This window comes from Zingiber officinale, chromosome 4A (assembly GCF_018446385.1).
Source record: "Zingiber officinale cultivar Zhangliang chromosome 4A, Zo_v1.1, whole genome shotgun sequence".
NCBI classification, from domain to species: Eukaryota; Viridiplantae; Streptophyta; class Magnoliopsida; order Zingiberales; family Zingiberaceae; genus Zingiber; species Zingiber officinale.
This window is the reverse complement of record NC_055992.1, coordinates 8,216,442-8,288,530: the sequence shown is the minus strand read 5'-3', so window position 1 is coordinate 8,288,530 and position 72,089 is coordinate 8,216,442. Positions and strand designations below refer to the sequence as shown.

At 36.0% G+C, this 72,089-nt stretch overlaps 1 protein-coding gene and 1 non-coding gene across 2 annotated transcripts; both read left to right on the top strand.

Annotated features, from left to right (window-relative positions):
• The first annotated feature begins 13,968 nt into the window (after positions 1–13,968).
• Positions 13,969–15,872, top strand: LOC121969471 (UDP-glycosyltransferase 83A1-like). Its single transcript, XM_042519600.1, has 2 exons — positions 13,969–14,703; positions 14,817–15,872. Exons 1-2 carry the CDS (start codon positions 14,229–14,231, stop codon positions 15,704–15,706), a joined length of 1,365 nt encoding a protein of 454 aa, XP_042375534.1. The 5' UTR covers positions 13,969–14,228; the 3' UTR covers positions 15,707–15,872.
• A 22,229-nt stretch (positions 15,873–38,101) lies between these two features.
• On the top strand, positions 38,102–38,207 carry LOC121973912. Its single transcript, XR_006109818.1, has one exon. It is a non-coding gene; the product is annotated as a small nucleolar RNA R71 (small nucleolar RNA).
• Positions 38,208–72,089: the final 33,882 nt, after the last annotated feature.

Below are 72,089 nucleotides of genomic sequence, written 5' to 3'. Positions count from 1 at the left end.
AGAAAATTTATTTTTATTTTTTTTTATGTATAGTGATGCTGAGAAACAATTTCATCTGGCGATAGTGCTTATATTATTTTTTGGCGGTTTGACTCTATCTATTGAATCAGTAGCGGTCCCGGATCCATATCTTGGAGTACTTGGTAAAATCGTATATATTATATACATTATGGTGACTCTACTCCAATTTTATGTCATAAATTAAGATCGGTGAGCACTTTTTTTACTTCATCTAGGATTAAACCTATGAGACAACTTTGTTTTGCTATTGTTTTATTTCACTCATGTTGTATGAAACTCTATTTTATCTACTTAGTACTACTTATCTTTTTATCTCGGGTGATAGGTGATTATTGGGTAGTGATATAATATTTTTTTATTTATTTTTTAAAGTATATATATATATATTAATCATATATTAAAAAATTAAATAATTTTAATAATTATTTTTAATTTAAATTTGGTAGAAATCTGTATATAGTTATTTACAATATTTTATATTTATTAATTAAGTAAATTGTCAAATATATTAATTGAATTTATTTGTTGAAGAAATAAAACCACTACTGATATTTATTTTATAATAAATATTTTGTCAAAAAAAATATATTTTTAAAAAGATTACCATCCCTTATAATAATTCATTAACACTTTTTCATCCTAACCACTATAGCAAAATCGAATTTAGTGACCAAAATTTCAATCGCTAATTACATTTAGCAACTAATTAACGATTGAAATTTTTAGCATTAGCGATGAAATTTTAATTTCATTGTTAAATGTAACGATGAAATTTTATTTTCGTCGCTAAATGTAGCGACAGAATTAAAATCTGTCGCTCATTTCTTGATTCAGGAAATGAATCTTTAAAATAGACTTATCTTCTCCAACGGTACTTAATTCATCTATTTCCTAGGATATAACTATAGATCACGATCATCACCAAGCATAGATCGACTCGATAAACTGACATTGTACTCGAACACTATCACAAGTAGACTGTCGAGTGGAAAATTCATCACAGAGAGGAAAACTAGGGGAATGAAGGTGGAGTAATTTATTTTAACTTCTCTTAGTGTCTTTTTATCGGTAGTTGATTCACTTGGACAAATTTTATTATAACTAATCCGACATTTAATGTGCCTAAATTGTGCTTATATACGAGTCAATTTTGACTCGATACAATTCAGATCTTGAATTTACACTTTCTACACGGATACCCACGAGGATTTTTTTTTTCTACCTACGTTCGTACCATCAATGCTTATGACACTATAAATCAACTTTTCAAGTCAAAAATTTCAATGCAATCTCATTCGTAATGGATTTTTTTTTTTCATCCACCTCTTCTCGTTTTTCATTCAAGTTTCTAACAAATGCATTTTTGTCATAAAAAGATTATTGCAGTAGAATGCGCTAATCTGAATTGTATATGTGGTATAAGAATAAAATTGCATTTGAGATGTAATGCATGTGAATATAAATTTTTATTTCGACAATTTAATTTGGACTAATATAGTACATGTTTTTTCATTTTGAATGCTCTTTAATTTATACATGTGCCAAGGAGAAGTCCTATTCTTAATTATCTGATAAAAAAACTTACTTTCAAAACTCAAAACCCTACACATAAAAAAATATATATAAATAAAAATTATAAGAATAGGCAATGTAAAAAAAAATATGAAAATAAAATATTTTCATATACAAGAGTTAAATATTAATATTTCATCTGCAAGAAGTCCCATTAAATTTTCTCTTTTATGAAAAGAGATCCAAAAGCAAAATTAAAAAACTAAATTAATTCAAACAATTTATATTTATATTTATATTCTAAAAGTAGGCTGTGGTTTTATTTAATTCAATGGCTGTTAAAAAAAATAAAAATTTAATATTTATTAAAAATGAATTTTGTGCTTCCTCACTATAAATTTTTTTAATATTTATTAAAAATGAGTTCCCTGGCCACAATGTTGGGTGTGCATGATGATTAATTGTTGTTTTTTGGGAATAGACGATCTGAGAAAACCTCAAAGTACAGCTGGAAGTGGGACGAATTTATTTTAAAGAAACTACATTCATCGCAGGCCTCGATCCACTCTACTTGCTCGAGCCACTCTGTCGCTCGAGCTGCTCTCTACCTTTAGGTCGTCCGACCTTCTATTGTTAGGCACCTTTACCTACTAGGTTTGATCGACCTGATCTGCTACTTTCCTAGCTTGACCGTATTATTCGGTCGGCCAATCTATACGGTTAGTCATTTGGTCTAATTTGCGACTCGGCTGTCCTGCTCACCCAGTCATTCTACACCACTTAGCTTGATCAACACTCTGTTGTACTACCCGCTCGACTGATCTACCCACTCGGCCAATCTATCCACTCGATCGATCTGCTCACTCTGTCGCTCGACTACTATACAGTTTATATTTAGCATTTGGTAGAAATTAATTTCTATCGATAGCATAAGATTATCAATTTAGATCATTTCTGATAGATTGTCAAACTCCCTCCAAAGGAATTGAAGCTTTATATATGTTACCTTGTCGTTGTCATGAAATCCCTCTTTCAAAATATCTCAAGCTTGCTTGGCTCTCCTAACACCATGGATTCTAGGATATATGCCTTGCTCAGTCCTTGTTGAATAAACCTTAGAGTACTTGTATCCTTCTTTAAATTTTTGTTGTACTCTTTTTGTTGAGTCTCTTTCCATGCTTCATCATCATTATTCTGCTGTTGTGGTGGTTCTGATAAACCATTGACAACAATATCCCAAAAATCTTGAGAAATATAGAATCTCTATTTGACTACTCCAATAATCAAAGTGCTCCATCAAATATTGGAACTTGATTTGCAGTATAAGAAAACATGGAAATAGGAGCTTGTGTTGATGTCATGTTTCTGTGAACTTGGCTCTGATACTAAAATTTGTTGGGAAATGATAGCAGTAACAAGAAAGAGTTACAAGAAGGATATAAAAAATATAGTGTTACTATACTTCTGAATACTTTTTTTTTTTACATAAACATTTATAGATAAGACTTAACATGAATCTATCCTATACATGAACCAGTATTAAATAGGTACACTTCACCTTATCAAGTATATGAATAAGTAGATACATGCATTATTCTAATTCACTTCCTGACAATAATTGTAAAATTACATTTCAACATATTCATTCTCAACCTAGCTAGGGCCTTACCGTGGGTGGGTCATACGAGGTTTTTATTATCTCATTGCTAAAACACAGATAAATATTTTCATTCTCAACTCTACCATTGCTATTGTAAGGGAAATAGTTTAACATCTTAAATTTGTTACATAAAAAGAAAATAGGCAGATATTTATAGAGATAATTTCACTATTAAAACTGGTATGTCTACCAGTACCATCTAAATGATTGCCTAATGACTTTGTTAGGAATTAGAGTATGGTTTATGTCACCGCCACTTATTACATAACATTTTAAATAAAGTTAAAACTTTATATTTTATTTGTATTAAACTAGTTAAACATTTAGAAATATTTTTTCATTATTATTATTTTTTAATTCATGAAGCTTCTGTTGCTGTTAATCTTGAAAAGGAAGTACAAGTAATCAAAGTGAAATTGTGGATGCACAAATAGGGGTGAGTAAAAATATCGAATAAATTGATCAAACCGATCAAATTTAAAAATTTAGTTCGGTTTATTCAAAAATTCAGTTTTTTTTTCTAAAAGATTAGTTAATTTGATTCGGGTTCGATTTTGAATTTTTTATTCGGTTAAACCGAATATACTGAATTTTTGAACTAAATCGATTTTATACATCATAAATTTTAGACCGAATCAAATTTTTATTAAGCCAAATCAAATTTTTAGAAAAAATAAATTTATTCGGTTTGTTTGATTTTATTGAAAATTCGATTTTGTTCAATTTTTATCAAAAACCGGTTCAGTTCGATTTGTTTAAAAAATCAATTTAGTTCGATTTGATTCGATTTTAATCGAATACTCACCCTATGTAGAGGTAAGTAATTGGAAATTTTTAATAATCTTTTTATTTATTTTTATTAATTCTTTTAATGCTATCAAATTGCAGACCAGTTTATCAGACAAAATACAAGATGATATATGTAAAAAATTTACTGAATGTGGTAGGCAATTGCTGACGATAGTGCTTATATTATTTTTTTTGACGGTTTGACTCTGTCTATTGAATCAGTAGTGGTCTCGAATCTATATTTTGGAGTACTTAGTAAAGCTGTATACATTATGATGACTCTATTGCAATTTTATTTCATAAATTAAGATCGGTGAACACTTTTTTTACTTCATCTAGGATTAAACCTCTCAGACAATTTTATTTTGCTATTGTTTTATTTCACTCATGTTGTATGAAACTCTGTTTTGACTACTTAGTATTACTTACCTTTTTATCTCGGGTCAGGTGATTGGTATATATATATATATATATATATATATATATATATATATATATATATATATATATATATATATATATGTATGGGATTTGTTATCCTGCACGATGTCACATTATGCGACTGTGCACGTCACGCAGGATAACAACTGTTTTTAATTTTTTTTATTTATGAATAAAAAAATAATTGAAAAAAAAATAAAAAATAAAATATTTTTTTAAGAGTTTATTTCTAGGGTTCAGGTTTTGGTTATAGTGTTAAACTTATTTTTTTTTTTTAATTTTACCTTTGGGGTTTAGACTTCCCAATTAAGTTATAGTGTTTGGTTTTAAAAAAAATTAAAATAAAATTAATTTAAGTATTTATTGAGTATTGTAATATGTTAAAGGGATATATTAAAATATTAAAAATTTATATAAGATAATATTACATTTTTTTAATTAATTTTTAAAATTTTAAATATTAAAAAAATCAAAAAAATAAAAAAAAAAAAAAAAACGAACGATCTCCTGCGCGCGCGCACAGTGCAAACGCGCAGGAGATCACTCCTATATATGAGGCTTGATATTGTGCGCCGACGCGCACAGTGCGCAACTGTGCGCGTTGCGCACAATATCAGCGTTTTTTGTTTTTTTTTTTTAATTTTTTTTTAATTTTTTGAATTTAAAAAATTCAATATTTCCTTATTTAAAATTTAATATATAAATATATCCCCTAAACATATTACAATACTCAATAAATACTTAAATTAATTTTATTTTAATTTTTTTTTTAAACCAAACACTATAACCTAATTGGAAAACCTAAACCCTATAGATAAAATTTAAAAAAAAAAATAGCTTTAACACTATACCCAAAGCCTGAACCCTATAAATAAAATCGTAAAGAAATTTTTTAATTATTTTTTAATTTACAAATTAAAAAAAAAAATTAAAAAAACAAAAAAACGTTGATATTGTGCGCGACGCGTACAGTCGCGCACTGTGCACGTCGCGCACATATATAGTGTTGATATCCTGCGCATCGCACAGTGTGTGATTGTGCGCGTGCAGGATTCAACACTGTATATGAGTTTTTTTTAATTATTTTTATTTTTTTTTTATTATTTGTTTATGAATTAAAAAATAATTGAAAAAAATAAAAAATAAAATATATTTTTTAAGAGTTTATTTCTAGGGTTCAGGTTTTGGTTATAGTGTTAAAGTTATTTTTTTTTTTTAGATTTTACCTCTGGGGTTTAGACTTTCCAATTAAGTTATAGTGTTTGGTTTTAAAAAAAAAAATAAAATAAAATTAATTTAAGTATTTATTGAGTATTGTAATATGTTAAGGGGATATATTAAGGTATTAAAAATTTATATAAGGAAATATTTAATTTTTTAATTAATTTTTTAAATTTAAAATATTAAAAAAATCAAAAAAATAAAAAAAAACTGAGCGATCTCCTATACGCGCACAGTAATATACTGTACGAACACACAGGAGATCAAAACTATATATATGGTGATTGGTAACATAGTGATTGTGTAGCGATATAATATATATATATATATTAAAAAATTAAATATTTTTAATAATTATTTTAAATTTTTAATTTAAATTTGGTAGAAATCTGTATATAGTTAATTGCAATATTTTATATTTATTAATTAAGTAAATTGTCAAATATATTAATTGAATTTATTTTTTGAAGAAATAAAACCACTACTAATATTTATTTTATAATAAATATTTTGTCAAATTTTTTTTTTTAAAAAAAGATTACCATCCCTTATTATAATTTATTAACACTTTTCCATCCTAACCACTCTAGCAAAATCGAATTTAGTGATCAAAATTTCAATCGCTAATTATATTTAGTAACTAATTAACTATTGAAATTTTTAGATGCGGCTGATATTAGCGATGAAATTTTAATTTCATTATTAAATGTAGCGATTGAATTTTATTTTTGTCGCTAAATGTAGCGACAGGATTTTAATTCTATTAGTCATTTCTTGATTGAGTTTTTAAAATAGACTCATCCTCTCCGATAGTATTTAATTCATCTATTTCCTAGGGTATAACGACAGGTCACGATCATCACCAAGCATAGATCGACGCGATGAACTAAAATTATACTTGAACACTATCACGAGTAGACTGTCGAGTGGAAAATTCATGACAGAGAAGAAAACTAGGGGAATGAAGTTGGAGTAATTTGTTTTAGCTTCTTTTAGTGTCTTTTTATCTATGGTTGATTCACTTGGATAAATTTTATCATAACTAATCCGGTATTTAACGCACCTAAATTGTGCTCATATACGAGTCAACTTTGACTCAGTATAATTTGGACGTTGAATTTACATTGTCTACGCGGGCACCCGTGAGAGAGGATTTTTCTTCGTACCTATATTCATACCATCCATGCTTATGACACTATAAATCAACTTTTCAAGTCAAAAACTTCACTACATTCCCATTCACAATGGATGTTTTTTTTCATCCACCTCTTCTCGTTTCTCATTCAAGTTTCTAACAAATGCATTTTTGTCATAAAAAGATCATTGCAATAGAACGCACTAATCTGAATTGTATAAGTGATATAAGAATAAAATTACATTTGAGATGTAATGCATGTGAGTATAAATTTTTATTTCGACAATTTAATTTTGACTAATATAGTACTGTTAGACTCCGTGGTATTTTGATGTGATCAACTAAGTTGGTTAAGTTCTGTTCTGTATTTGAACCCTGTGTTTGAGTGTGCAGGAGCTTAGGAGCGCAGGAAGTCGAGCGGAAGACACAGCTAGCGAGAAGTACGACACGGGAAGGGAGCCGACGGGCTCGGTGCGTCTGAATGACGAAAGAGCTGCGGAAGAGTATACCGGTGGACGAGAATAACGTGCATGGCGTTCAAGGTACGTTAAGCCGGGGAGGAAGACTGCTCGAGGAAGGTCGGAAATTGGGTTCGGGTGAACCCTATTTTGGTTAGTCGGAATCACTCAAAAGAACGGAACTTCGGAAGTTAAAGCGAAGGAAGAAGTGTGCTAGAGTTCAAGCTCAAGGCGCCTTCATTGGGCATTGAAGGCGCATTCACCTTGAAGGCGGTTTCAATGCCTATTGGAGGCGCCTTAGACCAGGCCAAAGTGGTCGTTGAGCTTTCGGATAAAGTTTTATCCGCCCACTCGATGGAGGCGCCTTGGACCCCTATTGGAGGCGCCCTAGACCCTCGAGATAGATTTTCCAGAGGCTATATAAAGGCCCCTGGAGCTAGGAATTAAACATTAACTCAGTATTCAACTCTGTAATCAATTTCTAGCAACTATTGAGCATTCTAAATGTGTAAAAAGGCTTATCCGCCTACAGTGAAGGAGACTTTGCTAGTGCGATCTTCTACTGCCTTGGATTAACAACCGTCTTGGTTGTAACCAAGTTAAACTTCGATCTTCTCTTTTATTTATGTTTTAATTTTATTATTGTTGCTATATTTTTGAGTTGAAAGCTTTGAGGAGGGTATAGTTTAATTTTGCAGGCAATTCACCCCCCCCTCTTGCCGGTCTCCGCTGCACCAACAATTGGTATCAGAACCAGACCATCTCAGAAGGATTAACCGTCGACTGAAGCACAACGATCAAGACGATGGCCGGAGCGAATATTCATCCCCCAAAGTTCGACGGAGACTTCGTGACGTGGAAATGTCGGATGGAGGTATTTTTCAAGACAGAATTTGATATTTGCTTAATCATAAAATATGGTTATGCAGTTCCAAAAGATAAAGAAGAAAACACGTGGAGCAAGAAGGAGCAAGCCAATTTTGTCGCCAACGGAAAGGTAGAGTTCCACCTACTTAGCGTGCTGTCACGACAAGAGGTAAGTCGAATCGGTCGCTACGACTCCGCGAAAGACCTCTGGGAAAAAATCTTGGAGCTTCACGAAGGTACCTCGGAAGCTAAGCTAGTGAGGCGCGACATCCTCCAGAACCAGTTAACGAACCTTCGGATGAATAACGACGAGAATGTAGCACAACTCCAAGCAAGGATTAAGGAGTTAATAACTCAACTAAGCAATCTTGGAGAAGAAGTAACGAACCGGGACTCGATCCGATACGCGCTCAATGCCTTCCCAAGAACTCCAGAATGAGCGTCCTTAGTAGATGCGTACTACATCTCTAAGGACTTCGAGGTAAGTACTTTAGAAAATTTATTTTCAACTCTTGAATTTCATGAATCTCGAGTTGCAGAGCCCAGTGGAGTAGTGAAGATTAGTTAGAACATTGCCCTAAAGGCAAGATCAAATGATTCTGACTCCGAGGACTCGATCGACGAATCCGAAGCTACATTAATGGTAAGACGATTTAATAAGTTTTTAATTCTAATAAATTTAGATCGCAGACAAAGAGACATCAACAAAGAAAAAGAACGGTTCGTTGTTACAACTGCAACGAAGAAGGGCACATCAAAGATGATTGCCCAAAATTAAAGAAAAAGGAGAAAGAGAAGTAAAATACAAAGTATAAGAAACCAGAATCCTTCAAGCACAAGAACCTGAAGGCCACTTGGTCAGATTCGTCTTCTTCCGAATCAGACATCGAAGCCTTCTCGGGGGTTAGTGCTAATGGCTAACCATCAGCTGGAAGAAGAGTCAAGCTTGAAGATAAGCATAGATGAAGGGGGAACATCAGAAGAGGAAAGCTGCAGTGAAGGGGGAGCATCATCAAATCAGGTAAGTAAGGTACATGCTCTAACCCCTACTCAGTCGTTTAAATTTATCAAGTCTCTTTCAAAATATTTATTTAAATTAGAAAAAGAGAATGCTGACTTAAATAGAAACTTAGAAAAATTAAAATCAGAAAATGATAACTTAAAATTAGAAATTGAAAAATTGAAATATGATACATGTTTAAAAACAAATATTTTTCAGAAATCAAAACTTAAGATTTATGGAAAACTAAACTGGTATGTTAAACATCATCAAGGTAACTTAGGAAAATTTCTAAAATTTATGTACCCCCCAGATTTTTGATTAATCCTGTAGGAAGGAACCTCTATTAGGTTCCGAAATCTGTGCTAAATTAATTTTCTTTTAATTAAGGCTTTCAAAAGAAAAATTAAACGTTAAAATTTTTTTATGAAGCTTTGTCTAAGGAAGTGGTTGTTGCTCCAATAACCAAGAAGGCCTAGTGCCTCGCCACGATCTGAAAGCTGAAATATTGAAATAAAATATTTAATTAACTTTCTGAAAAAGTATTAAACTAGAATTAAATAATGCTTTGAAAGTTTTTCAAACATTTTTGGAAAATTCTAAAAATTTTGACTTAGAAATTATTTTGAAAAATTCTAAAAATCCAGTTTACTTAGATTTTTTTTTGAAAAATTCTAAAAATTAATTATTTTGAAAAATTCTAAAAATTTAGTTTACTTAGATTTTTTTTTGAAAAATTCTAAAAATTCAGTTTACTTAGAAATTTTTTTTGAAAATTCAATAAATTCATTTTTGCTTAGATATTTTTTTGAAAAATTCATTTTGCTCAGGAATTTTTCTAACTTAAATTTTGCTAAATATTTTTTTAAAATCATATTCTCTTATTATTACCTCGTTTTTGCTGTGATCAAAGGGGGAGAGAAAAACACAAATTTAGGGGGAGAGAATTTTTTAAAATATTTAAAATATTTTTGAAATTTTTTGGTTAACTCTTAATTAAGTAGTTGTAATTTTATTTATTGCAAACTTATGCTTAACATGTTAGTTTAGTAATTTTATTTAAAAAATTACTACTTGTCTATTTTAACCCTAACTTAACTTGGGTTGATGCACATCAAAAAGGGAGAGATTGTTGGACCCTGTAGTGTTTTGATGTGATCAACCAAGTTGATTAGGTCCTGCTTTGTATTTGATCCCTGTGTCTGAGTGTGTAGGAGCTTAGGAGCGCAGGAAGTTGAGCGGAAGACGCAGCTAGAGAGAAGGACGGCACGGGAAGGGAGCCGACGGGGTCGGTGCATCCGAAGGACGAGAGAGCTGCGGAAGAGTACACCGGTAGGTGAGAAGAACGTGTGCGGCGTTTGAGGGACGTTAAGCCAGGGAGGAAGACTGCTCGAGTAAGGCCGAAAATTGGGTTCGGGTGAGCCCTATTTTGATTGGCCGAAATCACCCAAAAGAACGGAGCTTCGGAAGTTAAAGCGAAGGAAGAAGTGTGTTGGAGTTCAAGCTCAAGGCGCCTTCATTGGGCATTGAAGGCGCCTTCACCTTGAAGGCGCCTTCAATGCCTATTTGAGCCGCCTTGGACCAGACCAAAGTGGTCGTTGAGCTTTCGGATAAAGTTTTATCCGCCCCCTCGATGGAGACGCCTTGGACCCCTATTAGAGGCGCCTTAGACCCTCGAGATAGATTTTCCAGAGGCTATATAAAGGTTCCTGGAGCTAGGAATTAAACATTAACTCAGTATTCAACTTTGTAATCAATTCCTAGCAACTAGTGAGCATTCTAAGTATGTAAAAAGGCTTCTCCGTCTACAGTGAAGGAGACTTTGCTAGTGCGATCTTCGACTGCCTTGGATTAACAACCGTCTTGGTTGTAACCAAGTTAAACTTCGGTCTTCTCTTTTATTTCAGTTTTAATTTTATTATTGTTGCTGTATTTTTAAGTTGAAAGCTTTGAAAAGAGTATGGTTTAATTTTACAGGTAATTCATCCTCCTCTTGCCGACTTCCGCTGTACCAACAAGTACATATTTTTTTCATTTCAAATACTCTTTAATTTATAAATGCGCCAAGGAGAAAGTCCTATTCTTAATTATCTGATAAAAAATCTTACTTTCAAAACTCAAAACCCTACACATAAAAAAAGAATATAAATAAAAATTATAATAATAGGAAATGTAAAAAAAATATGAAAATAAAATATTTTCATTTACAAGAGTTAAATATTAATATTTCATCTGCAATAAGTCCCGCTAAATTTTCTCTTTTTATGAAAAGAGATCCTAAAGCAAAATTAAAAAACTAAATTAATTCAAACAATTTATATTTATATTTATATTCTAAAAGTAGGCTTTGCTTTTATTTAATTCAATGGCTGACAGTGATAGACTTTAATTTATTAAAAAAATAAAAATTTAATATTTATTAAAAATGAGTTTTGTGCTTCCTCACTATAAATTTTTTTAATATTTATTAAAAATGAGTTTTGTGCTTCCTCACTATAAATTTTTTTAATATTTATTAAAAATGAGTTCGTTGGCCACGATTCTTAGTGTGCATCATGGTTAATCGTTATTTTTTGAGAAACAGACGATTTGAAAAAATCTCAAAGCACAACCAAAAATGGGACGAATCTATTTTAAGAAAATTGCATTCATCGCAGGTCTCAGTCCACTCTACTTGCTCGGACCACTCTGTCGCTTGAGCTGCTCTCTACCTTTAGGCCGCTCGACCTTTTATTGTTAGGCACATTTGCCTACTTTGTTTGATCAACCTGATATGTTACTTTCCTTACTTGACCGTACTATTCGATCGGTCGATCTATACAGTCAGTCACTCGGTCTGATTTGTGACTCGGTTGCACTGCTCATCCAACTGCTCTACGCCACTCAACTTGATCCACCACTCTGTTGTACTGCCCGCTCGACTGATCTACCCACTCGGCCAATATGTCCACTTGACCGCTTAATTATTGTACAATTTATATTCATCAATGGGTAGAAATTAACTTCTATCGCTAGAATGAGATTATCAGCTCGGATAGTTTTTGACAGATAAATTAAATTAAATTAAATATAATTTAAATTTAATTAATTTTTTTAAATCTCTATAGATTGACCAACACCAATTTGCACAAGTTTGTATATGGCAGGTTATGCAGCAGCATCAGTACTACTGTAGCATTGAGGATGTGGTTGCTCGGACAAACGGACTGAATTCGAATTCTAAAATTCTATAGCAGCGTCAGTACTCAGCAGTCTTGCAGAGGACTAATGTGCACTGTAGACATTTCTGTAGCATAGAAGAATTATTGATCGTAATAAGTGTAGCATATTATTGCAGAGGAAGACTTTGATATATAATGTTAATAACTATATACTTAGGATGCGTTTGGTTCAGGGTTATTCTTGATAACCTTGATTATCCATCCAAAGTTATCAACAAAACCCTTGTTTGGTTTAGGTATTCGATGATTCCAGAGTAATGTCCCATGCCTAACACGTCAGCAAAAGGGTTATACAGCCCGGAATCGGAAAACCTCAGAAAACTAAGGTTTTTCTTGATTCCGGAGTTAACAATTTTTTTTACCAAAAATACCCCCGATAAGAAAAAACATGAAAAAAAGAGAAAAAATGTAAAAAATATTAAAAAAATATAAAAAAAATAAAAAAATGTTTAAAAAATTTTAAAATTTAAAATTTTTAAAAAATAAATAATTTAACAAATTAAAAATTAAAATTTTTTTAAAAAAATAAAAAATAAAAAATTTAAAAAAATAAAATTTTTTAAAACTTTTTTTAAAAAAATTTAAATTTTTTTTAAAAATTTAAATTTTTTTTAAAAATTAAAACATTTTTTAAAAAATTTAAAAATTTTTAAAAAATTTAAAATTTTTAAAAAAAAATTTAAAATTTAAAAAATTTAAAAAATTTTAAAAAAATTTAAAAATTTAAAAAAAATTAAAATTTTAAAAATTTTAAAAAATAAAAAATTTAAAATTTTTTTAAAAAAATTAAAAATAAATAAATAAATAAAAATTAAAATGTAAAAAATGTAAAAAAATAAAAAATAAAAAATATAAATAATATAAAAATATAAAAACATTAAAAAAAATTTTAAAAAATATACAGGAAAAAGAAAAGTAAAAAAATATAAATAATAATAATAATAATATGTATAGTTGGTTTTGTAACTGAGGGTAATACGGTAAAATATTAAATTAGGGTATTCATTAAAACCTTCAAACAAACAAGTTTTTGTTGCATTACCTAGGATGAACCAAACAAGATTTGGTTATGTTTTATTCCCCATAACCTTGATTATGTAATTACTTGGTTCAACCTAGGTAATGCAATAAAAACTTATTTGTTTGATTACTCGGATCAACTTGATCATATTACTTAGTTGCTAAATTCGAATACATTGGATGTTCATGTTCCTCTTATGAGTTGGACTGAAGAGCACAATCAAATAAAGTCTGATTAAAATTAATGATATAGGGTTTGATACTCACCTCCCTATTAAAATGAATATGATTAAAATAATATTTAATTTATTTTTGAAAATGACTGGTAGTTTATAAGAAGAAACTAGATGAATGAATAGATGAAGGAAATAGCTAGATCGTACCTAATAATTAATTGTCGAATAATAAAAAAGAAGGATGGCTGGACAAGTTTGAAAATTCTAGATAGTGGAGGTATTTTTTATTCCACCAAAAGAAAAAATACATGTTTCCAAGATAATTAATTTACAAAACTGAATGATCACATTTACAAATCCGAATGACTTGTAGTAGGGCCATTTTTTATTCCATCCTAAAAAAACGTGTCTCCGAGATTAACAAATCTTAATGATCACGATACCTGCTTGAAAACGGTATCCGAGCCATTACTCTTCTCGTCCTCCGACGTCTCATATTCCAGCCGTGAGCAGCAGCAGCAGCCGCTCTTTCTTAAGCCGGCCAACAGCAACATCTTTGTTGTCTTCCGGCTATCGACAGACGTCATTCCTATTCTCCAACATTCAGGGTTCAGCCGTTACAGCAGCACCAAAATTCAGCAGCTGAAAGAGTTTTAGCTAAGTTCTTTTACGCTTATCTCCTTCCTCTCTCTCTCTGTTGTTTCTGAATGGCTCCGCCACACGTTCTCGCTGTGCCTTTCCCTGCTCAAGGCCATGTCATTCCCCTCATGGAGCTCTGCCACTGCTTGGTAGAACACGGCTTCAAGGTCACCTTCGTCAATACCGAGTTCAACCACAAGCGTCTGCTCGCCGCGTTGTCCGAGGAGAGCACCGTGGACCAGATCGCTCTGGTCTCGGTCCCCGACGGATTAGGGCCGGGGGAAGACCGGAACGATCTCGGGAGGCTAACGGAAGCATTCACGAAGGTAATTCCGCAGTGCTTGGAGGAACTAATCGAGAAGAGCAACGAAACAGAGGATCCGATGACTTGCATGTTGGTGGATGTGAATATGGGATGGGCGCGGGAGGCTGTCCGTAAGAAGGGTCTCCGGTCAGCCTTTTTCTGGCCGGCGGCAGCCCAGTCGCTGGCCACTCTGCTGAGCATTCCGGAGTTGATTTCGAGAGGCATCATCGATGCCGATGGTAATTGATTTTGGGTGTTTTTTTAGTCTTTTTGGTCAGATGATTGATTGTGCATGAGTAATTAACGAGACACCAAAGATTTCCAAAAAGTTTTCATCTTGCCGCGTTTACAGGCACAACGATCTCAGAACACGGAAGGTTCCAGCTCGGCCCCGGCTTGCCATTCATCGACGCGACGCAGTTGACATGGAACTTTTGTGGAGGAGACGGAAGAACCAAAAAGCTAATCTTCAACTACATCGTCAACAACAACAGGGCCATCGACGTCGCGGATTTCATCATCTGCAACTCCTTCAAAGAGCTCGAAGAGCCAACCTTCCGTTACAATCCAAAGATTCTTCCAATAGGGCCGCTGCTAACCGGCCTCCGGCCGAACCGCGCCTTGGGGAATTTCTGGCCGGAGGACGCGGCCTGCTTGTCGTGGCTGGACGAGCAGCAGCCGGGTTCCGTCGTCTACGTGGCTTTCGGGAGCTTCACCATCTTCGACCGCAGCCAGTTCCAGGAGTTCGCGCTCGGGCTGGAGGCGACTGGCCGACCGTTCTTGTGGGTGGTCCGGCCCGACCTAACCGGTGACTCTGCCGATGCCTATCCGGATGGATTCAAAGAGCGTGTCGGAGACAGAGGGAGGATTGTGGCTTGGGCACCTCAACAGAAGGTGCTGGCTCACCCTTCTGTCGCTTGCTTCGTGTCTCACTGCGGTTGGAACTCCACCATGGAAGGCGTCAGGAACGGGAAGCTCTTCCTCTGTTGGCCATATTTTACGGACCAATTCCTGAACCAGAACTACATTTGTGACGATTGGAAGGTGGGTTTACGCTTGACGCCTGACGAGAGTGGGATCGTTAAGCGGGAACAGGTGAAATCCAAGGTAGAAGAGATGCTTTCGAACGAGGAGATGAGAGCAAGGGCATCGATGTTGAAGGAGAACGCTCAGCAGAACCTTAACGAAGGCGGCGCTTCGTTCGAGAATCTTAAGACCTTCATGGATGCTTTCCGGGCATAGTAATTTACTGATTCGAAGAACAAATAAAATGCTTGAAGATATCTCCCAAATTTGATTGTTTTCTTATGGCTAATAGAAGAAAAAGCTAAGACTCATGTTTGTGGCCAAAGAACGTTGACTTCAATAATTTCTGTATTCCAGTTATATAAATTCAGACGTCTACATTATGATTATTTATAGTATTAACTTCGATTGGGCATCACACAGTTGGATGCATGCATGTTTGCAATATCTTTTTTTTATGATCATCTATGTATACATGTTAAGAAGTTCTTTTTTTTTTTTTAATCTCTAAGACTATTTTTTTTTCTCTATTTTACAAATGCAATAATAAATTTATAATATTTTTCTTACTTATATAATGACATTTTAATAACTAGTTTTGAATTAAAGATATCACTATGCTACTTTACCTTCTTAATTGAGAATTTTTTATTTGAGATCCAACCATTACTCTGTTTTTTTCTTCTTATTCTTGATATTGCATTTCTTTTGCATTGTTAAGGTTATCATTTCTTTAGAGTAAATAAATTACTAATTCCTTTAATGAGTACATATAATTTCTGTACATATTTATCCCTCATATGCTATAACTAATCCTCTTGAGCATCATTACTCTTAATTACAATATACCACAATCATACCGTCTTACATCATAAATTATAATACGGGATATATATCCGGTGATCTATCTTCTTTTATATAGTTTGAAGACGGAGAAGGATATTTAATATAAATTACACTTGACAATTTATGCATGTCTCCATTAAACAATATTTAAAAGTTCATATAAGAGGTTTTTTTTTTCATTATTTTAAAGGTACTCTTCTAATCCGGTCTTTGTAAAAGTTATATGATATAAATGAGTCAACTTTCTTGAATACAAAATACAAATGTTTACCTTATTTAATGGCATTCTAGAAAATAATTAACTGCATTTCATTCAAGCATTAAGGTTGAAGATAAAGTATTAGTCAATTCAATATTCATTCAAATATGTTTAGCATTAATTTTTTCTTTATAATTTTATTTTCACTAATACTTACCTAAAATCTAAAATCTAGTCCATTAAGTTATTCAAATAATATATTAGGAGTTTGCCAAACAAATTGAATGGCTACAAGTTCAAGTTGAGTTTGCAAGGATGATAACATAAAAAAATAATGGCACAAGACAGTAATAGCAAGTTAATTTAATCAATTAGGACTTCTAATTTTTATACTCAGACTACAACTCAAATTACTTTTATAATTGTCATATTTGTGATGCTATAATTCAAATTATTTTTATAATTACAATAATTGTATATTATATTTGACATATCCTATAAATTGTTTATATAATTTATATAAATATTTCTATTATAATTAACGATAAAATTAAGTCATTATTATTTTTTTCTCATTCTCTTAGAGCATCCTTGAGCCACTGTGTGTTGACATATAAAAGGTAAAGATAGGGCAGCGCTCTATTTTATTTTTTATTTAAAAAATAAAATTATTTATTTTATTTGATAGGGCATGGTTGAGGCCATAAAAAACTAAGGTGCCGACTTCAGCGGACTCCAATCAGTCGTGATATTCAAAGAGTTTGGTTGGGATCCCGAGGGTGAATATTTTATTGAGCGGAAGGAGCGAGAGGGAAGTTGAAGTTTGTTAGAACAGTATATTTTGTTGATAAAAATTTGATTAATTAAAAATGAATTATAATATATATATATATATATATAATTAATATACAAGGTCGGTTTTGAGGTATGTCACCAGGCGATGACCAAAGATCCTCGATTTTTAAGAGCCCTAAATTTAACACGCATATATAATATATATTATATATACTTAGATTGTTTTAATAAAAAAATATACTTGATTGGATTATTTTAATAAAGTCTAAGAAAATATATTTTCTTTGAAAATTTAAGAAAAAAAATCTAAAAAAGAAAAGAAATAAAAAAAAAGTAAGGTAAACGATGTTTTTTTTCTCTGTTCAAGATTTTATTTTTTGTATAATTCTTTCTTCATTAATTTGTTTACAGAAGTCATAAGATTATAAAGAGTAAAGTATGAATAATGTTAATTTCCTTCCTTCTTCTCCTTTGACTCTCTTCTAATTAAATTAGAAAAGTTTATTAATTTTAGTTTCATCAACATCATCATTCATCAATATAAAAACTTAAAACGTAAATTGCCTACTTATTTATATTTTTCCTTATTGTTAATATTCAATATTGATTTTTAATATTGTATTGGAGTCAATATTTTATGATTTTTGTTAGAGAATTGAAAGAGTTTAAATAAATCATCCCAATTTTAATCATCATAGAATAGATTACATTGATTGCTTCAAGTACAAATGTTCTTTAACTATTATTTTCATTGCTTGTATTTGTTTCATTATTAGCTTTGTTGTTGGTTTTGTGTGTTTTATTTTTACACTTGAAATTTATAGTAAAAACATGTTTCCAAAAAAATATCAATCTTGGAGTTAGAAAAGAAACAAAAAAAAAAGTGGAACGAATTATTAAAACTCACAAAGGTGTTATTCGTAAGTTTTTTTAAAGCTAGCTCTTCAATTGAAGATTCAGTTGATGAATTACAAGAAGAAAGTCAAGAAGAACTAAATGATCATGCAACAAATGAGCAGCAATCGAATAATCAAGAAGAATTAAATGATCATGCAATCATTGAGCGGGAAAAATTGAGAGAAAATGATGATCATAATCATACAACGATTGAGCAGAAAGAATTGAGAGAAAATGATGATAATGATTTGAATGTAAATGGTTTGACAATTTTATATATTGAAAATGAGGTATTAGAAAAACTTGATTTTGAAGACCTTATTAATGATTTTACTTCTCAAGACGTTAGAAAAATATAGATTTTTTTAATAATTATTTCATACTTTTTTTTTATATTTGTAAGTATTATATTTTTTAGAGAAACTTAGTAAAAATATTTTTATATGCTGTTGCACTTTTTGAAGTATCTTAATAAATAAATTTTATATGGAATTTATCATATTTTAAATGAAATATATTAATTTTTAAAATTTTCTATTAAACTATATATAAATTTTACATTAGTAAATTATTTACTAATTTTCCTATAAAGGTCACTTTTCTTTTCACCCAATGGCCCAAAAAGTCAGGGCCGCCCTGTTAATATATGAATATGATAATATTAAAATATGTTTGATGATGACTTATAAAATATATTTTAATTATCATTTAGTACTACTCTTTTTAGAATGGTGTAATTACATTATGTCAAGGCTCAATAAATATAGCAGCCAAGGTGACGGTAATTAATGGATGAATTTGAAACATCAAATTCAGATTTTAAAACTTGCAGCGCGTGCATCTACCAGAGCAAAGGATGGACTTAGGGTATTTTTTTTATATAATTTTTAATATGTCATATCAATACTAAATTATAAGTATAAAATCTCTCAAAATTCTTGATCCTGTCTGAGAAGCTGAACACGACAGAAATCTGGAAGAAAGAAATCCACCGCTGATGAAGAATAATACCTGTAGAACAATGATCCGAGAAACCCAAAGCGGATTGGGAAAAATAGAGTCACCGAATACCCTCCTTGTACGAAGATCCGATGACGAGAGAGAAACCCAATCGAAGAGACACCCAGATTCGGAGCTTCCAAGACTTCCTGCGCACAAGAGACCAGTCAATACTATCGTCAGTGACCTAAGACCGGGGTGGAAATCCCTGACTAAGCCCTCCGACGCTCAAGTTAGTGATCTCTCTTGGTATGGAAGAAGGAAGAAGAAGATGAACAGTAGCTGGAAAATTAGGGTTATCAATGTGCGCAATGATATGAACTCGTCCACTTACATTGCCAACAGAGAGGATTCCCCTTTTTATACCATTTCATATAACCTCCGTAGTCATGAAGTGGACCCCGGTTTGTTAGAGTTCGTTATGAGATGACGTCAGCGGCGTACTTGTGGTAAATGACTTTTAAGGAATCTTTTTTATATCCCAGATGTACCTTCTTTGTCATTTAATACCTGCAAAATAATCTGGGAGCATATTTCCCGTCAAAATATATAACACCTGTCATGCATTTACATATTACAGATATCCTCGTTAATTATCTTCTTTGAAATATTCATTTATGATCCTTTCTCATGCAGCTTCATGCAGTTTCTATTTGCATCCTTTTTATATTAATAAACTGCATTTGATCTAGTATCTCTCCAAGGTATTGATCGACTGACCCGTATTGGCTCTCCCCTTGAAGGTATGTCCCGGCCAATATTAGCCTACCTTCGTCCTGAAGTTAGGTCCCGACCGATATTAGCCTACTCCACTTAGAGTATATATCTTTCCCTTGGGAGGCGTATTTTGGTCGATATAGGCTTACCTCCTATCGGGGTATGTCCCGACCGATATTAGCCTACCTCCTTCCTGAAGTTATGTCCCGGCCGATATTACCCTACATTCATCATGAAGGTATATCGCGACCGATATTAGCCTACTTCCCGTAAAGTATATAGGTCTTTCTCCTAGGAGGCATATTTCGGTCGATATAGGTTTACCTCCTATCGGGGTATGTCCCGACCGATATTAGCCTACCTCCTTCCTGAAGTTATGTCCCGGCCGATATTAGCCTACTCTCATCATTAAGGCATATTACGACCGATATTAGCCTACTTTCCGTAAAGTATATAGGTATTTCTCCTGGGAGGCATATTTCGGTCGATATAGGCTTACCTTCTATCGAGGTATGTCCCGACCGATATTAGCCTACCTCCTTCCTGAAGTTATGTCCCGGCCGATATTAGCCTACTCTCATTATTAAGGCATATCACGACCGATATTAGCCTACTTCCCGTAAAGTATATAGGCCTTTCTCCTGGGAGGCATATTTCGGTCGATATAGGCTTACGTCCTATCGGGGTATGTCCCGACCGATATTAGCCTACCTCCTTCCTGAAGTTATGTACCGGCCGATATTACCCTACCTTCATCATGAAGGTATGTCCCGACCGATATTAGCTTATCTCTCTTGCTTTTCCTTCCTCCTTTTCTTTCCTCATCAGGAGACCCACAAAACCTAACCCATATCACTAGCCTTCCCTTCAAGTCTAGTCGAACGAGGTGTAGACGATTGACTAGACATAAGTATAGTCTTGTCTTTTCCTACCCGTGACTCTGCTCCAGATATTGAAATGACCTCACAGATTTTGTGTACCACTGTCTCTTTAAACCAAGTATAGTGATCCTGTGAGCCTTTTGCTTCTTTAAATAGGCTTACAACCTTCTCTTCATCCACCACCCATTTCAGTTCTTTTCCTTCCTTGTCATCTCTTATTGCTAAGGTTATGGTCTCAGATCCTCCCCTTTGGGGGCGACTTTTGTTGGACCAGGTGAGATCTATATATGAGTTTATTGGGATTTTTGCTACGGCTAGCTCTGGGGTTCAAGGGATTGTCTTAAGAGATGGATCTTCACATCTCAGATTTTTCATCCAAAGACGCCGATGCTCTGAAGGACTCAAGGAACTTCAGAGAGATTTTTGCTACTCATAAAGGGACAGCCAAATGACCCAAGGGTGTTGTGTGAAGGGCACAACACATGTTACCCTTGGGCTATACTTGGTTGCTTCACTTACCGAGCTCAGACGGCTTGAGAGGGGAAGTGGTTTTTACATTTATTTTTCCATCATGGAATGAATAAATGTTTCCCTGTCCCGTTGCCTCTGAGCTTTTCTGTTTTTTGTTGCTTTCTTCGTCTTAGGCAGCATATTGCCACTTATGAGCCTTGACAAGCTTGGACGAAGTGAGTTATCTCTATCTCCGCTCCGTGGTAATGTTGAATCCAGTGGGATTGAAATTTTCTGAACATTCTAAGAGTTTATGTTTGTAATATTTGTTATCTAGCTGAGGTTTTACTGTTCTTAGGGGAAATGTAATATTGTGTATCCTGATCAGATTCTGAGTGTAAAAATAAACTTTTGTGTCGAATTAAGTGGTTTTATTGAATCCTTCTGTAATTTACCAGATTAACTGTGATGTGGCATTCATCATTCCTTGGTGTATCTTGTGTGTTATTTATTATAGCTAAGGCTATTTTAACTGTCGGAACATCTTCACATTATAACTAATGTTATACCAGCCAATATTGTCTTATTGATCACAGTCAACACTATACTTATCTAGCATAATCATAGTTATATCAGTATAAAACTACTTTGATAAATATTAGTTTGTATTTTATAAGGATATTAATTTAAAAGTTGTCACTCGCCTGAATCTCCATCCTTAAATATTTTTGTCTTTAGCCTGGGCTTAGTCAAAAGTTCAATCTCTTTTATTTTATTATACCTAGTTGTGCACATCTTCTTTCGAAGCTTCCTAGCTAGTGATTGGTTCTTCTCTGGGTGAGAGAGTGTTAGAGACATACTCCAAGACGCTACCAACCCCAGTGTGATCCGACCTATCACATCCGATGTGAATGTTTTTATGATGGTATGGCACATACTTTTTCTGACCGCCACGTCACGTAGGTCTTTTGCCTTTCTATTGCGATCCTCAGCGTCTGCTGAGATACCAGTGTCTTGATCTGACGACAGTTGTGCGCTTTTCAAACCCTAAACCCTTCGTCTCCTTTTAAACCTTGTCCTTCCTTTTTTCTTCTCTAGAGTTCTTTTCTTGTTGCTGCCTTCAACCATATCCCGGGCTCATCGTTTCTTGACGATCTCTTTTCTTGTCTTCAGTAAGTAACCTGTTGCTTCACTAGCTTATGCTTTTGTCCATGGCTGCAGAAACAATTGCTCCTTGGTATGTCCATATGTCTTCTACCTTTGATAAGAACGCTAGATTATCCATCCGTCGTCAATATGAAATTCCTAGGGAATATAGAATCATACTCCCAACACCGAATGATCGACCTCATCATCCCCCTGATAACTGCGTGACTTTTTTCAAGGACCAGTTGATAGGGGGCTTAAGATTCCCCATTCCTCCTTTTTTGATTGAGATAAGTCAGTATTTTGATATTCCTTTGCAGCAGTTCGCCCCTAATGCATTTCGTTATCTATGCGGTACTTACATGTTGTTTCGTCTACGGGATATTCCTCCTACTCCTCAAAATTTCTTCATGTTTTCCTATCCTAAGTACTCGGAACCTGGTGTCTTCTTATTCCAATCGCGAACTAAAATGATCCTTTTTGGAGATATGCCATCGTCTCTCAAAGCCTGGAAATCTCGTTTTTTCTTTTTAAAGTTTCCGGGACCTATTCCTTGGTCTCCTGCTTGGAAATCCTTCTTGCCTCCCTTGCCTGATGTTAGAGAATTTCATCTTCTTTCCTCTTTTCCTATTTATTGTGAGAAGTTATTAGGTCATCGACTTTCGATCCCGAAATGGTTGAAGGTCGAGCTTCTATACCTATTTGGTTTAAGCCCCGTCAAACCTGATACCCACATTTCTTTAGGTAACATCTGGTTCCTTTCTTCTTGCTTTTAACTGCCTAAACTGTTTTTCTTTTCTGTACAGTGGAGAGCTTTTATGATGCCTTGATTGATGAAGAAATACGCGTGGAAGAGGACCTGCTTCGTGCCAAGGAAGCCGAGTTTCTGGCCGCTATCACCCCTCCACCCTCAATTGAAGAGCCAGCTTCCTTAGCTGAAATACCTAGCTCTTCAGGGGTTCGTGAGGCTCCTGAAGGTTCTCCTGAGGATCTTGCTGCAGAGATCCTTCCCAATCCTATACCCACTGTTACCTCTCCAGTGGTTGCTGCTATCCCCTCGTCTACCTCTCTTCCTTTCATTGAGCTCACGTCTCTTGGTAGCTCTGGTAAATTGATAGCTGAAGTTTCCACGGGCAAGCGTCCAGGACGCAAACTAACCAGAGCTCCTCCCTCAAAAAGGAGGCTCATTCTTCCTGCCGACGAGTTGGTCTCAGAAGGCTTTGCTTCGGCTGGCCTTCCTTCTGACGAGCCGACGCTGGCGGAGCTTTATCCTTCTCTTAATTTTCCTGCCTCGCCTTTTTCCAGTGCCAGCGCCTCTGGGGATGTTTCTTTTACTTTTCCTCTATCTATACCAACTTCTGGGTCTTTGCCTTCCTCGCCTTCTTCTTACTTAGTCTTTGCCCCCCCTCTATTCCTACTTCTTCCTTCTCGGCCGGTTCTTCTGCCGTTCCTGTTCTCCCCATATTATTAGGGGTTTCTTTTGCCAGCTCTTGGGATGAAGTTCGTCCCCTTTTTGAAGAGCTTTCTATTCCTGAGGCAATTGATCGCTTCTCTCACAAGGAGAATCGGGTATGCTTATTAACGCTTATTTTCTATTTCTCAACTATTATCTTATGACTTTTCATTATATTTCCAGCGATGGATAGAAAATATGGGTTTCTCTCGACTACTACACAACTTATACACTGAGAACAAGAGGTTGAGATCGGAGAATGATAAGCTAAAGCAAGAGGTTGTTGGATTATCTTCCACCGCGTTTTCTGCTACCACCAAGGAACAACTCGAAGTACAAATTGAAAGTCTTCAGGCAAAATATAAATCGGTTACGGACCTCAACCAAGAATTGACTTCCAAACTTGGCGAGCTGAAGGATAATTATGAAGCGGAATTGACTGAGAAGCTCAAAGCCTTGCAACTGAAAGAGGATGAGGTAGCCTCCCTGACCACCTCCCTTGATTCGGCTAAAGCCGAGGCTTCTGCCAAAGAAGATGAATTAAAGACCTCTCAGATGGCGTTGGTAGTCTACAAAGGGAACGAGGATGTTCGTTACAAGGAACGAGCCACGACCATGATTGAATCTCCCGAGTTCAACAGGCCGATCGTGAGATCCATTCTATCTGCCTTTACTGCGGGAGCTCAAGGGGCAATTCAGCAATTAAGAGAAGAGAGTTACTTATCTCGTGACCCTCCTCCTAATTTCTTAAATAAGCGCAAACTAATTGAAAACAAACCTCCTGATCTGTACCCTAGGTTGACTCTAACTTAGATTCAAGTTATTGGGATTCTGTAATGATAAGCTCGTGTGACTTTGATTATCCCCTTTGGGTTGTGAATCTTACTCTTTCTCAGGATAACTATCTGTTTTCTGTAAATGTATCTACTGTTATTTGGTTTACCATAACGCGACATTTCCCTACGGGTCTCTTCTTAATGATCGATCGGTATATATTAAGATTGCTAAATACCGCCCGATATTTTATAGCTTAATTATGTCTCGCCCGATTGGACATATTTTTATCATGGTATTCTTAATATTGGTCGATCTTTTTTGATTGATCGGCTTACCCTCACTAGCTACCTATTCTGTATGAATGTGTTCGATGTTGCTTGGTTTGTCATCATACCCTTTTTCCTGACAGCTCGTCTCTTAATGACTGGTCGATATATATTAGGATCGATAAATATCGCCCAATATTTCATAGTTTAGTCATATTTCGCCTGACTTAACACAACTTTATTATGCTATTCTTAATATGGGTCAATTTTATTTTACTCGGCCGGTTTACCCTCGTGTCTTCATATGTCTTTTCCCACATAGTAATTGGTTCTCATGGGGTTTTATTATAGTGTATATTATTTGCCTTATTATAATAAGCCTTCGGTCAATATATTTTGAGTGATCTTTATCTCGGTCGATTTATCAAAACTGTCCGATTTTTATCTATGGATCTCATCTATTAACTACTATTTGACGTTCAACTTCCATTTTATTACACCCACGTCTTAAACTTATAGTTATTATACTAATTTCTATCTGTCCTTGTCAGGGTTTCCTAAGAGTATTTCTAAGGAAACTCACACCTTTTCCTAGGTAGCTTTTTTAACTTTACTTCTTTCTCTTGATTTTATTCTTTAATATTATTACCTATTTATGACGATTGATACTCCAAGCACTTTTTACTCTCCTTTTTCCCTTTTGCCGTTTCAGCTTAGGGGTTTTAGCACAAGGCAAAAAAGAGAGATAAGGGTTTACGAAGTTTTCTCCTGTTTTTCTTCATCTTTCGTCTTCTTGCTTGATTCCTTTTTCTGTGATTGCTTCTCCCTATGGCGGTTTCTCCTCCCGCGTGGTTTCTCTCATGCTCTTCCGACCTCATAGATACAGAAGAAGTGGACTTACAGGCAACCTATGGTTTTCCTTCCTATATCATCCGTCCCGCTCCTCATGAGGGTCCACATCTTCCCCCTTTAGGATGTATCTCCATCTTCAGGGACCAAGTCTTACAAGGTTTTAGATTTCCCCTTCATCCTTTTTTTTTGCAATGTCAGCCGCTATTTTGATATCCCGCTTAACCAGTTTGTCCCTCAATCTTTTTCTATTCTAATGGGTTTTATTGGGGTATCAAAACTGTTGGATTTCCCCTTGTCTCCCCGTCTTTTTCATCACTTCTTCATTCCTCGCCGAGTAGATGTTGGCGTTTTCAAGTTCCAGTCTCGTCCCAAGAACATTCTGTTTAACCGCATTCCTCCTCAAGGTGAATGGTATCGTAAATTTTCTACATGCGTCTCCCTTCTCCCCCTCCGTTTCCTATTTAATGGATACATGATTTACCTCCGCTTCCTGACACCCACGATCTTCTTAACGATCCCTCTGTTGTTTATGCTCTACCCATACTGGGAGGAGCAAAATTCAGTTTGCCACATCTAATCGAAGAGGGCTTGATGTTTCCCTTCGGAATAGACAACATTGACACTCCTTTGGATAGTTCCTTTGGTGAGTATAATTATTTCACTCTGCCTCTGCTGACTAGTATATCTCTTTGATAATGATGTTTATCCTCTGTATTTCAGCTGATGCTCTTCTTCCAGCTTTTATGTACAAGAATTCCGCTATGACTAAATCTTTCGTCAATAATCTTGGAGAAAAATGGTTATTTGCTCGCCGATCCGATCCTAATCCCTCCACTTTGGGCTTGCTTTCCGAAGAAGAACGAAGGGCAGAGGGTGTTGCACTCCTGGAAGAGGAGGAAGAAGAGCCTTTTGTTACCTTAGTTAAGAAGCCAAATCTCACTAAGGACTCTCCCTTCGGCGATTTCTTTGGCACTTTTGTGCAAGCTCCTCTTGTTCCGGCGTCTGTTTCTTTTGAGAGAGGTAAGACACCGATAACTCCCACCCATATTATATCCAATCCTACTCTTAGGATGATGAGGCCCGGTCTACTTATCCCTTCTTCTTCTATTATTTCAGCTCCTTCTACTTTTGAGATGACTGTTGTCCCTCCCGTGTCTTCTGCATCCTTGGCATTGGCCTTGCCTCCCTTGGCTTCTAGGCCTCGAGCAAAACGGACACCCTGCCGACGATCTTTTCCAGGTGTCGATCCTTCAACTGTTAGTGTTCCCACCATTGCAACAACCCTTCCTACACTGTTACCTTCTATTCCATCTAGTTCCTCCCCTGCTCCTCCTGCTTCTACTATCCCTTTTCCTTCTATTGCATCCTCTTCTTCTCCACCTCTTGCTTCCTCTCTCCCCCGTCCTTTATTTACACTGGCTGCGGGCTTACCTTCTCAATTGGGACAACCCTCTAGTCTACCTAGCTATGACACTTTGCAACTACAAGGTTTACTGGCCAAATCTTGGATGCAGGGTTATGAGCAACTAAGAGGTCTTAGTCTCCCACATCGAGCTGATCGCCATAGTCGTCAGGCCGTGGCTGTAAGTTTTTCTGGTTATATGTTATCAACTTTGTATCTTCATTTTTAGCTTACATTGTCCTTTTGTTTAGTTTCTTGCCACAAGTCTACATATCGACCAACTACTCACAGCTAAGGATCATGAGAACAATAAGTTGAAAGCTCAACTGGAGACATTGAAGTCTGCTTCGCCTTCTTCTAACAATGATATGGCTCAGTTGCAGGAGAAGGTGGCCTTGCAAAATCAACAATTGGTAACCTTGAAACAAGAATTGGAGGAATGTCAACAAATGTTGAAAGATAAAGAGCTTGCTAGAAGGACGTTAGAATTACAGGTGGATAGGTTACACTCTGGTCTTCGACTAGAGATTGCTTTGAAAGAGAAAGCTCTCTCAGATGCTTCTAAAAAAAGTCTTATTTTAGAGAAAGTAGAGAAGCCCCATAATGCCTGTCTTTTTGATCAAGCTCAGGACTTAGCCTCTCATGATTTCATTCTCCTACAGGAACAAGAGCAGAGAAAAGCCCAAGAGGTTGAATTATCACTGCTTCAGAAGGAATTAGAGCAGCTTAAATCAGAGAAAGACGCCTTGCAAGATCAGAACGTGAGTTTACAAACTGATTTTCAAAATTACAAGGACCAATAGAAGAGCCGGTGGGAAGAATGGCGTCAGACTTATTTGAAGTCTTTAGCCTTTGCTCGGGAATTCGTTCGTAGGATAGTAGGTGCTCTAAACCATTCTGTATCGGGAGTTCTTCAACAATTAAGAGAGGGTGGTTACCTACCCAAAGAACCTCCCCTTTCTTTCATAAATCGCCGCAGGCTTAACGAAGAACTGCCCGCGGATTTAAAAGGCCCTTTTCCGAATGTTTAAAGAGATCATTCATAAAAGATTTGTACTATAGGAACTGCTAATGAAAAGAAAAGTGTGATTAAAGCTATATAACTAAGTACTTGCAGTACATAAGAAAATTTTGATACTTACTTGCTTCTTTATCATGCTGATTTGAGAACACCCATTCTGAAATACTTTTGAATATTGAGTATAAACTTTATTCGAGAATTCCTGGCTTATCTCTTGAAGTTAATCTTTGTCATGATGAATTCTTCTGCAGACAATATACGGTATACTTCATAATTCCCAAAAGAATGCATAACTTCAATTGATCTCTAGATAAAGAGCTGTGTAAAATTTCTGAGTTCTGAGTTGAACATATTATTCCAGGCAAATTTTTAAATAAAGACTTCTAAATGGATAGACCTCCAAATGAATAATGTATCATATGTATAGCACCCCTTTTGAATTCCAGCCTCGTGTCCGCATAATCTCGGTGAATTAGGTCTTGAATTTATAAGATCTCTTAATGGTGATTTGTGATGGGTTAGAAGACCCGTTCGAGTTACTTCATAGAATTTTCTGATCGATTTTTGCTTCTGAGATGGTTTAGAGTCTCCGGTTTCTCCTATGAAGACCCGATCGAGTTACTTCATAGAATTTCCCGATCGACTTTTGCTTCTGAGATGGTTTAGAGTCTCCGGTTCCTCCTATGAAGACCCGACCGAGTTACTTCATAGAATTTCCCGATCGACTTTTGCTTCTGAGATGGTTTAGAGTCTCCAGTTCCTCCTATGAAGACCCGACCGAGTTACTCCATAGAATTTCCCGATCGACTTTTGCTCTGAGATGGTTTAGAGTCTCCAGTTCCTCCTATGAAGACCCGATCGAGTTACTGCATACAATTTCCCGATCGACTTTTGCTCTGAGATGGTTTAGAGTCTCCGGTTCCTCCTATGAAGACCCGACCGAGTTACTTCATAGAATTTCCCGATCGACTTTTGCTCTGAGATGGTTTAGAGTCTCCGATTCCTTCTATGAAGACCCGATCGAGTTACTTCATAGAATTTCCCGACCGACTTTTGCTCTGAGATGGCTTAGAGTCTCCGGTTCCTCCTATGAAGACCCGATCGAGTTACTTCATAGAATTTCCCGATCGACTTTTGCTCTGAGATGGTTTAGAGTCTCCGATTCCTCCTATGAAGACCCGATCGACTTTTGCTCTGAGATGGTTTAGAGTCTCCGGTTCCTCCTATGAAGATCCGACCGAGTTACTTCATAGAATTTCCCGATCAACTTTTGCTCTGAGATGGTTTAGAGTCTCCGGTTCCTCTTATGAAGACCCGATCGAGTTACTTCATAGAATTTCCCGATCGACTTTTGCTTCTGAGATGGTTTAGAGTCTCCGGTTCCTCCTATGAAGACCCGATCGAGTTACTTCATAGAATTTCCCGATCGACTTTTGCTCTGAGATGGTTTAGAGTCTCCGATTCCTCCTATGAAGACCCGACTGAGTTACTTCATAGAATTTCTCGATCGACTTTTGCTCTGAGATGGTTTAGAGTCTCCGGTTCCTCCTATGAAGACCCGATCGAGTTACTTCATAGAATTTCCCGATCGAATTTTGCTTCTGAGATGGTTTAGAGTCTCCGGTTCCTCCTATGAAGACCCGATCGAGTTACTTCATAGAATTTCCCAATCGACTTGTAGTCTATGCAAAAATATGACTCTTGTACTAACCTCTTGACAGTTTTTAAGGTTTCTTGACTTTGAGGGGAGCTAAATAGGCCTTTTGGGATGTCCTTCTATTGATTGCTCGAAATAGAAAATGAAGGTTCTCTGGATATTTATCAATCTGTATGAACCATACTTATTTCCAGTGATGATATTTGTCTTGCCTGACTTTCATTAAAAGAAGTAGGGTACATAAACTGTAGGTATATTTGTCCTCAGTTCACCAGGGACTTCAAATAATTGTGAACACTTTCTTAAATAGTATGATTTGGTCAGGTTCGATAAGGCTGTAAATGATTAGCGCTCCAAGGGCGTTCTAAAATTCTCCCTTCAGCATCTTGAAGATAATATGAGCCTGATGCGAGCTTTTCTACCACTTTGTAAGGTCCTCCCTATTGTGGTGCCAGCTTACTGATATCTCCAACAGGTTTAATTCGTTTCCATACCAAATCCCCCACTTGGAAAAATCTGGGTATCACTCTCTTGTTATAGTTTTGCCTCATTCGCTGTCGATATGATACAAGACGGGTAGCAACTTTATCTCTTATTTCCTCTATCAAATCTAGCTCTATAAGTCGTCGACCTTCATTGTCCTCATCATATAATCGCCGTCTATCAGATTCTACCCCCACCTCGATGGGAATTATTGCTTCTCCTCCATAAACTAACTGAAAAGGCGTGATTCCTGTAGCTTCCCGGGGTGTAGTGTGGTGAGCCCAAAGAACACTGGGTAATTCATCTACCCAGCTACCTCTAACATGATCCAATTTGGTTTTTAGACCTCTAATAATCTCCCTATTAGTTACCTCTGCTTGACCATTGCTTTGTGGGTAAGCTACGGAAGTGAAGGCCTAAATGATGCCGTAACTGTTGCACCAATCTAAAATCCTATCCCCTTGGAATTGCCTTCCATTATCAGAGACCAATTTATGAGGAATGCCAAATCTGCAGATTATATTTTTCCATAAAAATTTAATAACTGCATCTTCAGTAATTCGAGCAAGTGGTTCTGCCTCCACCCATTTAGAAAAATAATCCACCGCTACCAATAAGAATTTTCTCTATGCAGCTGCCATAGGAAACTGTCCTACTATGTCCATGTCCCACTAATCAAAGGGACACGCAACTATAGAGGTTCTCAATAACTGTGTAGGATGATGTGAGATATTTTGATGTTTTTGACAGGAAACACAAGTTCTCACCAGCTTGTTAGCATCTTCATGTAAAGTGGGCCAAAAATAACCTGCTAACAGAATTTTACGAGCCAAAGATCTTCCCCCTATATGACTACCACACGAACCTTGATGAACTTCTCGTAAAATAAACTGTATATCTTCTGTGCCAATACATTTAAGCAAAGGTCTGGAAAAAGCCCTTTTATATAACTGTTCTCCCACCATAGTGTATTGAGCGGCCCTCTTCTTAAATACTCTTGCCTGTTCTACATCACTAGGAAGAATACTTTGCTGCAAGTATAATATGATCTGAGCCCTCCAATCGCTTTGAATATCTGCTTCAGCGTGTCTTTTAATACAAGATACTAACAGAGTTTGTTCCACGGGCCTATCTACTATAGCAGAAGCCAATTTAGCCAATTCATCTGCTACTTGATTTTCAGATCTAGGAACCTTTTGTATATTTACTTCTTGAAACTGGGACTTCAACTTATCAAACGCTTCAGCATATAACTTAAGCCTATCATTATTGATTTCAAAATTACCTGATAGTTGTTGAGCTGCTAATTGAGAATCGGAATAGATAAGGACCCGAGCTGCCCCTATATGTCGAGCAGCTTGCAAGCCGGCTATTAAGGCTTCATATTCTGCTTCGTTATTGGTAGCTCTGTAATTCAACCTGATGGAGAGTTGCAGCTTGTCTTCCCTTGGTGATATAAGAAGAACACCAATTTCGCTACCTTGTCTAGTTGAAGAACCATCTACATAAACCTTCCAGGTGCTTTCTTCCTCGGGGCCTTGAACTTCTATGATGAAGTCCGCTAGAGCTTGTGCCTTGATGGCCGAGCGAGGTTGATATTGGATGTCATATTCCCCAAGTTCAGTTGTCCATTTGATCAGCCGTCCTGATGCCTCTGGGTTGAGTAACACTCGCCCAAGAGTGTTGTTAGTTAATACAATAATCTCATGTGCTAAGAAATATGGGCGCAACCTCTGAGCAGTCAATGCTAGGGCGTAAGCTAATTTCTCTAGTATAGTGTATCTACACTCAGCTCCTTTTAATAAATGGCTAGAAAAATATACATGTTGTTGCTCCTTTTCCTCTTGTCTAACTAGTACAGAACCTACGGCGTTTTCATTAGCCGACAAGTATACCCACAGAGTTTCTCCTACTATAGGTTTAGCCAACACAGGGAGAGTAGCCAAATAATCTTTCAATTCTTGGAAAGCCTTATCACACTCCTCATTCAATTGAAACTTATTAGCCTTTCTGAGTATTTTAAAGAAATGAAAACTACGATCAGCCGATCTAGAAATAAATCTAGACAAGGCTGTGATTCGGCCTGTCAATCTTTGGGCTTCCCTCATGTTGCACGGTGGCTCCATATTCTGCAGTGTCTTGACCTTGCTCGGGTTGGCCTCTATCCCCCGTTCGGACACCATATATCCAAGGAATTTTCCTCCCTTCGCGCCGAATAAGCATTTGCTTGGATTTAACTTGAGCCCATATTGTCTTAAAGTCTCGCAAGTTTCCTCTATATCCCTGCACAGATCAGCAGCTTGAAGAGACTTAATTAAGATGTCATCAACATATACTTCCATATTTCTACCAATCTGCCTCTGGAAAACCTTATTCATAAGCCTTTGATAAGTTGCTCCTGTATTTTTTAGTCCAAAGGGCATAACATTATAGCAATAAGTACCTTCAGATGTTATAAAACTGACTTTTTCCTGATCTTCTTTGGCCAAGGGAACTTGATGATAACCTTGATAAGCGTCCAACATAGAGATATATTCGCATCTGGCGGTGGAGTCAACAAGCTGATCAATCCTGGGTAACGGATAATAGTCCTTCGGGCAAGCTTTGTTGAGATCCCGAAAGTCAATGCAGACTCGCCATTTATTTCCTGGTTTAGAGACTAACACCACATTAGCCAACCAGCTTGGGAACTGTACTTCCCTAATATATCCCGCCTCCATAAGTTTGGTTATTTCTTCTTTGATGATTTGATTTTGTTCCGCGCTAAAACTTCTTTTTCTTTGCATGACCGGGCGGGCATCCGGGAAGACATACAAGGAATGTTCCATAACGGTAGGAGAAACGCTCGAGACTTCTTTGGGAGTCCATGCAAATACATCATTATTCTTCTCCAAACATTGTACTAATGCAGCCTACAGAGTAGGCTCAAGATCGGCCGCGATATATATAGTAGCTTCAGGTCGACCGGCCTGGATATGAATTTCTTCCTTCTCTTCATAGACCAGGGCGGGCTGTTTTTCCCTGATGGCGTTAACCTCCATTCTTTGAATCTTTCGGGCGGTGTTAGCTTCAGCTCGAATTATCTCTACATAACATTTTCGGGCTGTCTTCTGATCACCCCGTACTTCTCCAACTTGATCGTCCACAGGAAATTTGATCTTTTGACAAAAAGTAGAAACAACCGCCCTAAACTCGTTTAAGGCAGGTCGACCGAATATCACATTGTAAGAGGATGGAGCGTCTACCACCATAAAATAAGATCTCCTGGTTCTCATTAGAGGCTCTTCTCCCAGTGAAATGGCCAACTTTATTTGACCTAAAGGTTGTACTTCATTGCCCGTGAATCCATACAGAGGAGTAACGATTTGTTGAAGTTCACTTGGATCAATTTGTAGCTGATCGAAAGCCTTCTTGAATATAATATTGACGGAACTACCCGTGTCTATGAAGGTACGAGCAATGGCGTAGTTGGCTATCACAGCTTTGGTGATCAGATCATCATGATGAGGTATTTCTACCCCCTCAAGATCTCTGGGCCCGAAACTTATTTCAGGGCCGGCTGCTCGTTCCATGCTGCACCCTACTGCATGAATCTCCAATCTTCGGGCATGTGCTTTTCTGGCTCTATTAGAATCCCCATCAGTGGGTCCGCCCGCAATCATATTGATATTGCCTCGAGCAGCATTGTTTCTGTTTTCTTCCTGTCGAGTCATCACAGCTTCAGAAGGTGCTTTTTCTGATACTTGACTAGTATCGGTCGGGACTGGTATTGCCTCATGCCGAGTCTCGATCGGGCGATATTCCAATTTGGGTGGACTTTGCTGCCTGGGGTATTGTTGTCGATAGTAGTTCTTCCTCTGATATCGCTCCCTATTGACTCGTCTATTTCTTAAAACAAAACAGTCTTCAGCATGATGACTGCTAGTTTTATGATAAGTGCACCACCTCCTCGGTGCCTCTGGCTGTATCTCCACATGTTGTACAGCTTGTGGACGATACTCTGGTTGTCGATGAGGTGGATGAGTTATTCTAGGACCTCTGGGTGGAGGCACAGGGGCTGGAGCTTTCTCTTTAATTTGGGTAGGAGAAGAGGTGACACCCTCCTTTTTACGAGCATCTTGAGCTTCTTCTACATTAATAAACTCAGTAGCCCTCTCAATCAAGGAATCAAAATTAACAGGGGGATTTCTTACCAAATCTTTAAAGAAATCATTATCATTCAGACCTTGAGAGAAAGCACTTACTAATATCTCAGTAGTAGCATTAGGCATATCAATAGCTACCTGATTGAACCTTTTGATGTATGCTCGGATAGATTCTTTAGTCGACTGCTTGATTGAAAACAAACTCCAAGGAGTCTTATGATACCTCTTGTTGCTAGAGAAATGGTATAAAAAGACTTTCTTGAAGTCCTTGAATTTTCGAATAGATTTTTCTGGTAATCTCTTGAACCAGCGCTGTGCAGCTCCTCCAAGGGTAGTGAGAAACATCCGATACTTCACTCCATCAGAGAATTGTTGTAATAATGATACGTTCTTAAATTTCAACAGATGATCTTCTGGATCTGTTGTTCCAGTATATTCCCCGATCTGCAGGTTTTGATACCGCTTAGGAAGCGGATCATCCAGTACACTTTGAGAGAATGGGGAGATGACCTTCTCAGGTGAGCTATCACTAGTTATCATTTTAATCTTACGCTTTTCTTTATCGGGTGCTTCACCAGAGGATTCTTGGAACACAGGCCTTCTACCCCCTGCTCCATAGGAGTGCGAAGGAAAGCTCGGGGATGCCTCGTCGGAGAAACAGCAGTTGGAGGAAAATATGCATGTTCCTCTTCTTCTAGTTCCTTTCCTTTCCGCTGCTCAGTAGTTGATATTGCCGGATTATGAGCTGTTTGCAGAGTAGCTCCAGTATGAGCTTGAAGTTGTTGTTGTTGTTGCTGCAAGGCTTTCTGGACATGGGAGTTGATGAGAAAATCCAAATCCTCCCGACTGATAGTAAGTAGGTTTGATTTTTCGGCCTCTTCCATCATGTAGTCTCAGATTCAGGTGAGGTTCCCACAGACGGCGCCAAATTTGATCCTGTCTGAGAAGCTGGACACGATGGAAATCCGGAAGAAAGAAACCCACCGCTGATGAAGAATAATACCTGTAGAACAATGATCCGAGAAACCCAAAGCGGATCGGGAAAAATAGAGTCACCGAATGCCCTCCTTGCACGAAGATCCGATGACGAGAGAGAAACCCAATCGAATAGACACCCGGATTCGGAGCTTCCAAGACTTCCTGCGCACAAGAGACCAGCCAACACTATCGTCAGTGACCTAAGACCGGGGTGGGAATCCCTGGCTAGGCCCTCTGACGCTCAAGTTAGTGATCTCTCTTGGTGTGGAAGAAGGAAGAAGAAGATGAACAGTAGCTGGAAAATTATGGTTATCAATGTGCGCAATGATATGAACTCGTCCACTTACCTTGCCAACGGAGAGGATTCCCCCTTTTATACCACTTCATATAACCTCCGTAGTCATGAAGTGGACCCCGGTTTGTTAGAGTTCGTTATGAGATGATGTCAGCGGCGTACTTGTGGTAAATGACTTTTAAGGAATCTTTTTTGTACCCCAGATGTACCTTCTTTGTCATTTAGTACCTGCAAAATAATCTGGGAGCATATTTCCTGCCAAAATATATAATACCTATCATGCATTTACATATTACAGATATCATCGTTAATTATCTTCTTTGAAATATTCATTTATGATCCTTTCTCATGCAGCTTCATGCAGTTTCTATTTGCATCCTTTTTATATTAATAAACTGCATTTTATCTAGTATCTCTCCAAGGTATTGATCGACCGACCCGTATTGGCTCTCCCCTTGAAGGTATGTCCCGACCGATATTAGCCTACCTTCATCCTGAAGTTAGGTCCCGGCCGATATTAGCCTACTCCACTTAGAGTATATATCTTTCCCTTGGGAGGCGTATTTCGGTCGATATAGGCTTACCTCCTATCGGGGTATGTCCCGACCGATATTAGCCTACCTCCTTCCTGAAGTTATGTCCCGGCCGATATTACCCTACCTTCATCATGAAGGTATATTACGATCGATATTAGCCTACTTCCCGTAAAGTATATAGGCCTTTCTCTTGGGAGGCATATTTCGGTCGATATAGGTTTGCCTCCTATCGAGGTATGTCCCGACCGATATTAGCCTACCTCCTTCCTGAAGTTATGTCCCGGCCGATATTAGCCTACTCTCATCATTAAGGCATTTCACGACCGAAATTAGCCTACTTCCCGTAAAGTATATAGGCCTTTCTCCTGGGAGGCATATTTCGGTCGATATAGGCTTACCTCCTATCGAGGTATGTCCCGACCGATATTAGCCTACCTCCTTCCTGAAGTTATGTCCCGGCCGATATTAGCCTACTCTCATCATTAAGGCATATCACGACCGATATTAGCCTACTTCCTGTAAAGTATATAGGCCTTTCTCCTGGGAGGCATATTTCGGTCGATATAGGCTTACCTCCTACCGGGGTATGTCCCGACCGATATTAGCCTACCTCCTTCCTGAAGTTATGTACCGGCCGATATTACCCTACCTTCATCATGAAGGTATGTCCCGACCGATATTAGCCTATCTCTCTTACTTTTCCTTCCTCATTTTCTTTCCTCATCAGGAGACCCACAAAACCTAACCCATATCAATTCTCTCAATAAATTTTTTAGAATTTTAATATCTCACATTAATACTACATTAATACTATATTAAGTATAAAAATCTATCCTTCTCTGCACAATAAAAAAAATTTTCATATAATTTTTTTTACATGTCCTACATTATAAATCATATATTTTTATTTATTATTTTTTTATTTAATATCTCTATATAATTTTTATTTGATATCTTAATTAATTATGATATTTAATTTAATTTAATTTATTTATAATTTATAATTAATAAATTAATAAATTTATGATTTTTAATTTAATTTAATTTATATTTTTATTTAATATTTAATTAACTTATAAATTTAATTATATATATATATATAAACTTATCTCAAATATATTTATTTTCAAATAAAAAAGGTATCACTTTAATTATTACTAACTATTTATGAAATAAAATATTATAATTAAATATTTCATCAAATAATTTATTTTTTAATTATTTGGAAAGAATCAATTTGTACATTAATTATTGATTCCACCATAAAGAGAAAAAAAAATAAATTTATAAATTCAAATTTATTCTTGAATTAAAAATCTTAAATCTCACCTACATAATTATAAAAACTTTTTTATTGATATATATATTTTTTTAATTTTACAAATTTTTGACAAATTTTACATTAGAGATATTCTTAGGTCAAAACATCATGTTCACTTTACCTAGTCGGTCCATCAAGAACCGTGTGCGCATGCAACGACCTAACAGAGATAAAGGTCCTTTTATCTTTTCCAAATTAATGACTGAGAGAGTTCGGGAAACAAATATAATATTTGGAAGAAATTGTGGATGGATGTTATAGTGCTCGGGCAAGGGATAGTAAAACTTCCTAACCAAGCTAAAAAAGCTGGCAAGTTTTCAAATTCAAAATATACATTCATTCCGAGTTAAAGGTATAAGCTAGTTTCTAGGTCAACTAGACTTGGCATGTTATTACCTTCTCTTGGACGGACCCTCTTTGGGCAGAAGAAATATTTGTCTGGAAAAAAAATTTCCTTATAGAATATAGAATATGTGTAAAGTTAGTCATTTTTTTAAGTCATGATGAGGGCACTGTCTTTCTAGACTCTTGAATCTGTCTCATGCTTCAAATAATGATTCTCCATCTGCTTGAGCAAAATTTGTGATACAATTTCTTATGTAAACCGTTCTACTTGGAGGGAAAAAGTGATTCAGAAATTGCTGCTCTAATTATTTCCAACACGTGATACTTTGAGGATGGAGGGTATATAACCAAGTCTTTGCTTTATTCTTGATACTAAAAGGAAATACTATTAATCGAACTGCATATGCTGGCACTCCTTCACAATTCACCATATCACAAAGCTCTAGAAATATCTCAAGGTGCAGATAAGGGCTTTCTGATACTTCTCCTCCAAATTTGTGACCTTGTATCATAATAATTAACTCTGGGTCTAGTTGGAAACTTTTTACTTCAATATGAGGCTGCACAATGGGAGACATAAATCTAGCAGAACTGGGTGTAGAAAATTCTCTCAAAAGCCTACTTGACATGTTAGTGCTCATGGATATTTAAGAAAAAAAATTACGAGGAATAAAAATAAAAATAAAGAATTAAAGACAAGAAATAAAATGTTATATGAAAAATAAGAAAGAAAATACCGAATTTAAATTACAAGAAAGAAAGTGCATAATGAAAACAAGAAAGAAAAAGGAAAATGAAAAAGAAAAATGTCTAGAGCAACTCATATGCTAATCAACTAATGTTAATCGAAAATAGTGTATGACAACAATGTCAAAAATTTGTTACATCATCACAAGTGCACGATTACGTCGTCAGTAATATAAAAGATTATCGATCCCACAGAGACTGTTGATTAAGCACTAGTCAACTTCGCACAGTGAATTATCTAGACAAACATAAGATTGGTTGGAAAAGAGAGAGTGAAGAAAAGAGAGAATGTAAAGAGTAGAGAAAGAGAGAGAGCTGGATTTGGGGATGGATAGATACTAGGATTTCGGTTTCACTATGATGCTGGTTAATGTCCCTATGCATTGTTCATCTCTCTAACTCCATGCTTACACTAGTGTAGGAGTACTAACTAGAGTCCGGTATAATCCCGCGAAGATTGTACCGAAGAGTTTACCCAAGTTCAACCGCCATTAAGTAGAAGAGGTAATTTAGGAAGTCCGATTATAGGGAACATCCTTCTGTCACAAGGGCCCACGGTCCATGTTCCTAGATTACTCAGATCACTTCCTAACGGTATATTAATGCAATTAAGTAGAAGAGGTAATATAGGAAGTCCGATTATAGGGAACATCCTTCTCACACAATGACTCACGGTCAACGTTCCTAGATTACACAAGTCACTTCCTAACATTAATTTGGAAGAACCGTCTAAATTCTAATTAATCTTCCTAACAAGAATCGATCCCCATTTCAAGGAACTGCCGTAGAAAGTAAGGGATATCTTCTGTCACAAGGTCTCATGATCTTACATTCCAAGGCTCTTCCTCTACATGATGATCTAACCCTACATCTATATGGATTTAGCTCACATATTTCGTCAAACGCATATAAGGCACAACAGACATAGATGATGATATAAACACTTCATTGCATAGGAAAATATCTAAATACATAGTTCATATATTCACAATCACATCATAGCTACTTCCTGTTGGTGTGGTTAACACTAACGGTCTAACTCAAGTTTTGATAAATGACAAAATAGGTTAAGTTAATTTTGTTATTGTCGAACACTCTGATTGAGTGTACAGGAGAAGCCCAGACAGGTTGACGGGCTGACCTGATGTCTGGCACGAAGCCCATCTAGGTCGATGGACCGACCGGATAGCTGGCACGAAGTCCAAACGGGTCGACGGGTTGACCGGACGTTTGGCACGAAGTCCAGCTAGGTCGACGGGCTGACCGGATAGCCGGCACAAAGCCTAGACGGGTCAAAGGCTGATCGGACGTCTGGCAGGTAAGTGAAGGTAAGTCACTGGAGGGGACTTCGACCAATGGTTTAGCATCACAAAAAGCTATAGAGCACCAGTTGACAACTCTGGAATTCCACTGGACCCGGAACAGTGGACTCCGGACATGAAAAAGAAAGCATCAACGGACTTCAAAGCTCTCAACATGCTACAATGCGGGTTGACAAAGGTAGAATTGAACCGGGTCGGACCACACCAGAATACGAAATAACTATGAGACAAATTGATCGAACTGCACGAAGGGATAAGCGACGCGAAGGTAACGAAGCGTGATCTTTTGTTAAATAGATTATTTAACATTAAAATGCAGGAAGGAGAAACGGTGAGTTAGCTTCACGTGAGGATCATGAACATCCTCAACGGACTCCACACAATAGGACATCAAATGGAGAGCCGAGACTTAATAAGGTATGCCTCGAACGCTTTTCCATGCAATAATTTGTGGACATTTATCGTGGATGCCTACAAAATCTCTAAAAATTTATCAAAATTAAAATTAGACGAGTTTTTTTGCGAGTTAGAGTTACATGAGCAGACTAACGCTGGATCCGAGAAAGGTGTTGCCTTATTTGCAGGTTCCTCCAAGGAGAGATCTAAAAATAAGCCTGAACTAGAAGAAGAGTCCGATCAGGAGACCGAAGATGAAGAGTACCTGGTGAACCTGGTAAGGAAAATGTTCACCAGGAGAAAGAAGAGCTTCAGCAAGAAGGACCTGCAAAAGATCAACGCTCCAAACGAACCAAGGAACATGACCTGCTTCGGATGCAACAAAAAGGGCCACTATAAGAACGAGTGCCCGAAACTGAAGAGCGACAAGACAAAGTCATCCAAGAAGAAGGCTCTCAAAGCGACTTGGGACGACTCCTCCTCGGACGAATCGGAGGTCGAAGATCAGAAGTACCAGAGCCACCTCACGCTGATGGCCCTCGAAGAAGAATCAGACGAAGAATCGGAAGACGGGTTCGAACCCGAATCAAACCACGAGTCCGTACTCGTTTCCGAAGGTCCCGACAAGGTAGATCTTAATTTAAATAGAAATTTTTTAAAAATTATTTCGTGCTTGAATAAGAAATTGACAATGCTAGAAAATGAAAATAAAACGCTCCTTGAGGAGAATCAAATCCTCAAGGAACAAAGCACAAAATCAAGTCCAACTCAAGATCTAACACTTGAGGAGGAGAATTTATCACTAAGAATAGAAATTAACAAATTAAAATAAATGTTAGAAAAATTTACAACTAGATCTAAGAATTTAGATCTAATATTAAATAATCAAAAGCCAATCTACAACAAAACTGGGCTTGGCTACAAGTCAAGTTTGAATAAAACATTTAAATCGTTAATAACCCAACACAAGTAATCAAGTAAAGCTTGGGTTCCGAAAGCGTGCTTAACCACGCAAGTAGGACTTAACCAATACTATATACCCAAAGAAAAAATATATTATGTAAAATCAAATAAATCAACTCAAAAACCAAAATACAAACCTAAACCAACAAATTCAAAATCTAAATATTTTAAACCCCACCAAGACTTAGAATATCATCAAGTAAATTATAACTATAAAAAGAATAGACATAAACCAAGAACTAAAAAAAAAGGCCAATAATTCAGGGGGAGGCTCCAGAATAGCTGGCACCTCCAAAACTAACCTACTCGGTAGGGTAATTATGACTAATTAGAAAGGGACCAAATTTAACTTGACCTATGGTACTGGTGAAGTTTTGGATGATAGTACGTTAGAGAAGCTTAGTCTATGCATGTCTAGGAAGATATGTCTTTGACCTGGTGTATTTGGATAATTGGAACTGACCGAAGCTACCCTTTATGGATCCTAACCAGTTAGACCAAGATTTTGTACTAAGTCCATTGGATAGGACTATTTGGAACATCTCGAAGGTATGGTTACTCTAATGATGTCCAAGTGACTCACCATAGTCCAAAAGTTTATTCAAAAAATGCTTGTTTGTTAAGCCCAAAGCTAAACCTGAATCTAACACAAAGTTAAACCAAACCTTAAAACTGAACCTATTTCATCTCACAAAAATTATAGGTTTCCTTGATTGAAAACATAAATCGGTGAGATGACTAAGGATTTCACATCGAATCGAATCGAACTAAGTCTAATAAAATTAAATTAAATTAAAATTTAAATTTAATTCAAACAAAATTAAATTAAAATTAAAATTAAATTAGATTAAATTAAATTAAATTAAATTAAACTAAATTAGATTAAATAAAAATTAAATTAAATTAAATTAAATTTAAATAACCAAAATTTATTTTAAAAATCCTTTAAAAAAATTAACTTAAAATTATTATTTTTTTTTTAAAAAAACTTTTTATCTTAAAAATTATTTGAAAAAATCCTTAAAAATCATTTCAAAAAAATCTTTACAAATTATTTTAAAAATTCTTTAAAAATTATTTAAAAAATACTATAAAATTATTTTAAAAATACTTTAAAAATTATTTAAATATCATTTAAAAAAATTCTTCAAAAATCATTTTAAAAATTATTTTAAAATTCTTTAAAAACTATTTTAAAATTCTTTTAAAATAATTTTAAAAATTCTTTAAAAATCATTATAAAATTTTTTAAAAATTATTTTAAAAATTCTTTAAAAATTTATTTTAAAAATTCTTTAAAAATTCTTTTAAAAATTCTTAAAAAAGAATTTTAAAAATTCTTTTAAAATATTTTTAAAAATTATTTTAAAATTCTTTACAAATTATTTTAAAAATTCTATAAAAATCATTTTCAGATTCTTAAAAAATTATTTTAAAAATTATTTAAAAATTCTTTTAAAATTCTTTAAAAATCATTTAAAAAATACTTTAAAAATTATTTTAAAAATTCTTTTAAAAAATTTAAAATTCTTTAAATATTATTTTAAAATTCTTTAAAAATCATTTTAAAAATTCTTTAAAAATCATTTTAAAATTCTTTAAAAATTATATTAAAAATCATTTAAATATCATTTAAAAATTCATAAAAAATTATTTTAAAAATTCTTTAAAAATCATTTTAAAATTATTTAAAAATTATATTAAAATTTCTTTAAAAATCATTTCAAAATTCTTTAAAAATTATTTTAAAAATTCTTTAAAAACTATTTTAAAATTATTAAAAAATTATACAAAAAATTCTTTAAAAATCATTTTTAAATACTATAAAAATTATTTTAAAATTCTTTAAAAATTATTTTAAAATTCTTTAAAAATTATTTTAAAATTCTTTAAAAATCATTTTAAAAATTCGTTAAAACTTTTTTTTCTTTAAAAATTATTTGAAAAATTCTTTTAAATTTAAAAAAAAAACTTTAAAAACTATTTTGAAATTTTTTTAAAAACTATTTTAAAAATTATTTAAAATCTATTTTAAAAATGATTTAAAATCTATTTTAAAAATTATTTAAAACTATTTTAAAAATTATTTAAAAACTAGTTTAATTTTTTTTAAAAACTCTTTAAAAATTTATTAATAAAAAACTATTTTGAAATTCATTTTAAAAATACTTGGAAAATCTTTTTCAAAATTATTTAAAAAAATCTTTTAAAAGAAAACTTTAAAAATCTTTTAACTTAAAAATCATTTGAAAAATTAATTTAACTTAAAAATCATTTTAAAAATTAATTTAACTTAAAAATTATTTTAAGAAAGTGTTTTAACTTAAAAATCATTTTAAAAATTAATTTAACTTATAAATCATTTTAAAAAGTAATTTAACTTTAAAATTATTTTAAAAATTAATTTAACTTAAAAATTATTTAAGAAAGTATTTTAACCTACAAATTATTTTAAAAAATAATTTAACTTAAAAATTATTTAAATTAAAATTTATTTAAATTAAAAATTATTTTAAACTTAAAAATTTGTTTACCTCAAAAGGTATTTTAAAAATTAAATTAAAAATTAAATTAAAAATTATTTTAAAAATTATTTCATATCTTTTTAGCTTAAATATTATTTTAAAAATTATTTCTAACTAACTTAATCGAAACTAAAACTAAAATTAAAAATCAAATTTAAAATGAACTCAACTAAAAATTAAATTAAATTAATACTAATTAAATTAAATTTAAAATTTACTAAACTGAATTAAACTAATTAAATTATTTTAAAATTAAAAGTTAAATTAAGTTAAAAATTAAAGTTTAAACTTTAAACTTAAAATAAAATTTACAATTAAAATTAAAATTAAAATTAAAATTAATTCTAAGTCTATGTTACTTTCATGTGATTTAACAACTTGAAATTAACAACTTATGTAATTTATTTAATTCCTAATCTTATTTTTTAAAAAATTATAGATTAATTAATCTATTAATTTTTTGAACTTCGAATTAATACTAACTATAAACTTAATTAATCCTACTTAAAACAAAAAAATGAAATAAATATTATAACTAAGAGTGTCATTAAATTAACTCAATCAATTAATTCAAAATTTAAGTTATTAAATTAGTAACAAATTATTTTAATACACATAAATATAAAATTAATTATCTTTTAATAAAATTACCAATTATACCAAGTATATAGAGATAATTATATAGAAAAATATTGCTAACCCTAAATCCCTATAATACTTAGGTAGGAAAATATGCTAAGGTCTTAAAAAATAAAATACCTAAACCCCAATGTTGACTTCAGGGGGAGTATTGACGTCAAGGAAGGTGTCTTTGAGAAATACTTTTACAAAATCTTTTGAAAAATTATTTTTATAAAAATATTTGAAAATCTATAAATACGAAAATATTTTGAAAAACCCTCTCACACTTTATTTGAAAAATATTCTTAAAGTACTTTCAAAATTTTTTTTAATCATTTTGAAAACTATTTTACAAATTACTTTCCAAACTTATTTAAAAAAACTTTAAAAATTATTTTAAAAACTTATAAAAATTATTTTAAAAATTTTAAAAATTATTTTTAAAATTTTAAAAATTATTTTAAAAACTTTAAAAATTATTTTAAAAACTTTAAAAATTCTTTTAAAAACTTTAAAAATTATTTTAAAAATTCTTTTAAAAACTTTAAAAATTATTTTAAAAAAACTTTAAATGTCACGCCCAGAGGAGTCCCTGTCCGAAGAAATTTCGACAGCATTTCCCCTATACGGCGGACAATCTGAAACTTTCTATAAACACTATATACCTCAGCCACATGCGACTGGAATAATAACAGTAAATAAAACACAACCACACAAACATCCACGCAGTTATATATGATCAAACAAAGCAGTAATACTCTGACTCGAAAACCACCCTACTCAACTACACTCGTAAAACACAAATCCGACAAACTTACCTCTTCTGTCGTCCAGGCAGGCATGTAGTAGAACAAATCTAAATCATACGAAAATCTATCGATCATAAGAGTCCATACAATATCCAAATCCTCAAACAGAATAAGTCTAACACAGTCTAAATAACAAACCAAAAGATAAAAACAGCTTGTGGTCTGCAGGGGACTAGCAACTGGAACTCTCTCCCGACAGCATCAACCTGAAAAATAACAACAATGGAGGCGGGGTGAATCCAACACTCAGCAGGTACAACTGATATACAAAGTAAGGAAATAACACCTAGCACTAATCATGCGTACAGTCTCCTAATGTAAGAAAGATAAAAATGCATCTGAAGTAAACAGGAGAGAAACTGTACTAACCAGGACCTGAGTATAAGAACAAACAGTCCGAGTGATATGGAAATTCTGTATGCATGTCAAACATAGGTATCCAAACAATATGCAGCATATAAATACAACAAACACAAACACAAGCAATAAATGTATCATACATATGATGTCAATGATGCGTCCTGGTCACCCCTGACGCCAGTCGATCATCTCACACAATAGAGAGGCCGAGTGGGTAGGGCTGTGACAACCGTGCACTCTGTCGTCACTACTCCTGATGAGTGACCGAGTGGACGGGATGCTGTCGGAGTACACCTATCCTCCTACCCCAAATCATAAATGGGGGAGCGCAATGCTCTCATCTCTCGGTACACGATGACGGGGAGGAATCCCTCCCGGATAACACGTTGTGTCACACTACCCATGAGCGGACCAACGGTGCCTAACAGAGTCCCTGCTGCAACACACTCTGCCTGAATCGACCACTAACCCATGAGTGGTGGTGTGTGCAGATCCATGTAACTGGCGATGTGCTCAACAATAATGGAGCGAACTATCGCACAGCATGCAATCATGCAAATAGTGCATGACACTAACCACAAGATATCCTGACCTAATCCATATATATATATAAGTGCATCATAGGTCAACGAATCAACTCAAGTCAAAGGTACACAGAAGGTATAAAAAAAACCTAGGTCCTGAACATGGTAAAGTATGGTATATCACCACCCTTATAAACATGTATAAGCAGGTAAAGTATACATGAAATGCAAAACAAGAAATCAATCAATCATATAACAGGTATTGGGTAATGACTAACCGAAACAAATAAGGAACATAATTAATGCAACTTGTTATATTTCACTACTATGTATATCAAATGACACAAGTCAAAAGTACCCGCCTCCGATAAAATGGTCCAAATCTGACTCCGAGATACTCGTCTCGCGTCAAAGTCCTGTGATATCAAACATACATTTTTATTTAGCTACAAATTAAACGAATAGCTAAATAAAAATCCTTAAGAATAATTTTAGGGAAAAACCCTAAACCATAATCTCGACCTTCATAAATTAAATCCAACAATTAACTAAGGTTAATTTCCTTTAACCCTAATCATAACATTTGATTAAAAGTCTAAAGTTAATCAAATCTACCTATTCCAAATATAAACATAATCATTCTACTCGAAGTTCAAAACCCTAAACCTTACCTCAATATCCCAGTCGGGGTCACTGATCTACTGCCAAAAGTAGTGGCTGCTGGACCAAAGAGCAGCCCACAACACCCCAATTTCCGGATCCACAAAAACAGCACAACCTACTGCAATTATCGGATCGAAATGAATCAAAAGGTCAACACCACAACAAACCAGATCAACAATTAATCAAAATCCTTGCACCTACAGAATTTCCAACCAAACTAAACCTTACCGGGGACTTGATCAATGGCAGAGGGCACTAGGGCAAAGGATCTTGTCGGCTGCCGGCGCTCGGAAGAGGAGAAGAAGAGGGCACTAGGGCAAAGGAGCGTCGGTTGTGTCGCGAGCCCACAAGAGGAGGAGTCGCGGCGGCAAGGCACAGTGGTGGCAGCCGGCACTAGAGCTCGGCTGGATCCGCGTCGGTGAAGGGAAGAAGGCGTCGGCTCTGTGCAGTGGCGCTTGGCGTCACGGCGGCAGTGAGGAGGGGGCGTCGCCGGTAGGGAGAGGGAGGCAGCGGCGGTTTGCTGCGGCGCTGGTTAGGGCAAGGAGAGGGCTGAGAGGAATCGACGCAAAGAAGATGAGGAGAAGAAGAAAAGGAGGTGGCCGAGGAGTTTAAAGCTTCGGCGAGGAAGAAACCGCCGGGTCGGCGATTAGGGCTCGGCGTCGGGCTTCGGCACGCGCGGGGGAAGGTGTCGGGAGGAATGGCACGGGTTGCAGGAGGGAAAAAGAAAACGGGAAATAAAGATAAGGAAAAAGAAAAAAAATTAAATATATAAACTTTTCCTCACTTAAATGGGGTAGCCTAAACAGGCTTTTCCGGACCCCGTTTTTATCCCTGTCAACTCGTCCGTACGAGCTCCGAAAAATTCCCGAAAAATTTCCAAAAATTCCAGAAAATTTCTTTATTCACATTCGCCTATTTTCCGGTATTTTACATTAAAAATTATTTTAAAAAACCTTAAAAATTATTTTAAAAATTCTTTTAAAAACTTTAAAATTCTTTTAAAAAATTTAAAAATTATTTTAAAAACTTTAAAAGTTCTTTTAAAAAACTCTTTTAAAAACTTTAAAAATTATTTTTTAAAAAAAGCTTTAAAAATTATTTTAAAACCTTAAAAATTATTTTAAAAACTTTAAAAATTCTTTTAAAAAAAACTTTAAAAATTATTTTAAAAAACTCTTTTAAAAACTTTAAAAATTATTTTAATTTTTTTTAAAAAACTTTAAAAATTCTTTTAAAAAATCTCTTTTAAAAACTTTAAAAATATTTTAAAAAAAACTCTTTTAAAAACTTTAAAAATCTTTTGAAAATTATTTTAAAAACTTTTATAAATCTTTTAAAAATTATTTTAAAAACTTTAAAAATTATTTTAATTTTTTTTAAAAAAATATGCTTATTTTATTATGATCATTGTACTTTGACTTTGACATTGACTTTTAATATTCTGGGTTACTTCAACTTTTATATATCTGTACTTTAAAAATGATTGATTCTGATTTGTCTAATAGATTAGGAATTTTAGAATTGTTTTCAAAAATGGTTGTTTTCAAATTATAAGGTAAAACACTTTTATGTTTTCAAAATTTCCTATTTTTAGAATTTCAAAAATAATTTTAGCCTTAGACTAGAATAATCCTTTAGAAAGCATGTTCCCCTAGGGTTAGTATGTGAGTATCTCACCAACACTTTAGGATTCCCTTGTTTGTGATTGCCAAACATAGAAAGGGGTGAGATGCATAAACAAAGTGCCTTAACTTAAGATGTTTATTTCAGTGCATCGACATAAGTCTGAGCGTTAAATACCAAACAGATATTAATCAGGTTAAGTCATTCAGTTTAGTCAAACACTACCTGATGCTCAGACTTAACTTGACTAACCAAGTGAAAGGTGCTATCTTCTAATAGTCAGTGAGTAGCTAACTGGTTAAACAGATTTTGTAATGTCAGGTTCAGGGGGAGATTAATTATTTTTATACTTATTTTAAAATTAATTTTTGTAAAATACCTCTTTTTAAGTCAAAACTAAGTGTTTTAAAAAGTTATTTGAATTTTTCAAAATTAGTTTTAAAAGTTAAAATCATTTTTGAAAATTAGCTTTATCTTCAAATTTTTAACATTTCCAATTCAATTTTGAATATAACAATTTCTAAACTCAGTTTTTGATTTAAACCCTCCAAACTTAGGTAAAAAGTTGATTTTGAAAATTGGATTCTTTATTTTTAAAATCATATTCTACTTAGGTTTCAAAATACATATTTTTGAAAATCTATTTAAAAGGTTACAGAATCAGAGTTGAAAATAAATTTTAATTAGTTAAGTTTTACAAACTCAAACTTGATTTTACTTAGTTTTTAAAACTTAACTTATAAATTGAACTTAACCCTAATATTTTTTACTATCCAAACTTAGTTTTTAAAACTTAAGTTTTCAAAACTCTTTTCGAAAGATTAAGTTAAAATTACAATTATCTTTTTAAAAGTCAAACATAGCTACTTTTTGAAAAAGATAAAATTAAAAGCTTAAATTATTTTTCTATGTTTTAAACTTAAACTCCCCCTAGAAGATCTGACTTCAATTCCTAAATTTTTACTTTGCCTCTTTCAATTACAAAGTTGTTCTATGTTAATCCTTTGATGAATGTCAAAAGGAGAGGGTTAGGTGGTTAAGTTAGTTAAACAAAATAAACAGCAAAAATAACAAAATTTAAAAAGCTAACTTAACAACTTTATGCTTGTTTTTACTTGCATATTTTTTCACTAACTTAACCAGGTTGCCATTTCATCAAAAAGGGGGAGATTGTTGGTACGGTTAGCACTAACGGTCTAACTCAAGTTTTGATAAATGACAAAATAGGTTAAGTTAGTTTTGTTGTTGTCTAACACTCTGATCGAGTGTGCAAGAGAAGCCCAGACAGGTCGACGGCCTGACCTGATGTCTGGCACGAAGCCCAGCTAGGTCGACGGGCCGATTGGATAGTTGGCACGAAGTCCAAACGAGTCGACGGGCTGACCGGACGTTTGGCACGAAGTCCAGCTAAGTTGATGGGCTGATCGGATAGCTGGCACGAAACCCAAACGGGTCGAAGGGCTGACCGGACATTTGGCAGGTAAGTGAAGGTAAGTCACTGGAGGGGAGTGACTGTGAGGACGCGTTCCCGAGAAGGGAACTTAGGCGTCGATCCGACTTAGAACCATTTCAAAACTTTAAGTCAAGATTTTTACTAGATTCTGGTCTCGGAGAGACGGAATCTAATTAATACACTACTTGTTAAACTTAAACTGTGCTAACACTTTATTTTACAGGATATATATCATATGTTTGCCTCTGGACTAATGTGTTCTTGCTGGAAGGAAGCTGCTAGAAAACTGGGGTCCGGGCGCCCGGGATGGTTCCGAGCGCCCGGAGGTGAACTTTTATCCACAACATCATCTCGTCGCGCTGAGCGCCTTGGTTGGCTCGGCTACGTCATCTTTAGGGCGCCCTGGAGGTTCCAGGTGCCCTGAACCTCCTATATAAGGAGGGTCAAGACTGAAGCTCCAACAACAACTCACGATTCGATCTCTAGTGCTCTTGCGACGCTGCTGATAACGCTCTGCTTTTTCATTCTTCTTTTTCTTGTCAGTATCATTTTTATCAGCATTCATGTACTTTAAGTTGTAAACATTTTCGAATTGCTAGTGAATTGACCATCGAAAGCACCCTTGCGTGCGGGCCTTGGAGTAGGAGTCGACTCAGGCTTAGAACCAAGTAAATTTACTTGTGTCATTTCTTTTTGCTTTTTTCTTTCCACTGCGTATTCTCGATAGTTTATTTTAATCGATATTCACCCCCCCTCCTCTATCGAACGCTTACGATCCAACACTTCATACATCCTAGATCTAAAGATCTACTCCATAGCAAAGGGTTTACAAATAAGAGACAAGAAATTAAGCATTCCACACTCCAAAACAAGAGATAGAGAAGAGAGGAATGCTTATCTATGTGCCGCCGATCTTCTTACTTGCAATCCTTGCTCCGAAGGTGGACGGATCGGCGAAGATGGAAGATCTAGGGTTCCCCGAAGGGGGAGAACCCTTCTCCAAGGAATGGGGGTGAGCCCCAAGACAAAGCTTCATGAAAAGGGGAGAAACCCCCTTTTATAGAGTAGGACATGGGCACCACACGTCTCGTGACACGACCGTGTGGATCCACACGACCTCATACATTTTGCTCTCGGCCAGAGTGACACGACTGTGTGGCTCACACGGCCATGTTCTACTTTTGTTCTGGATGGATTCACATGGTCGTGTGGCTTACACGACCATGTTCTGCTTTAGTTCTGGATGGATTCACACGGTCATGTGGCTCACACGGCCTGACATTGCTTAGCCTCTGGAAATGTTGCACGGTCATGTGGCTCACACGGCCAACCACTACTTACTCTCTGGAAATATTGCACGGTCATGTGGCTCACATGGCCATATGGCTTACACGGCCATGTGGTTCACACAGCCATGTGGCTCACACGGCCTTGTGGCTCACACGACCTAGCTCTTTTGGCCGTGTGTCAAGGATGTGTAAATTTGTATGCCTAGCACCTCTTATCTTGGTATTCTTGAGTCGCGGTCTTGATCAAAGTTGTAGAGCTTGAAGTTATCTATAATTTGGTATAAAGAACTACTAGAAACTCTAACTGAGCATAAAGTTATTCCCATTTTACTCTTGGTGTGCAGTGCAAGATTTGACACGGCCCTGTGCCAAGGTCATGTCTCATATAAACGCATTTTAGGCCTTGAAGACATGCTTTTCTCTGGTTGAAGTCTTCATAAGAGTTGTAGATCTTAAAGGTATCTACATTTTAATATAAAGAATATCTAATAACTTCAACTGAGAATAAAGTTATGGTTATTTTACTTTTGGTCTATAGTGCTGAAAATGACATGGCCGTGTGGAATTGACACATCTGTGTGGAATTGACACAGCCATGCCTTTTAGGCATGGCCAGGTCGTGTAGACCTTGTTTTGTACCATATTTTCATACATCCATACCTTATAAGCACAACCCAGTCATTTTGGAAACTCTAGACTCCATTTAAGTTTCATTTTTGCTCCAAATCACATCCTGTCAATCAAAATATGCAAAGAGTAGATCTCCGAATAAAATATAATGGAAGTATGACATTATAATGAAATAGGGTGCAATAAGCATACATTATATGCATGAAGTACAAGAGATGTGCGTCAAAGTATGCATAAAAGTATATATAATCTACGCACATCAACAAAGATGATTCTAGATCGCAGTTAGGGTATGTATTTTGTCTAAATGGTGGTGCTGGGTATTAGATAATACAACAGTTCCATCTCATTCGAGAGATTATCAATAGAGGAGATGTGAGGATATGCAGAGTACCGACCGATGCTAACATTCTGGATCCCTTAACCAAGGCTTTGGCACAGAGGAAGAACGATGGTCATACTAGGTCATTGGGTATTAGATATTTCAGTGATTGACACTAGTGCTAGTGGGAGATTGTTAGTATTATCCCTAGTACCAATTATGAGATGATTGTAAAGAGCTCCTTTTGTATCATATTTCATTATTAATAAAAGGTAAAGTTGGTTATTATATTTATTTCAATTCAGTGCCGATTGAATAAATATAATAATGTTCTTGGGTAGTAGGTTCTTATCTATAACATATCAATTGGTTGAATTGATAGTAAGATATTATAGATATACATGGAACAATACTCTTAACTATTCCTAGTCAAGTATTAATATACAAGGACAATATTAATATGTTGATGTAGGTCAACGGATGACTTGATCTCATAAGTCATGGATATGAGATATCAGGTTGACATATGAGTATATATTAGAGCATATATACTGAATGACCCGCCATGAGAATATTTCATGGATTGTTATATGAGTGTCATAAACATTCTCATATGACTATTGATATGAATAGTCCTTAGACCTGAAGTTACTACGGTTCCCTACCTAAGGAGTTGTGTACTTTGGTATCGGCAAACGTCACCTGTAATAAGGTGGACAATAAAGTCAATCACTTGCTATGTAATGAATTATGCGGAACGATGTAGTGATGTAGATGAGATCGATCCCTTCTATATGACGAAAAAGATATCTGTGGGCCCCTTGATTAGTAGGACACAAGAAAGCATGGCCATTCACAAATGAGTCAATATGAGATATTGAGCTTATTTGATTGAGTGTGTCTACTTAAATATCAAGAAATACAAAAGGTTGATAAGAGGATGACACAGTCTATGCCTCATTGATCAATATAGATATCAAGAATAAATGGACCAAGTCATATAAGATAATTGCCATGGACAGGTTAGGTCGGATCTCGACTTTCTCGTCACTTGGGTAGCAATGATGCCTTGCTAGATCCCACTCATTGCTTATGTATGTAAATGCTGATTTGGATACATTACCAATGTTACGAGAACCTATTGGGCCACACACAAAGAACAAGTAGATTTGAAGATGGATTCATATGATGCATCATTGGATTAAGTCTAATCCGAATTGGACTTATTGAGTTAGACTCAATTGGATCTAATTATTGGATTGAGTCCAATTTAAACTAAACTCAAGGAGTCAATACGAATTAATAAAATAGTGATTCATTATATTTGAAATTGCATGAGATCAATTGAGTAAGACTCGATTGAATTGGACTTAAGTTAGATTCAAGTGGATTAGACTTGAGTTAGACTCAAGTGAATTCATTCACTAAGAGAATTAATGGAGATTAATTTATTGAATTTTGAAATTCAATGAATCATTCAATTTTCAAAATTGAATTCAAAATGAAGAGTTTCAAATATGATTCTTAATGGAGTGTAAATATTCATTAATGCTCATTAATTGAATTAATGCTCATTAAGTATTTTCATTGGATGAAAATACTTAAGCATTTTTTCTCTCATTTTGGTGTACTTCTTCATTCTCCTTCCTCTTCTCTTCTCCTCTAGTCCGAGACCTCCTATCAAGGTTGCTAGCACAACCTTAAGTGGTTCTCTTCTCCACTGTGTGAGTTTCTGAGACAAATGAACATTTGTTCGTGTGGATACCATAGAGGCGTGAACGTGTGATCGTGCTGAGATTCAAGCTGTCTGGAGTTTGTGTGCATGCATCAAAGGTATACTATCATGATATAAACTTAGTATAGATTGTAACATGTCTTTCCCTTCGCATGGATCTTTTGGAGGAACTTGAAATTTTCTGCTGCGCTTAAGGATATTTCAAGATATTTAAGGATAATTTGTAGATGAATATTATTTTTAAAATAATATCAGGTTAAGGGGGAGGATACTTTAAAATCATTTTTTTTGAATTTTTAAGGCAAGTGCCTTTTCAAAATATGATACAAAATTTTCTATTTTTAAAAGTCGTGAAAAACTCTCTTTTGCAATATTAACCTTAATAGCCTTAAAAATTAACTTTAAATTTATAAAATACTTTCAAAACTTCCTTTCAAAACTTACTTTGAAACTTTTTCAAATGTCTATTTTGAAAAATAAAATGAAAAGTGTTTTGCAACGTACTTTATAACCATCTTTGGTAGTTTTCTTGAAAATATTTTGTCAATTTTGAAAAATGGCAACCTTTCAAAATTACTTTATAACTTTAAAAATGTTTGAAAAATACTTTAAAGATATTTTGAAAAATAATTTGAAAAACTCTTTTCAAAAATTACCTTGAAAAATTAAACTTGAAAAATAAAAATTTGTAGCACTTCTTTGAAAATTATTTTTGAAAAGTATTTTAAAATTCATCTTAAAAAATAGTTTATAGAATTCTAGCAAAATTTTTAAGAGTGAGTTGAATAAAAAAAATGGAATTCCTTTTATAGTGATGAAGAGTTAATCCAAGAGGTGAAAGGTTTCTTCTAAGAGGTAAAAAGATATAAGACGTATCTTTTGACTTAAACCTAATCAATTATGAAAAGACATGGATATATGAATTATAATTAATTAATTTAATTGATTAATCTGATTATTTATCTACTTGTAAATATTAATTAATAAATTAATTAATACCATAATTAATTTTTTAATGGATCAATGGAATTAATTATAATTTCACACCCTTCAATGGTTCCACATACTCGAGTTAGCGTTAATGTAATTTTATCCATGAATCCAACTTATGTTTGAGAATCTCCCGTCTAATTATATTGGATCGACCCTTCATTAAATATTAATTTATCAATACTTGAGAAATTGATTTATGATAATCTACTCGTGAAATAGTTGTCTTATCCCTATTTAATTAATTGGTCACCAAAAACTAATTTTCCAACCATAACGGCGTGAAGGAGATGAAGAGCAGGGACGAATCCAGGAATTCGATTGGGGGGGGGGGGGGTTGAAATTAATATAATAAATTATATATTATTATAAAAAATAGATGTATAACAAAAAAAAAGTCATTACATTATTTTATTCAACAAAGTTGTGCTCTACGAGATTTTGAAACATAAAATTCATCTATAATAGAATCTACATCTATATCCTTAGCTAAATCTTGTTCAATATAAAGTGTCAAACAATCTTCAAGAAATTCAACCTCCATTTTATTGCGAAGTGCTGTCTTCACATTCTTCATTGCTGAAAAGGCTCGCTCAGTAGTGGCAGTAGAAACAGGTAACTTCAAAACTAGATGAATCAATCTAGTCAACATAACATAAACCTTTGACCGTCCACTCTCAGTCAATTGCTGACATAACTCAACAAGTGTAGAAGCCTTCAAATTTTGTATCACATCAAGTTTATAATGTACCAATTCATACTTCAAAGCAATGATGTCTTGATTTGTGAAATCTTCAGGATAAAACTTCATTACAAGCTTGCAAATGTCATCAGTGTTAATTGATTCAAACGAATTTTTAGGATCTAAAGCGGTACTAAGAGAAAGAAGTTCCACTGATGACTCATTAAATCGAGTATTTAACTGCATCAAGATGAAATCTATTGCTGCATTAAAAACATCAAAGTGGTAATGATGTTCAACTGTAGTTTGTTGACGGGAATGACCAATCTTATATAGACAATCAAGGTCAGGCACATCGATTTCATTTCTCGTACAAAAAACTTTCACTTCATGAAGAAATTCTTCCCACCCGCATTCTCTAAGTTTCTTGGAGGATAGTTTTGGTAGTAGAGACAAATGTAACAGTAGACAAAATATCTTTAGATTTTCTTTGAAGAATTTGACAAAGAGTATTTATTGTTCTCATAATTTTATGCATTAAATGTAAAATGAACACAAATTCAAGGCTTGCCATGTTTCTATAAATCCCCCGAACTTCAACCTTAGCTCTTCCATTTGGAGAATGGTCACTAAGAACTTCAAAAACTTTGCAAGTTGCAGCATACATACCTATCAAGCTTTTTACTGAGTCATAGTGAGAACTCCAATGAGTAGCTCCCGCTCGCTGCAAATTATCAATCTGATTAGCCCTACTTCCAGAATCACGTTTTCCAATTACCAACATATGCTCGATTTCAATTCTCTGTGCAGTATGTAACTCAGCAATGCATTTAGTAGAAGAAGTAACAATATTTACTATATTATCCAAATGAGAAAAGAATTTCCAAATAACACTGACATCTTTGGCTGCAGAAACCAATGTGAGTTGTAATCGATGGGCAAAACAATGGACATAGTATGCATAGAGACAATCTTTGAGAAATAATGCCTGAAGTTCATGTTGGTGCAGCGGGGACCGGCAAGAGGGGGGTGAATTGCCTGCAGACAAAAATTATACCCTCCTCAAAGCTTTCCAACCCTTAAAATAAAGCAACAATATTAAATCAACTACAGAAATAAAAGGAGACAGAAATTAACCTGGTTACAACCAAGAGGGTTGTTAATCTAGGGCAGTAAAAAGCACAGTAAGAAAAACTCCTTCTCAAAAGGCGGAGAAGCCTTTTACACTTTGACAGAACATAGTTGCTTAAACAGAGATTACTAGAGTTGCTATTTCGCTCATGATCGTTGTTCTTCAATACCTACCCGAGACCCCCTTTATATAGGGGTTAGAGCTTATCTGTTAACCTGATTTTCGGGATCAGGTTTGACTCGAGAGGGATCGGTCGACCGATCCCCAGGTTCGATCGACCGAACCTGTTGTACCTGCCCATCTTTCTGTCCAAGTGCAGTCTCTGTGGATCGAGCTCAGGTTCGGTCAACCGATCATTGTGTTCGGTCGACCGATCGGCCAACGGTCTTCCTCTGCGCTGGCCCGATCAAAACGCTCGACTGAGTCTCTGGATAAACGTTGGTTCGGTCGACCGATCAAGGGGTTCGGTCGACCGATCAGTCCCCCAACGGCTGACTTGCTGACGTGGCTTCTGACGTGTCACCAGCGGTTGGTCTTCTGAGGATTGGGGTTCGGTCGACCAATCATGGGGTTCGGTCGATCGAACCGTTGACAAGTCAACTCCAGTTGACTTGCTCCGATTCGGCTCCTTGGGTGATTGCGGCCATCCGGAATAGGGCTCACCCGAACCCAGTTTCCGGCCTTCTCCTTGAGCAGGCTTCCGTCCGGCTTCTCGTCCCTCGAACGCCGCGCACGTTCTTCTCGCTCCACCGGAGTACTCTTCCGCAGCTCTCTCGTCCTTCGGACGCACCGAGCCCGTCGGCTCCCTTCCCGTGTTGTCCTTCTCGCTAGCTGCGTCTTCCGCTCGACTTCCTATGCTCCTAAGTTCCTGCACACTCAGATACAGGGGTCAGACAAAACGCAGGACTTAACCTACTTGGTTGATCACATCAAAACTACCATGGGGTCCAACAATCTCCCCCTTTTTGATGTGCATCAACCCAAGTTCAAGTTAGGATTAAAAATAGACCAACGTAATTTTAAGAAAATTACTAAACTAACAGGTATAGCATAAATTTGCAATTGATAAAATTACAACACAGTTTAGAGAAGAAACAGATTAAAATTTTAATTTTTCTTAACTCCCCCTAAACTTGTACTTATATTTATTCTCCCCCTTTGATCACAGCAAAAAACGGGGGCAAACAAGTTATAGAAGTTGAATTAGGTTTAACTTAAAAAAATTCTAAGTGTTAAAATTTTTTTTTCTAAGTTAGGATGATTTTTTTTTTAGAATTTTCAAAGGAAAATTTCTAAGTTAAAATTTCAAGAAACAATTTTAAAAAAATTTAAAGAGTTCCTAAGGAAAAAACTTTTCAAAGCATTGTTTAATTCTAATATTAATGCTTTTATCAGAAGGTTAATTAAACATTTTTATTTCGATATTTCGGCTTCCAGGTCGTGGCAAGGCACTAGGCCTTCTTGGTTATTGGAGCAACAACCACTTCCTTAGACAAAGCTTCCATAAAGAAACTCAAAGTTTAATTTTATCACTGTAAGCTTTTTAATTTTTGAAAAAAAATTAATCAAGTACAGATTTTGGAACCCAGTAAAGGTTCCTTCCTACGGGATTCTTTAAAAACATAGGGGGTATATAACTTTTAGGAATTTTCCTAAGTTGATCCTGATGTTGTTTAATGTACCAGTTCAATTTTCCATAAATTCTAACTTTTGATTTTGGAAATCTATTTAAGCATGCATCAGTTTTCAATTTTTCAATTTTTCAATTTCTAATTTTAATTTATCATTTTCTGATTTTAGATGATCATACATTTCTAACGGGCATGCTCTTGCTAGGTTCAACTTTAGTTCAGCATTCTCTTTTTCTAATTGATCTAACTCTCTAGAAAGAGACTTGATAAATTTAAAAGATTGAGTTGGGGTTAGATTGTGTACCTTACTTACCTGTTCTGGTGACGCTCCCCCTTCACTGTTGCTTTCTTTTTCTGATGTTCCTCCCCCTTCATTAATGCTCATTTCTGAGCTAGATGTTTCTTTTAGCTGATGGTTGGCTATCAGTGCTAGTCCCGAGAATTCTTCGACTTCTGACTCGGAGGATGAAGAGTCGTCCCATGTCGCCTTCAGATTTTTGTGCTTGGAGGAATTTGGTTTCTTGTACTTGGTCTTTGTCTTCTCCTTTTGCTTGCTCTTCAATTTCGGGCAGTCATCCTTGATATGCCCTTCTTCGTTGCAACTGTAGCAACGAATCGTTCTTCTTTTTCTCTCATGCCTCTGCGATCTAAATTTGTTAGATTTAAAAAATTTATTGAAGCGTCTTACCAGTAGTGCCGCTTCTGATTCGTCGACCGAGGCTTAGGAGTCAGAACTGTTGATTTTTTCCTTTAAGGCAATGTTCTGACTGGTCTTCTCTACTCCATTGAGCTCTGAAACTCGAGATTCGTGAAGTTCAAAAGTGGAAAATAATTGTTCTAAACTACTTACCTCGAGGTCCTTAGAGATGTAGTACGCATCTACTAAGGAGGCCCACTCTGGAGTTCTGGGGAAAGCATTGAGCGCATACCAGATAGAGTCCCGGTTCGTTACCTCTTCTCCAAGATTAGTTAGTTGCGTGATCAGCTCTTTGATCCTTGCTTGGAGCTACGCTACCTTCTCGCCTTGGTTCATCCGGAGGCTCGTCAACTGGTATCGGAGGATGTCGCGCCTCGCTAGCTTTGCTTCAGAGGTACCTTCATGGAGCTCCAGAAATTTCTCCTAGAGATCTTTCGCGGAGTCGTAACTTTCGATCCGATTTACCTCCTGAGATGGCAGTACATTGAGTAGATGGAACTCAGCCTTTCTGTTAGCGACGAAGTCGGCTTGCTCCTTCTTGCTCCATGTGTTTTCTTCTTTATCTTTCAGCGCTGCAAAACCATATTTCATAGTAATTAAAATATCAAAGTTTGTTTTAAAGAATACCTCCATTTTTCGCTTCCATGTAGTGAAATCTCCGTCGAACTTCGGGGGATGGATGTTTGCGCCGGCCATTGTTCAGATCTTTGTGCTTTAGATGGCGGTTAGTCCCTCTGAGGCTGTTGGGCTCTGATACCACTTGTTGGTGCAGCGGGGACCGGCAAGAGGGGGTTGAATTGCATGCAGACAAAAATTATACCCTCCTCAAAGCTTTCCAACCCTTAAAATAAAGCAACAATATTAAATCAACTACAGAAATAAAAGGAGACAGAAATTAACCTGGTTACAACCAAGAGGGTTGTTAATCCAGGGCAGTAAAAAGCGCAGTAAGAAAAAATCCTTCTCAGAAGGCGGAGAAGCCTTTTACACTTTGACAGCACAGTAGTTGCTTAAACAGAGATTACTAGAGTTGCTATTTCGCTCGTGATCATTGTTCTTCAATAGCTACCCGAGACCCCTTTTATGTAGGGGTTCTAGAGCCTATCTGTTAACCTGATCTTCGGGATCAGGTTTGACTCGAGAGGGATCGGTCGACCGATCCCCAGGTTCGGTCGACCGAACCTACTTTACCTGCCCATCTTTCCGTCCAGGTGCAGTCTCTGTGGATCGAGCTCAGGTTCGGTCAATCGATCATTGTGTTCGGTCGACCGATCGACCAACGGTCTTCCTCTGCGCTGGCCCGATCAAAAAGCTCGACTGAGTCTCTGGATAAACGTTGGTTCGGTCGATCGATCAAGGGGTTCGGTCGACCGATCAGTCCCCCAACGGCTGACTTGCTGACGTGGCTTCTGACGTGTCACCAGCGGTTGGTCTTCTGAGGATTGGGGTTCGGTCGACCGATCATGGGGTTCGGTCGACCGAACCGTTGACAAGTCAACTCCAGTTGACTTGCTCCAGTTCGGCTCCTTGGGTGATTGCGGCCATCCGGAATAGAGCTCACTCGAACCCAGTTCCCGGCCTTCTCCTCAAGCAGGCTTCCGTCCGGCTTCTCATCCCTCGAACGCCGTGCACGTTCTTCTCGCTCCACCGGAGTACTCTTCCGTAGCTCTCTCGTCCTTCGGACGCACCGAGCCCGTCGTCTCCCTTCCCGTGTCGTCCTTCTTGCTAGCTGTGTCTTCCGCTCGACTTCCTGTGCTCCTAAGTTCCTGCACACTCAGACACAGGGGTCAGTCAAAACGCAGGACCTAACCAACTTGGTTGATCACATCAAAATTACTACGGGGTCCAACAGTTCATTCCATGCGCCACACATATTGCTAGCACCATCATATCCTTGGCCTATGATTTTCTTAACTTGTAGGTCATGATGAACAAGAACATTTGATATTTCTTTTTTTAGGTTCAATGAGGTAGTATCACTAATACTTTTGATGGCAAAAAATCTTTCTGTCAAAATCCTATAATTATTCACAAACCTTAAGATAATGGTCATTTGCTCTCGTTTAGATATATCTCGTGCTTCATTAACAAGAATACAGAAACATTTATCACTAACTTCTTCACGAACCATCTTTCGTACTCTATTAGCCATAATATCTAAAATCTCTTTCTGAATTTCTGGAGCGATATATTGAGTATTTTTTGGAGCATTCTCAAGTACAACTTCATCAATTTCTGTATTCATTTTTGCAAAAGCCTTTGCTAATTCAAGAAAATTCCCACAATTAGATGAAGATAGAAATTCATCATTACCTCTAAAGGCACACCCTTGAAGTGCTAGCCAGCGAACAGTGATAATTGAGGTCCGCAAACGCAAACGAGTTTTTTCTTTTTCCACTTTAGATTGGACATGCATGACATTATCAATATGTTGCGAGGGTCTCATCAAATTTTCAGCCTTTCTCTCGCACATAGTATGAGGCGAAGAAGTTGCAGAACCAATATGGGCAAGAAGTGCACATGTTTTTTCTTGATTTACCCTTTTCCAATTGTCAAATCTTTCATTGACCAATGCTGAGATATTAGACGAATTAACATATATTATTCAGGAAAAGAAAACAATAAAAACAATATGCCTTATTTGTTGAACGTGAATATTCCAACTAATGAAATTTCTGGAACCATTTTTTTTGAAACCGACGATTTTGACTTCCAAATTTTGTAGCCGGATACTCCAACATATCTGGTTGATAAGGCCCCATCTTTAGATATAAACGTCTTATTTCATCTCGTTCATTAATATGATATTCACATATCTGTTTTCTTTTTCCTGGATCTCGTTCAATACATTAGAGGATAACTGATGATCGCTACTAGAAGAGGAAATTGAAGGAATTTGAACACTAACAATTGGAAGACTTTCACTAGATTGATATTGCATTTTAGGGACGGTGGGAATTGAAGTGCTTTCACTAGTTTGATGATCTCTTTTTTTAAAATATGAGGCTATCGTCTTTCCTTTCTTTGCAGTAGATTGATGTTCCATTTTAAAATAGTTCAAGTTATATCCCTAAATAAATAATGAAATAACAATCGAATAAGTAAACAAGTAAAAGTAACAACAGATATGCTACAGACTCGGAATAAAATAGACAAAATCAAAATTAAATGATTAACCACAAAAATCCAAGACGGTAGTAGCGGTCACAACGACAGCTGTTATTAATTAGTTTTTGGTTTTCTATTTCGCCCTTATTTCCATCCATCTTCTCACAATATTCCCAACACACATCTTTTTCTCGAACCACTAAGGTAGCCAATTATCATAAGCAATCACTATTTGATTTTTAAGTAGTGAAAAGTAATTGAAAATTCACCCATTACCTGAACCAACATTAAAGATGAGACCAAAGAAATGAAGATGCAATATCTCATGTTTTGATTGCTCAAAATGACGCTTAATAGTCGTGATAAAACTAAGAAAGTTTAACGAAACTTACTGATGCCAGTGGAACAGTATCCAATATGCTCTCCTCTTTGCAAAATTAGAGCAAAACAAAAATAAACAAATATTACCAACGTCATATTTTACAGAAAGGATAAATCATCATAGTCAATAGAGAAGATGGGAAATCAAAATTCCAAAAGTAGTAAAGCACAACAGCCATTCTTAAATTCTGAGAAGCAACTGATATGGTAGAAAATCACAACTTGACATATAATCTAATCGAAGAAGAAAACTAGGGCAACAATCGATTTAAAAATTGATTACGATAAAAATTAAAATAGAGAAAATACTTAACTTTCTTCTGTCGATGATGGTGGACCGTGGACGTCGACGCTTCCTTTTGAGTTCTGACGTCGTTGATGCGGTGATACCTTGCGATTCGCCTATTCACCGATCACCGACTCACACGCACGAAGCCAAAAAGGCAGAAAGGCAAAAAAATCCCTTGATCTTCGACTCTTTAATATGTATATCCTTATAAAAATAATTTTTGGGCTAGGCACCAAAGCTGGGCTATAGCCCAGTATAGCCCCAAGGAAGATTCGTCTCGGATGAAGAGGAAGATGATGGAGAAGATGTCGTTCATGTCAACACAAGGAGAGGGTGATGGATATTGCTTATCCCTAATCCTCATGAATTCTACAAATGTAGAGAATAACAATGTTAAGCATGATCTAGTTCATCGAAAGGATAGCATAATAAACTAAAAACGTAAACCAAAAGTGATAAAGAACTCGATTAAAAAGTCATATTTCTTATCCTATAGCGTCGTCTCAAAATCCAATGTCTTTGAGGAAAAAATAGAATCGGAAGTAAACAAAAAGAGATCTTTCGAGGGATTTAGGATGACGACGCTGCACATACACTCATCAATGGATAACGAGGATTCTATCAAAATGTTGTAATCCAACGGTCTATAGATAATAATATCAAATTAAAAAGTTCTACACACTAATCTATATTTAATAATCTGAAATTTAATAAGGGGGAGGAGTTGACGACAATGTGCCCGAGAGGGTTGGTGACGTCGAGGCCGCCGCGCGTGTTTGACGAACTCTGCGGGGGTGATTAACAACGATCTTATTAACAATTTAATAAGGAGATGTTTTGATTAACTCTCGCCTTCTTCCAATAATAGGAAAGTCAATCCCAAAATCTTATAGATTTTATATAAAACATCGTTCTGCTAGATTCCGTCAAAGATACGCCTAATCTTTATGTTTAACGTAGACATCGAGCAACTCGATTTCGGTGAAGACACGCCTCATCGCGGAAACAACGAGTTGACACGTCTTCTTTGTTGTATTGTTTCTTTTTTCTTTTGTATTTTTTGCAACTATTTCTTCGGGAGAATGTGAATTTTATTTTATCTAAAAGTTGATAGAAGAATTTTTTTGTTATTTTAAAGGTATTATTCTAATGTGGTCTTTGTATATATGATATAGATTGAGTCACTTTCTTGAATACAAAATACAAATGTTTACCTTATTTCATATATTGCATTCTAAAAAATAATTAATTGTTTTTCACTCAAATATTAATGTTGAATATAAAGTAATAACCAATCTAATATTCAAATTTATTTAATATTTTATTTCTAAAATAACTCTGGATGAAAAATCAAATTTAAATTTCGACAAGACTTAATAAGATAATATATAAAAAAATCATTAAACGAACTAATTTGAATATGAAGATATTTAAATTGACATTTAAAACTGAGAATAAAAAATGAGAACGGTGTAGACTTAAATAAGATAATATATAAAAAAAATCATGAAACGAAATACTTTTAATATGAAGATATTTAAATTGACATTTAAGAGTAATTGAGAGTGAGAAATGAGAAATCTAAATGGTGTAGGAGAAAAAATAAAATGGATAATGCTTAACCTACAAATAATATTACACATGATAGTGTAAAATCTTATCAAGGTATTTTAATAAATTTCTTATGAAATTTTCTCTCTCCTCACCTTTCAAATTACTTATTCCTTCCTAATTTTTTTTTATTTTTTCTTTCATTTTCTCACTCTTTGATGCCGCCACTTGCTAATAATTTCATTATTGGTACTTAGTAAGCCATCTAGTACTACCCATTTTGCATCACGTTTGTGTTTAAAATAAAGATGTAATCATAGATAACATATAAAATTAAAAATTAGAGGGAAAGTGTTGTCAAGAGTTTAATTATAAAATTTTTTCAAGTGATACTTATGATTGAGCATGATAAAGAAGAGTTAAAGTAATTTCAATTATATGTTTATATTTTTTCTTAACAAAATTATTTTGCTCTGGAGTGTGAGAGCAATAGGCTTGATGAATAATTTCACAAGAGACAAAATGACGATAATTTGATATTCGACTCTCCAATTAAAATGAATAGAGAATATTTTACAATTAAAACATCAAAAAAGGATAGCCCGGTACACGAAGCTCCTGCCTTGCAGGGTCCTTGAGGAACGATCCATTATACGCAGCCTTATCCTACTTTTTACAAGAGACTATTTCCAGATTACAATTAAAACAATATTTAACTTATTTTTAAAAATGACAGAATATGTCAAATAAATCAAATTTTTTTTTCATAAGATAAAGTCAAGTACATTTTTATATCATGATTGATGAAGGTAACATAATATAAGAAACCTTGGCTAGACAAGATAGATGTAGGACCTCGAACATTAGAATATATTATTTCAAGTGGAAAATTAGAAACATGGATGAATAAAAAAATAGCTTAAGACTTTTAACTTTCATGTAGGCCCTACATGAATCAAATGAGAAAGAGGTGAAGGAAGTAGGTAGACCACCTATTAATGATCGAATAATGGGAAGAGAAGGATGACTAAGTTGGACATGTCGAGTTGATTTTTTTGTGTTTACCAATAAGAAACTTTGATTGAAGAATTTTGAAGATAGTAGAAGTCAATTTTTATTCCACCCTAAAAAACATATATTTCCAAGATTAATAATTTATAAATATGAACGATTGCATCGTCTACAAACATCTTGTCCTCCCATTCCTTCTTTTCTCTTCCAATGTCTCATATTCTAGCCGCAAGTAGCAACTGTAGGTGCGGGAAGCATCAGACGATCGAACCTGTGTTTTGATTATGTCAAAGGGTTCAAAGTTAAGCTATTTTGTTATCTGATATGTTTGATTGAGATTACAGGAAAGTCCTAAGTTTACTTAGGCAAAAGTCCTAACTGCGGTTAGACAGGTGAAAACCCTAGGGGGTGGTAATCCTAGGCCATAGGGGGTGGTAACCCTAGGTGAAGAAAAGTCCTAGTTGCGGTTAGGCAAAGGGAAAACCCTAGGGGACAGTAACCCTAGGTCCTAGGGGGTGGTAACCCTAAGCAGAAAGCCTTGGCGGGTCAAGGTCTTCAGGTAAAAGTCCTAGAGTCGGGGACTCTAGGTGGAAACTGTTGGACCCCGTGGTAGTTTTGATGTGATCAACCAAGTTGGTTAGGTCCTGCTGTGTTTGATCCCTGTGTCTGAGTGTGTAGGAGCTAGGAACACAGGAAGTCGAGCGGAAGACGCAGGTAGCGAGAAGGACGACACGAGTAGGGAGCCGACGGGCTCGGTGCGTCCGAAGGACGAGAGAGCTGCGGAAGAGTACTCCGGTGGGCGTGAAGAGTGTGTGCGACGTTCGAGGGACGTTAAGCCGGGACGGAAGGCTGCTCGAGGAGAAGGCCGGGAATTGGGTTCGGGTGAGCCCTATTCCGGTTGGCCGCAATCACCCAAAAGAACGGAGCTTCGGAAGCCAAAGCGAAGAAGAAAAGGAGTCAAAAGAGGCTGGAAATTACTGTAGCAGGAAGTTACTATAACAGAAGTTACTGTAGCTTGAAGGTGCCTTAAACAAGCATTGAAGGCGCCTTGAACATTGAAGGCGCCTTCATTGCTTGTTGAAGGCGCCTTGAGCCAGGTCAGAATGATCGTTCGAGCACCGGATAGAATTCTATCCACTCACCGAGTTGGAGGCGCCTTGGACCTTGTTGGAGGCGCCTTGGACCCTCGGGATAGAATTTCCAGGAGCTATAAAAAGACCCCTGGAGCTAGGAATTCAACAACAACTCAAGCATCCAACTTGTAATCAATTCCTAGCAACTAAGTGAGCGTTCTAAGTATAAAAAGGCTTCTCCGCCTATAGTAAAGGAGATTCTGCTAGTGGAGCTTTTCATCGCCCTGGATTAACAACCTCCTTGGTTGTAACCAGGTTAAAATTCTGTTTCTATTTCTTTTTCTGTCTCCTTAATTTAGTTGTTATTTTATTGATGATTTTATTTCTGAGTTGAAATCCGAGGAGGGTAATTTTATTTTTGTTTTCAGCAATTCACCCACTCTTGCCGGCCTTCGCTGCACCTATAATTGGTATCTGAGTCTGATCGCCTCAGAAGGACTAACCGCCAACTGAAGCACTATGATCAAGACGATGGCCGGAGCAAACATCCATCCCCCGAAGTTCGACGGAGACTTTGCCACATGGAAGCGCAAAATGGAGGTATTTTTTAAAACCGAATTTGACATTCTGTTAATAATGAAATATGGCTATGCAGTTCCGAAAGATAAGGAGGAAAATATCTGGACGAAAAAGGAGCAAGCAGATTTCGTCACCAACGGAAAGGCTGAGTTCCACCTACTCAGCGTTCTACCGTCGCAGGAGGTAAATCGCATCGGAAGCTACGACTCAGCGAAAGATCTCTGGGAAAAATTCCTGGAGCTTTACGAAGGTACTTCCGAAGCGAAGCTAGCGAAGCGCGACATCCTCCAGAACCAGTTAACGAACCTCCGGATGAACCAAGGCGAGAAGGTAGCGCAACTCCAACCGAGAATCAAGGAGCTGATAACGCAACTAACGAACCTTGGAGAAGAGGTAACCAACCGGGATTCTATCCGATACGCGCTCAATGCCTTCCCGAGAACTCCAGAGTGGGCCTCCTTAGTAGATGCGTACTACATCTCTAAGGACCTCGAGGTAAGTACGTTAGAACAATTATTTTCGACTTTTGAACTTCACGAATCTCAAGTTCAGAGCCAAATGGAGTAGAGAAGACCAGTCAGAACATAGCTCTAAAGGCAAAAGTAAACGGTTCTGACTCCGAAGCCTCAGTCGACGAATCCGAAGCGGCACTACTGGTAAGACGCTTCAATAAGTTTTTCAGTTCTAATAAATTTAAATCGCAGAGACATCATCGAAAGAAGAGGACGGTTTGTTGCTACAACTGCAACGAAGAAGGGCATATCAAGGAGAACTGCCCAAAATTGAAGAGAAAGGAGAAAGAAAAGGAAAAGCCAAAATACAAGAAACCAGAACCCTCCAAGCACAAGAATCTAAAGGCTACTTGGTCAGATTCGTCAACCTCTGAGTCGGTCATCGAAGAATTCTCAGGGTTAGCGCTATTGGCGAACCATCAACCAGAAGAAGACTCAATCTCAGAGATGAGCATCGATGAAGGGGGAGGAACATCAGAAGAAAAAAGCAGCAGTGAAGGGGGAGCGTCACCAGATCAGGTAAGTAAGGTACGCAATCTAACCCTGTCTCAGTCATTTCGATTTATTAAATCGCTTTCTAAAGACTTATTCGAAGTAGAAAAAGAAAATAAAGAATTAAAAATGAAATTAGCAAAAGCATGCCCACTTGAAATGTATGATAGTGTAAAATCAGAAAATGATAAATTAAAATTAGAAATTGAAAAACTGAAATCTGATGCATGCTTAAATCAATTTCCAAATTCAAAATTAAGAGTTTATGGTAAATTAAATTGGTATATAAGGAAGCATCAAGGTCAACTTAGGAAAATACCAAGAAACTATGTACCCCCTAGATTTTTGAATAATCCTGTAGGAAGGAACCTCTATTGGGTTCCAAAATCTGTGCTTAATTAATTTTTCAAAAATAAAAAACTTACAGTGAGAAAATTAAACATTGAAATTCTTTATGGAAGCTTTGTTTAAGTAAAGTGGTTGTTGCTCCAATAACCAAGAAGGCCTAGTGCCTCGCCACGACCTGGAAGCTAAAATATTGAAAGAAAATGTTTAATTAACTTTCTGAAAAAGCATTAAACAAGAATTAAATAATGCTTTGAAAGTTTATCAAATATTTGTTACAATAAAAAAAATTCCTTAAAAATATTTTTTTGAAAATTCTAACTTAGAAATTATTTTGTATTCTTAGGATTTTTTTAAAAAAATCCTAAATAACTTCATTGACTTAGAAATTTTTCAGTTTAGATTTAGAAATTTGTTTTATAAAAAGTTCATTCTTGCTTAGAATTTTTTTTTCAATTTAACTTGAAATTTTTTTTCTTAGAAATTTTTTTCAAAGATTAAATCTTACTTGAAAATATTTTACTTAAGACCCCATTTTTGGTGTGATCAAAGGGGGAGAGAAAAGTACAAGTTTAGGGGGAGTTAGAAAAACTTAAATTTTTTTTGTGTTGCAATTTTACTAATTGCAAAAATTATTCTTAACTTGTTAGTTTAGTAATTTTTCTTTAAAATTACTGTTTATGTCTATTTTTACCCTAACTTAAACTTGGGTTGATGTACATCAAAAAGGGAGAGATTGTTGGACCCCGTGGTAGTTTTGATGTGATCAACCAAGTTGGTTAGGTCCTGTTGTGTTTGATCCCTGTGTCTGAGTGTGCAGGAGCTTAGGAACACAGGAAGTCGAGCGGAAGACACAGCTAGCGAGAAGGACGACACGAGTAGGGAGCCGACGGGCTCGGTGCGTCCGAAGGACGAGAGAGCTGCAGAAGAGTACTCCGGTGGGCGTGAAGAGCGTGCGTGGCGTTCGAGGGACGTTAAGCCAGGACGGAAGGCTGCTCAAGGAGAAGGCCGGGAATTGGGTTCGGGTGAGCCCTATTCCAGTTGGCCGCAATCACCCAAAAGAACGGAGCTTCGGAAGCCAAAGCGAAGAAGAAAAAGAGGCTAGAAGTTACTGTAGCAGGAAGTTACTGTAGCAAAAGTTACTGTAGCTTGAAGGCACCTTAAACAAGCATTGAAGGCGCCTTGAACATTGAAGGCGCCTTCATTACTTGTTGAAGGCGCCTTGAGCCAGGTCAGAATGATCGTTTGAGCACCGGATAGAATTCTATCCACTCACCGAGCTGGAGGCGCCTTGGACCTTGTTGGAGGCACCTTGGACCCTCGGGATAGAATTTTCAAGAGCTATAAAAAGGCCCCTGGAGCTAAGAATTCAACAACAACTCAAGCATCCAACTTGTAATCAATTCCTAGCAACTAAGTGAGCGTTCTAAGTGTAAAAAGGCTTCTCCGCCTACAGTAAAGGAGATTTTGCTAGTGGAGCTTTTCATCGCCCTGGATTAACAACCTCCTTGGTTGTAACCAGGTTAAAATTCTGTTTCTGTTTCTTTTTCTGTCTCCTTAATTTAGTTGTTATTTTATTGCTGATTTTATTTATGAGTTGAAATCTGAGGAGGGTAGTTTTATTTTTATTTTCAACAATTCACCCCCCTCTTGCCGACCTCCGCTGCACCTACAGAAAGTCATGGTGTCGCGAACTAGGTGAAAGACTGGGCGGGTCATGGAGTGGATGTCCAGCAGAAAGATCTGAAGACTTGGGCGCTGAGCAAAAGTCTAGTCGGTCTGGAGGACCGGTCTGGCAACAGGCATACTCTCCTGAGTGGAGTAGGTGAGGGCGCGTTCCCCGAAGAGTGAACAGTAGGGGTCAGTTCGACCTAGTGTTTCCGGGTCGGAAATCCGAAGTCAGAACCGGACAGTCCGACGATTGTCAGACTTTTATATTCATGTTATTATTATGTGCTAACTTTGTGTTGCAGGGTATTTTTGGGACTAACATGTCTTGCAGGGATAAAGGAGCAAGCTTTGCCTCGGATGAATAGTACCCGAGGCGCCCTCCATGGAGCTTGGAGGCGCCTCGGGTGTAAAAACTGAGGAGTGAGTGTAGCGAAGCTGGAGGCGCCCTCATGGAGTGCTGAGGCACCTTGGACGGCATTGAAGGTGCCCTCAAGTGGATAGACGAAGACTGTTTCAGAAATGATCCACATTACGGATCCGACAATGATGGAGGTGTCATCAAGGGACTTGAAGGCGCCCTCAACAACCTTTATAAGGCATTCTTGACCAACAGCTTGGATAATCACATTCTGAGTCATCTTTCTACTGCACACTGCCAATGAGACGATCCGGCTGAGCTACAACATGACTCCGATGACCCGAAGCTGCGAAGTTTCATTTCTTTGTTGTTGGTATAGTCTTTCTATTACTGTTATTATAATAACTTTTGTAATACTTGCGCGATTATAGTGATTGCCCAAAGTAAACGCTCAACGAGCGTGGGTCTTGGAGTAGGAGTCGCCCCAAACTCCGAACCAAGTAAAAACACTTGGTGTCCTTCTGTGTTGTGTTTTAATTTTTGCTGCATTTACTCGATAGTTTTTCGAATACGAACAGTGAAAGCCACGAGTGCTATTCACCCCCTCTAGCGCGTCTCGATCCAACAATTTGTATCAGAGCGGGGTCGCTTCGATTTGTTGCAACCACCAATCAAGCATATTTTTTGTGGTGATTTTCAATTTTTTGGAGTCGATAGAAATCGATATTCTTATCACCCTCCGATCTATTTTTTTCGTATTTGAATTTTTCTCTAAGTTGGTGCAATACCACTCGAGATTGCGTGTTAGTTTTTCTTTTAACCCGCACTACTAATCCAGGATCAAGTCCTGGGACAAGTTTCTTTCTGTTGTTTTCCTTGTGCAAGTTTTTATGGCTCTTCAAAAAGGCTACAGTACAACCCGACCTCTGCTCTTCACCAGAGAAGACTTCGGCTACTAGAAAGGCCGAATGGAGTCGTACCTTCAAACACATTTCGAAGTCTGGATGATCGTCAAAACCGGTCTTGAACTACCAACTGACGGCGTCGGCAAACTGACATCATGCGAGAACTGGGATTCAACTCTAATAAAGAAGGTAGAAGCAAATGCCAAAGCAACCTGTACACTTCAGTGCGGCCTAACCAAGGAGGAGCTCAACCGCGTCGGCCCATTCTCGAGCGCCAAAGAATTGTGGCAAAAGCTGATCGAGTTGCACGAGGACACGTCTGACACAAAGGTAAGTAAGCGTGACTTACTACTTAATAAATTATACAATATTAAAATACAGGAAGGTAAGACGGTAAGCCAATTGCATGCCCGTATACAAAATCTGCTCAACAAACTCCACGCAATCAGGCAGAAAGTGGAGAACCACGACATCCTAAGGTACGCCCTAAATGCCTTTCCTAAGAATCCTTGTGGGCATCCATGGTAGATGTTTACAAGGTATCTAAGGATCTATCTTTAATTAAACTAGATGAATTGTTTGCTGAATTTGAATTACATGAACAAATTAACGCTGAATCGATCGAGAAGGGTATAGCTTTGATTGCAGGTACAAGCAGAGCGTGTGAACCAAAAGCAAGATGCAGAACCGAACCAGAGTCCGAAGACGAATCGGACTCAGAAGACGATGAGATTACTGCCGAATTAGTA

Bases quoted from the DNA above. Each gene is read 5' to 3' on its own strand.
- LOC121969471 (XM_042519600.1), top strand. From the start codon at position 14,229: ATGGCTCCGCCACACGTTCTCGCTGTGCCTTTCCCTGCTCAAGGCCAT. The intron at 14,704-14,816 runs GTAATTGATTTT...CCGCGTTTACAG, and splicing joins AGGCATCATCGATGCCGATG to GCACAACGATCTCAGAACAC.